General features: G+C 43.8%; 1 protein-coding gene across 11 annotated transcripts; it reads right to left on the reverse strand.

Moving 5' to 3' along the window:
* Positions 1–16,407: 16,407 nt before the first annotated feature.
* On the reverse strand, positions 16,408–53,855 carry NPY2R (neuropeptide Y receptor Y2). Of its 11 annotated transcripts, none has more exons than XM_083755757.1 (5): positions 53,331–53,468; positions 48,840–48,936; positions 46,541–46,642; positions 42,974–43,118; positions 38,632–41,889 (listed from the first exon to the last, which is right to left on the reverse strand). In XM_083755757.1, exon 5 carries the CDS (start codon positions 41,839–41,841, stop codon positions 40,678–40,680), a length of 1,164 nt encoding a protein of 387 aa, XP_083611883.1. In that variant the 5' UTR covers positions 41,842–41,889; positions 42,974–43,118; positions 46,541–46,642; positions 48,840–48,936; positions 53,331–53,468; the 3' UTR covers positions 38,632–40,677. The 11 variants fall into 11 exon arrangements, 10 of the variants coding, with proteins under 10 accessions (XP_083611883.1, XP_083611882.1, XP_083611880.1 ...); XM_083755756.1 differs by having other exon boundaries at positions 42,974–43,166; XM_083755754.1 differs by having other exon boundaries at positions 42,974–43,418.
* Positions 53,856–72,089: the final 18,234 nt, after the last annotated feature.

Consider the following 72,089-nt stretch of genomic DNA (forward strand, 5'->3'; position numbering starts at 1 on the left):
AGATACCTTACCATATCCTGCACAAATAAGAGACCATCCTGCTTTCCCCCCCAAGCCCTCTGTACATGCACAGAGGATGCAGTGGAGGTGCCTACCAAAAATAGGGGCTGCTTAGCAAGCCAAGCGAATCCTGGCATTTGAGTGAAATGTGGGAATTGCAAAAACAATAGGCTACAGTTTATTTCGCTTCACCATCAACATTCCTTCAGAAATCTCCAGCTCTTTTTTGTTATGCTCTGTCTGTGGGACTCTGAGAAACCTGAACAGACTTTCAAAAGGGGATTTTGTGGCATGAATGCTAGCGATTAGCTGAAGTTGGATAAGCTTGACATAAATCTCAATGGAGACACCTGGTCTGAAATACTCATTTGGGCAAAAAGCTGCTCCTAATCGGATTGTGTGATACCTGCATAAATCATATACTAATCTCTCTTTATGCAGATGTTGCCATATACTATTCATGTTCAAGAATCCAAAATCATAGGCAACTGGGGAGAAGGAGAGGAGGCTAAGGAGCTTCAGAGGTTTTTTCCCCACCCATGGTGAGATTTCAAAAATTAACCATTTAGGTGAAAGGCAGAAAGCTATATGCACACAGTATAGTCAAGTACATATAGAGTCAGAGGAGCAACCTTATAGTACACACATGTATATGTTTATTCTGTGCAATTCTGCATAAAAAGCACAACTTCTAGACTTTCCTGAAAGACAGCTTTCCCTCCACCTTACTGACCTCTCTGGAAAATAGGGACACTTGGACAGTCTGTCTGTATGAACTAGAGCTGAGCCAAAAATTCTCTTATTCTCACCCTGCTTTGAAAAAGAAGGCCATTTGATATAATTTTCTCTTACTATTCACTACAATTTGTGGAGGGGGCAATCTGCCATTCCAGTTCCCTCCATACCAGTGCCTAGGAATGACTCCAGATCCAAAACAAAATGGTGGCCAGGCTGCCAACTTGCAATTACAGAAGAAATTACCCCCTTTGGCTGGGGGAGAAAGAAGCTCTCCAGGGTCACTGGCAAAGGTCTTTTCATCACCTGCAACCAAATACTTCACACTGGATATGCCACAGTTTGAACCTGGGACCTTTTATGTGTAAAGTCATGTGCTCTGCCACTGAGTTATGGTTTCCTCAAAATGGTAAAAAATAATAATATTCAGTTCCTTGCCCAATATTTGCTTGATTAATTGTTAACGGGAACCAGTTTGGCTTCTGATTTCCAAGTGTCTAAAATGGGTCATTATCTCTCCCTCGTTGAGCATCCAATTAAAAGTGAAATGAAAACTGAAGGCAGTTGGCATTTTGCCCCTAGATGAATGTCCAAATCAAAAACAGATATTTCAAGCTTGAGATTTTAACATTAAATTAGCTTAAACTGTGTCTAGCACATTGGGGAGGGGATAAGACTTGACATAATAAAAGGGCTGTGTTCTCTTTTGATCACAGGAGGGAGCATGTATTTAAAATTTTAATCAATATGTTCCTGACTCACTCCTTATGTTTTCATTTCCCTTTTTCTTTCAACTAAGATCCTACTGTGGAAGGTAGGAACAAAGCACTACTACAAAGCCATTTTACTAATATGGTAATAGAACTGTGGCATGGAGCTAAAATTTCAGGCACCCCTGAGGATTAGCAATACTGATGCCTATGAGACCCAACTCCTTTGTAATAAGCTCATTGCCATAGATGCTTGGGGAGTGGGCCAGTCATGGCTTCATCCTGAGGTGGCAGATGTTAATCAATTGGGCTGCAATCCTATGCTCATGAACTCAGTGGAATGTTGTGCTAAACACATAGGATAGGATTGTGCTGGCAGTCTGCTGAGTGGTTCCCTACTCCTGCTATATACAAAGAATTTAGTGACCAGCATATTATTTCACTCTTAGCAACTGAAGAGATATCTGAGCAGCTGAACTTATTTATTCCATGCCTCATTTCTATTCATACTAGATTCAGTGCCTTGGTCCTATTCATCTATCTTCTTCTCAGAATGTTTTTGGGTCGGGACATCTGCCTCCTTGGTCCTTGCTCCCAGGTTTCAAAATTCTTAAAATCTGTAGTTGATGCAAGTTTGGGGTAGAGAGAGATTTTGAGGGGGGGTGTTTTTAATTTGACTTGAATTTCAATGAATCAAGCAATTAATATTAATCATAGCCAACTGCCTCTAGATGGGAATCTTCTGCATCCACCTACATGCTAAAATGTTTTGCTGTGCTGCTTTTTTATAGAGTATGGATCAGGGGACTGCTGTGGATGTAATGTATCTTGATTTCAGTAAGGCTTTTGACAAAGTCCTGCAAGATATTATTGCAGAGAAGCTGGTAAAATGTGGACTGGATGAGATAACTGCTAAGTGGATTTGTAGCTGGTTGACTGATGGAACCCAATGAGTGCTCACAAATGGTTCCTTGTCAACCTAGAAAAAAGTGACAAGTAGGGTGCCACAGGGTCCTGTCCTGGACCCATTGTTGTTCAACAGCTTTATAAACAACTTGGATGAAGGTACTGAGGGGGTGCTCAGATTTGCAGATGTCACCGAACTGGAAGGGGTAACTACTACCGCAGGAGACAGAATGGGGATTCGACATAACCTAAACAGATTGGAGAACTGGGCCAAAACTAACAGAATGAATTTCAGTAGGGACAAATATAAGGTTCCACACTTAGGCAGGAAGAACTAGCTGCACAAATATAAGATGGGGGACACCTAGCTTGCCAGCAATACATGTGAAAAGGATCTGGGGATCTTTGTAGATCGCAAGCTTAACATGAGTCAACAGTATGATGCAGCAGCAAAAAAAAAAAAAAGGTTAATGGTGTTCTAGGCTGCATCAACAGAAGTATAGTGTTGAGATCAAAGGAATTCATAGTACTTCTCTGTTCTGCCTTGGTTAGACCACACCTGGAGAACTGTGTCCAGTTCATTCATCCTGTTCGTTTCTGAAACTGGTTTGAAATGCAAAACTGCACTAGGGATCATGAGGAGGTTTCTTGGTGGCATCTCAGGGCCAGCAAATCAATACTGAGTGCAGTCAACTTCTGCTTGTATATTACAGAACCGGGTGTTGGGGTGTGTGTGTTAAGAGCTCAATACTGAAGAGCCATAGGTAGGCTTGAACCTTCAGCACATACATGTGTTTACATTTGCATACCAATTGTAGGTCTTACTTCTTTTTTGTTGTTGCAGTCTTTGGTGGAATATTCAATTTAACTGCATCCACAAAATTTCTTCTGTCTTTTGTGTGACTTAGAGATGCTTTGCAACTTGTTTACAAAAAGTCAGTTTTGCTTTTTGCATATAAAACCAATAATGCTATAATGTTCACTAAGTTGGAAATATTCCATTTGGTTAATGGCTGCTTTTGAAACAAATAGAGTACATTCTCTGTGACTCAGCCAAGGGGGTGGGGTGCTTCCTAGATAATGGCCATGCATTTATACTACTATGGCAACTGTAAAATAAATAGATTTGGCTGCCTCAAAATGATGAATGTCAACATCTAATCAGCAAAATCAGAGTCTACCACATTACATAGAAGAAGAACCACATGATTTTATTTGGCCTGGCTTTAGACTTGTAGTTTGACCGTGACTGAAAACATCCTGAGCCATCTACTATAGAACAAGGAACCAAAAGCACACATCCCATTCTCTGCCATCTCAAATGTTTACCTATGTGATGAAAGAAAAATGAGGAAAATGAGATAGTTGCATGGGAAAACAACAACATCATCATCATCATTCTGGCTTTGGAATTATTTGTGTATAATACAGCCATACTTCAGCTGTGCATGGCTTGCTGAAGGCAAGTAAATGAAAATAACCTTTTCTTAGATCAACCTTTGCCAACCTGGTGCTTCCTAGGTGTTTTGGACTACAACTCCCATTAGCCTTAGCCAGTACTTGGTGGCTGGGGCTGATGGGAGTTGTAGTCTGGATTTTTAAAACATCTAGAGGCCACCTGGTTGGTGAAGACTGGCTCAGATTGTACAGCTTTAGCAGATGGCCCCTCTCTATTCTAAATCACTACAGCACATCAACATGGCTGCCCTGTGCTTATTTGCCAATAAGGGGAGAGTATTTCCCCCCAGAATCCCCCATATTCAATATAAGGTAATCAATAACAACTTTGGCTACAGCTATATATGTGTTATGGCCTGTATCATGTATGCATTGCTGACTTGCATCTTCCAAATTTATTTATTTTAAAAGGCACTTCACTCTTCTTAACAAACTTGTATTGTTGCGGAAATATTGGGGTTCAGTACCCAATACCCTGTGGGTTCAGCCTTGATGATCAATAAGATTCAGACTCCAATTGTCAGTCAAACAGGACATTTACAAGTGTTGCAAGGCTGGTGTGACACAACCTCAACCAGCAGGTAATTGAGGGGGTGGTAGTTGAGGAGGAAGAGAGAAAACTTACCATGCAGCAAGGATCTTCGAACTGGGACCAAGAATTTAGCAAGCACAGCAAATCTGGGGCTAAAAGAAAGAAAGTTTGCATAACACATACAGTGGTACCTCAGGTTAGGTACTTAATTCGTTCCAGAGGTCCGTTCTTAACCTGAAACTGTTCTTAACCTGAAGTACTACTTTAGCTAATGGGGCCTCCTGCTGCTGCCTAGCTGCCAGAGCACGATTTCTGTTCTCATCCTGAAGCAAAGTTCTCAACCTGAAGCACTATTTCTGGGTTAGCGGAGTCTGTAACCTGAAGCGTATGTAACCCGAGGTACCACTGTACATCTTTTCAGACCTGGGATCCACCTTTCACCGCAGTATTCAATATGAATATTATTAATGTATACAGTAGACCCACAACTTGCACACGTTTAACTTGTGTTTATTCAGCTTTACACACCTGGCAAAAGATAAAAAGGAGGCTGGTGTCTGGTGGGGAACTTTCAAAATCCTACCCACCATAGCAACCAATGAGTTGAAACTATACAAGTTTTTGGCTTTATGTGCTATCCCCAGAACGTGACCTCCACATAAGTTGTGGGTCTACTGTGTTTGACTGAAGATGACCATCTCCTCATTATCTCTTTTTCTGACCCTTGTCTCTCCTGCTTCTGTCCTTCCACCTCCTTCTGCCTCTTTTTCCCACTTTAAATACTCTGAAAAAAGAACAATGGGCGAAGTGCTACTGGTATGATGCATTTTAAATTAAAGTCTCAACTCAATTGAGACTTTATTATTAAGGGGATGTGTGTGGAACAGGTCTTGGTGTTTCAATTTCTGGGAATGGAGTTGAGAGATGACCTAACCTGGGGAGAAAACAGCAAAGACCTGATGAAGAGAGCACAGCAGAGGTTATATTTTCTGAGAATCCTCCAGAAAAACAATCTCTCAAAGGACCTGTTGATGGCATTTTACCATTGTACTGTGGAGAATCTATTAACTTATGGTCTGTGTGTGTGGTTTGGGAGCTGCATGGCTAGGGAAAAAACAATGCTGTCCAGGGTTGTAAAGACTGTAAAGAGAATAACTGGGTGCACTCTTCCCCCCTTAGATCAAATCTATGCTTCCAGGTGCCATAAGAAAGCTGCAGAGATAGTGCAGGATAGTGCGCACCCCGGAAATGATCTCTTTCAGCGTCTGCCTTCTGGAAGAAGGTACAGGGTTATAAAGACTAGGACTAGCCACCTGAGAAACAGTTTCTACCCAAATGCAATTCTGGTTTTAAACGCAGTATAAAGAGTCTCTATAGGAGTATATTGTATTTTTAAATGGGGTTTCAGAGTTTTTAGGGGTTTTTGAATGTCTTATGTAGATTTTTTCAATTTTTTTGTTCTGCATGGGACAATGACAATAAAGGTATAGTATCGTAATTGTAGGTTACCATGACCCATTGAAACCATGGCGGAAAGTCTCAGTTCATACGAAAACATCTGACACTGTATTTATTACCTGACTACCTGTTGAACTTAGTATTTGTGGGTCACCTACTGAGAACTACAATATTAGCGTTTATTCCATTTGACTGGTTTCAAATGATTTTACAATAACCACTGCATCGTGTCAACCTGACATTTTCCTTAGCACGCAGGGGGGTTTAGTGCATTTCTACAACACATTTAACTAATTTTTCGGTTAATTTCACTCTGCTCATTGGTAAATAATGCCACAGAAAATGCTATCAATAAAAAAATCATGTCTGGGTGTTTATTCAGAAGCAAGTCCCACGGATTTCCACGGGACTTACTCCTATATATAAGCATGTAGAAGATTGCAGTCTTTGTTTCCAGAACAAAATCCCAGAGCCTTCTTCAAATTCCTTCCTTCATAGAAAAGTCTTAACTAGCCAGCATGATTTACCCCATTCCAAATTCAATTGAAGAGAAATTTGAATTACACCCTGCTTTTCATTGACTAAGTTCCACCATGTTGTCAGGTTGTATGGCTAAGCTGAAAGAGACTTGGAATAGGCGTAAGTCTTTCCTTGTTTTGACCTGTTCTGCTCTGACCATACCCTCCAGAATGCCCCTTTTAGGGGAGGGATGTTTGCTGGTATAAGTTATACCAACTTAAGTTCTGCTAGCTGAACTGTGTTGAGGAAGTTATGCCGCCATATCTCCAGCGAGCCAGGGTGACGGGCTTACATTGGAGTAGCCTCAGCTGAGAAAGGTCAAGATCTGCCAAATACAACCTCTATCATTCCAATGGATCTTGAGCTTGGATCATACTATTAGTCTTGTTGATAAAGAACGTATTCTGCATCTATAGCTTTCTGGCTTGGTTTCCCTCAGTTCCTATATAAATAGATGTATTCGTGTTGTTGGCAGCAGCAATGGGGAAGTAATTCAGTACACATTTAAAGATGTATCTAGCAAATTCACACTTCCTGAAACTATATTTGAACCAAAACATGGCCATTCTTCAAAATACCCACTAATCCAAGTTTTGCACTGCAGGTCTCCAGCCAAATAGTATATACAAAAGTGAATGAAGCAGGGTAAAGCATAAAAACACATATTCTGGTGGGGGGGAAAATACCAGAATTCATTTTATTAGCTTGCAAATGTGTATATGAGGAGAAATTTGCACTAGATCACTTGATTAATTTTCACGAGGAGTCCTTGTTTTCAGAAAATTGCAAACTGAGAAAATGATAAACAGAAGGAAACCAACAGTGGCAGATTTCCCCACTCCCCCATATGCTGCAAGGAGGAGTTATGTGGCTTGCCTTAAGATTCAACACTCTCCCTAGTGGGAAAGGCAGCACTCCAAGATAAACCAGCTGGAAGGACAACAGACTTCCTTTACTCCTGCTCCAATGTGCTCCCACTGCTGGTGTTTGAAGTGCAGTGCACCCAATGTTAGCCACAATTTATCTGTATCCTGTAGTTTATTTGAGAAATACTGCAGTTTGGTATGTCCCCCCCCCCCAAACCAGCTTCCAAATGATTTGTAAACATAAGCAGCAGTTAAGCAGGGATGTGTACATTTGAAACAGCCCTTGTGCATGTGCAGATAACAGCTTCACTGAACAGGAGTTCAGCACAAGAAATGGAATAATGTGCATCTTGTGGGGACATCCCTGCCTCTTCTCTGGTGTGTGCAGCAACATAAAAAAGGCATGAAACACAGTGAGGGGGATATGACCTCACTGTGTTTTAAGCGACTTATGTATACATAGGCATGGCTTCTGCAACTATGATGATATGGTGGCTGTTGCCTCTGCACAAACAAAAATGAATTGGAGGTTTCAGAATATTACTGGCCACAGGAAAAACACCCCCTGCCACACACCTAGACACATACAAGCACAAATAGTAATTTTACCCCCTTGGTCTCAACACACAATATAAAGAGCAATTATGAAAAACAAGACACTTAAATATACTTCTACATAACTGGGTAGAGTTTGCTGCCATTGGATGACAGCAGTATCCTCCTAAAATTACAAAGTGTTGCCTCTGGAATATATGAATACTTGCTTTTCCTTCCATGCTTATTTCTATGAAGTCTGTCTATGAAATTAAGGTTCAGGTAGGTAGCCGTGTTGGTCAGACACAGTCAAAATAAATAAATAAAAATTAAAAATTGTCCAGTAGCACCTTAGACATCAACTAAGTTTCTTCTGGGTATAAGCTTTCGTGTGCATGCACACTTCTTCAGATACACTTCAGAAATTAAGGTTATTCTCATGGAAAGTACTCCTACAGGTTAGACAGCTGGACGTGTCAAATTTTATTTCCATTAGCTTTGTGTATACAGATTTTCTTTTGTGCTCTCACATAAGGCAAACATGGTGATTTTCCCATGAAATAACACACAGCTGCCATTATTCTTAAAGAAATTGTTCCGAAATTGACGCTCCGAGTACATTACATGGAGTGAAAATGGAGCACGCCTAGAGCAATGAGGTTCTCTGAGTGGGTGCCCTAGCAATTGTCTCCCAAGAGTGTGTTGTCTGATTGTTGCATAGCTTTTGATAGCAGACTAAATGGAGAGAGAGAAAAGGTGTATCATGCACAGTTGAAAAACCAAGCCCTGGAGCTCCAGTAGCAATTTTGTCCTCAAGTGAAAGAGGGGGGAAACAAAATCTACTGCGTGCCTGTAATAATGTGTTTTGCACTGTTACTTCTGCATCATTTATTTACATCTCACCGATTACTTCCAGTCAATTGAACAAAAATTGTTAAAGTAACAGCCTCAGATTATTACACCAACTGAGGGCAGATATGATTATATATATATATATATATATATATATATATATATATATGGCATAAATTTATTTCTTATCTGAATATTAAGGCACATGGTCACTCAATGCTACCAGTATATGCAAATGTCTGCCTCGTTTAAGACTATATAGAACCTTTATTCTCAATAATGATGGAACTCACAGGTACAGAATACTTTTATTTTTATATATCTTTATTATTTGTAATTGGAATCTTTGTGAGTTACAACTTTATTATGCCTTTGGACCTGCGCTGAATCTTTGTTTATATACTTTCTTTTTGTTATGCTTGCACTTTTGTGTTCACAAATCATACCTCTCCTTTTGCAGGCAACGGTATTTAAACGAACAGAAATGTGTCTTAACAAAATACTGTTGGAAATATTTGCAGAGGTCCTTCAGACCAAGGAATTGAGGTTCTTATTGTTTTGCCTACAAAATAAAAAGAAGCAAAGATTATGTATACAGTTTCGCTAAGATTGCCACAAAATGACACAATAATGGTCCTTGCCTTATGGTTTTGTGTATCCCCATTTACTTCACTGGTAAGGACATCTCTATATATGATCACTTTTCTTGTGCACAGGGAAGTCTATGCATATGCATAACAGAATCCCTTTACCTGCATGAGATTGCTGTTATCAGGACTTCACACTAGGCAAAAATACCAAAAACAAGTTCAGGAACACCCCGTAAGCCACAAAGAAATCAATAAGCACTGTCAGAAGAATGATTGATGGGTGGTTGCTCTTGAAGCTCCAGTTGTTGCCAAGAGATCACCAAACATCATGTCACCTTCTTTATTTACACACAGTCTCCTCTTTCATCTTGTGGTACGACATTTGCAAGGGAGCAGTCAGATTCCATTAATCATACAGACCACTGGAAACATCTTTTGGAAATACCTTGTTTCTGTACCACTTACTGAAATGGTTTGTGTGTCTTTTCTTTCTTAATACTTGAATATACTAGTTTACAGTACATCTGACAGCTCCCTCCATGCTGCAGTCACTAAGACTACAGTACAAGAATGTTAATATTTTGGTACTCTGGTGCTGATGTTATCCTGGGAAGCAGCAAAAAATATGCCACAAATGTTTTATTTTGCAAACTTGAATTTATTTCTGGTCGCAGAATATCTGGGAGCAGGCTGTGGTTCCTCGGCCAGTTGAATTATTTAGGATGTTTTCTGGTAGCAGCCATTGCATCAAGGCTGCAAAGCAGAGGGAAAGAAGGGAAGCAGGGCTATTCCTTCATCTCTGCTGATGGACCTTTGGCCTCTGTCCTCAACTGTCACCTATCATCAGACATTCCATCAGGCTGCCTGAACTGCTTGCATCCCAGCTTCTCATTTTAAGAACTGCAGCTTGAAGAACTGGTGCCTAAGTTTGCTGTTTTCCTCTTTCCTCCCCATCACTTTATTTCCTTTTGTGTTGTGTCTTTTAGACTGTCAACCTGAGGGCAGGAACTGACTTTTTGTAACTGATCTTTTATTGATTTTTTTTTAAAAAAAACACCAAATTGTATTAGTGAGAGCTTTCTTAAGTGAAGAGAGGGGTAAAATTGTTTTAAATAAAGAATAAATGCCTTCTATGTTTTTACTTCTACAAGGTGTCTAGAATAGTGCTTCAAATATTTTCTTAGGGTTTAGGCATGCTTGTCTAATTTGGGTTTCTGGAAAGAGTGACAGTCATAAGCATATCTGCCTCTGGTGCTGCAAAATTTAATTTCTGTGGTGGCAGATGGTAATATGTACCTTCTTAATTGGATGTATCCATTCCACAGGCATGGGTGTTGCTCAAACTTAACTAAAGAAATACAGCATTTTCGTTTCTTTCAATTATCTTTAAATTATCTTTGACATATGTATGTCTGCAGTCAATTTATCAATACTTAATGACTGATAAATTATAGACATGCTGCAATCCTTCTAGGTCTGGTAAACTTTATCAGTGGGGAATAAATTTTAGTAATAAGAAATGCATTCATAACCTCCATTTACATTCTCGGCCTATTCTTTTACGTCTGCCTTCTTTTCCCTCCTCCCATCTCTCCCCTCAACTCCAGGGTCCTGCTAAGGACAAACTTTTTCACAAATAAACTCGTAGTTAACAGGCTACAACACTAGGGCAGTAGAAAAGAGCAATTAGAGGGAAGCTTGTGCAAGTTAAACAAACTGGGTGGTATTCAATTAAGCTTTACTGAGAGTAGATCCTCTGAAATTAATTAACATGACTAATTTCAATTGATCTACTCCAAGTAAAATTTACTTCAATGTCACCCTTTGTTTTCTGTTTCATTAATGTTATCACCAGGGCCATCCCAATACATTTTGGCGTCAGAAACAATGGGGGAAGAAATATTGACTTTGGGATCTGCTGCCCTGATGGATCCTGCCACCTGAAGCAGTTGCCTCACCTTGCCTCATGGCTGGATATCACTCATGAACGATGCCAAAAATAATTGTTGGGGAGAAGTGGTGGGCTTCCAAAAGGTTTCAAGCAGATGTAATGGCAGTTTGGTTATTTCTGGTCACCCCAAAGAGAATGTGTATGGCCTGGCTGTAGTTTCTTTTTGGTGAGTTAAGAAGTTGGAGATCCAGTAATGGAGGACACCTTCACCTTTATGTCTGAAGCCAGGCCTAGTTCCTTGAATGCAGGAAAATAAAACAAGAACTCTGGTATGTCTTCAAATGTAGTAGTTCCATGCAGCAATGAGGAAGAATGATTGCCCTTTTGTTTTTTTCTAAACAATGGGTACTCTTTCATGCATGTTTTAGATCTTCAGTTGTGTGTGATTTAGCTTCCCTGTACAAGGGAAGATTTTTCTGTCTTTGATCTTGGAGGCTTTTAAAGAAAACCTGGTGTCACCTGGAACAACCTGCTTCTAATCTTGCTGACAGCCGTGAAGTTTTCTGCTTGTTTGTCTGAAGGATTCATGATACAGAAGACAGATACTCTCAGGAGAGTACCCTTTTCACTTCTCACTGCAGGTGACAGCTTGGACCCATGATAATTGAAATGCTCTCTCTAGTCTTTTCAGGTGCATTAAAGAGGAACCTCCCTCACTTTTTCTCACATGCAAAAAAGAGAGAAAAAGTCTGGTAGCACCTTAAAGAATGGTGGCAGAAGTTTTCTTGGGCTGGTCTTTCACTCCACTCCTTCATAAAGGGCTTATTGTTTGGATGTTGACTATACAGTTGAATGCAGGCTGGATCTTTTCACATGCTCATTTGCTATATGTGGTAACTGAAGGGTAGAACTGAATCCCTGTAGGTTAAAAGTGCTCGTTGCTATGAATCCAGCTGTTCTTCTTTAATGCACAGGCTATGATTGCCACTGCAGCTGAAGCAAGAGCAAACTTATGTGTGTGGCCTTTAAGTTGCTCACTATTGGAATGCTGTTGTTTGCACAATTCATCAGGTCACCATAATCAAATGCAAATGCTGCAATGCTTCCACTAGAGCATTTGTGGGATCTGTAAGGAAACGGCTTGCATGTCAGATTTAGTAGCAAGTAATTCAGGTCCAAGGACTCACCCTGCTGTGAAGATTGTTGGGTGGCCTTGCACTAGTATCTCTCCACCTAACCTATATAATAGGATCGGGACAAGGCAAAAAGCTACTCTGAGCTTCTGAACATAAAGATTGGGTGCAGCTATAATAAACCTCACAGTTGTTTCCACCAAATATGCCCAGACCTGGATGCAGGCCATGGACTGTGGCTTAGCTATCCCTGGACTGGCATTTCCTTATTTATTTGCATACACACAATTATATTATATTCTATTCAAGCGAGTGGTTGCTGAACAACTCCAGGCACGCCTGGAAGAAGCGGACCATTTGGATCCCTTCCTGTCGGGATTCAGGCCTCATCATGGGACTGAAACTGCCTTGGTCGCGCTGGTTGATGATCTCCGGCGGGCTAGGGACAAAGGTGAGAGCTGTTTCCTAGTTCTGCTGAATCTCTCAGTGGCATTTGGTACCATCGACCATAACATCCTTCTGGACCGTCTTGAGGGGCTGGGAGCTGGGGGCACTGTCATACAGTTGTTCTGCTCCTTCCTCCTGGGCCGTGTTCAGAAAGTGGTGGGGGGATGAGTGTTCAGACCCCTGGGCTCTCACTTGTGGGATGCCTCAGGGTTCTGTCCTCTCCCCCATGCTTTTCAACATTTACATGCAGCCGCTGGGAGAGATCATCAGGAGGTTTGGGCTGGGTGTTCATCAATATGCGGATGATACCCAGCTCTACCTCTCTTTCAAATCAGAACCAGTGAAGGCGGTGAAGGTCCTGTGTGAGTGTCTGGAGGCGGTTGGAGGATGGATGGTGGCTAACAGATTGAGGTTGAATCCTGACAAGACAGAAGTACTGTTTTGGGGGGACAGGAGGTGGGCAGGTGTGGAGGATTCCCTGGTCCTGAATGGGGTAACTGTGCCCCTGAAGGACCAGGTGCGCAGCCTGGGAGTCATTTTGGACTCACAGCTGTCCATGGAGGCACAGGTCAAATCTGTGTCCAGGGCAGCTGTTTACCAGCTCCATCTGGTACGTAGGCTGAGACCCTATCTGCCTGCGGACTGTCTCGCCAGAGTGGTGCATGCTCTGGTTATCTCCCGCTTGGACTACTGCAATGCGCTCTACGTGGGGCTACCTTTGAAGGTGACTCGGAAACTACAACTAATCCAGAATGCGGCAGCTAGACTGGTGACTGGGGGCGGCCACCGAGACCATATAACACTGGTCTTGAAAGACCTACATTGGCTCCCAGTACGTTTCCGAGCACAATTCAAAGTGTTGGTGCTGACCTTTAAAGCCCTAAACGGCCTCGGTCCAGTATACCTGAAGGAGCGTCTCCACCCCCATCATTCTGCCCGGACGCTGAGGTCCAGCGCCGAGGGCCTTCTGGCGGTTCCCTCATTGCGAGAAGCAAAGCTATAGGGAACCAGGCAGAGGGCCTTCTCGATAGTGGCGCCCGCCCTGTGGAACGCCCTCCCACAAGATGTCAAAGCGATAAACAACTGACATTCAGAAGACATCTTAAGGCAGCCCTGTTCAGGGAAGTTTTTAACATGTGCTATTTTAGTGTATTTTTGGTTTCTATGGAAGCCGCCCAGAGTGGCTGGGGAGGCTCAGCCAGATGGGCGGGGTATAAATAAATTATTATTATTATTATTATTATTGTTGTTGTTGTTGTTGTTGTTGTTGTTGTTGTTGTTGTTGTTGTTATTGTTATTGTTATTTTATTATTATATTCTGTCTTCCTGCACCTTACAAATGTCTATATTATTCTTGTTTTTTTCAAGCAATACTCCTTGCCAGGCGTCCTTGCAAAAGAAGCCTTTAAAATGAATATTTCAGCAACGTTGTCGGCTTCATTATTTAATTTTGTATAATTTTACATTCTTTGTTTCACTCTTATCTCCTAGAAACAATATGTAATTGTGGGAAATCATAATGTGCCTTTCTTCTTACAGGCAACACTTTTACTGGACTCATTCTACTCTAATTGTCTCATTTCATCCACCTCCAATGCTGGAATTTACTAATTCCTCTGCCATTTCTTTTCCTTCTGGGAGCTTCCCAGGCATTTTAAATACATCTTGACCTAGTTATTTTTGTGTGGAGGGCATTATTCTTCAATGAGTGTTGCTGTTGAGACAGAAGAGTTCATATCTCTGCTTGGCAGTGGTGCACTTGGGTAATTTTAGACTCTTGACTGAATTGCCTTATTGAGTCAGGTGGGCTCCTTATTTGTTAATGGGGATTATTTCACATAAGCCAGCCCTGTTGCTCAGGGAAACCTTCCTGCCCATTCTGTTGAGTGGAGACACTAGGCTTCAGCCCCCAAAGTCCCATCATGATTGCATCGCTGATGCTTGGTTTCACTGGGTAACCCTGGGAAACCAGATCTCTTGGGGCTTTAGTTGCTCCCTGTCATGGGGCCAGAGATGGTTATAGCAGCCCACACACTTGTCTCTAATGCTTGCAGAACTGCTAGGGCCTTCTTAGAACACCTGTGGATGAGAATAGAAAAGCATCTTGCATTTGGACTGGGCACCAAGCTACAGGGGGTGCCACAACAATGCTGTTGAACAGAACATGAGAGGTGGTAGGGGACTGAATTTTAGTGTTGAACAGGGTGCCGCTGAAACTTGACAAGCCAAAGTCTGCCACTGCCTGTGGCACTCCAGGTGGTGATGATGAACCCTTCAATTAATGCCCTGCCTTTCTTAAATCCTTCTTGGATGTGGATTGAGAAAATGCACAATCCTTTTTGTCAATTGACTTTTGGGTACAGAAGAGATGACGTTCACATTTAGCTCCATCTACATTGCCAGAGAGAGGAGACGCCATGGTGTTTCTGCATCAGCATAACCGGACGCCGTCATCTCTCCCAGCTGCAGATGACACAACATGCGTCTCTCATATCTCCTGTGTCTTTACGGCCACAGCAGGCACTGTCACTCTCAGGAGACATTGTCTCCTGAGACAGACACATGTCAACAGCATTCCTTTCAATTCCTACACTGGAACAGCCATCCTTCTGCCTTGCAGACAAATGTGTACAATGGAAGACAGCAGGAACCCATAGAATTAAGGATATTATTCATAATAGCCATCCTTTACCACTGCCTCTCAGATCATAGCTCAAACACTAGCATCAGGCTCAGTCTTGGCCTTATATTTGCTAGAAAGCAATGGAAATCCCAGAGTATCTCATAAGATCCTGGTCTTTCTATTACTAGCGGTGGCAAGAATCTCAATAGCAAGTCAATGGAAATATTACCAAAGTGCAATAAGACATACAGACATTATAACACAGCACACAAAGACTCTTGACAGAGCCACATCAACATCAGGTTTTGTTTGGGAGGTTTTTCCCCCAATGTTTAATTAGTTTGAAAATATTCAGTGATAATGTTAGATGGAGATCAGGGGGGTGCAAAGCAGATGAAAGCTGTGGCAAAATTTGCATTGTCATATTTTAGAATTTTAGTAATGTTTCTAATTTCATAATTCAGGAGCGTCGAACTTGGAGCACAGTGAACCCATGTGCCAATAAAGAAATGGAAAATGGAGACATCTGCTCATCCCTAGCAGCTTCTGATTGGTAATAGCCGACATTTGCTTGCTTCACACTGCATTATCAAAAGGTTTTTATATTTAGCTCAACAACACTGGAGATGTGCTTGCCAGCAGCTCTTTGGTACATTATACCTAAGTGAATTATGTTGCAGATGAGAAGTAATTGAGACCATCCATCATGGACTATGTTTGGTAACTCTACCCATTTATCATATTTTTATAACCACTCTGAAGTTACAACCACTCAGTTCTCTATCTTTTCCCCTTCATGCATGGTTTCAAACTCACCACACCAATGGCAGCAGTTATAAACTACAATGAAGTAATGAGAAGAAGGTGACAGTTTAAGTCATTTTGAAGCTGTTGCATTGATGTATTCATTCCACACTCAACAAAAAAATGCAGCAAATCATACTTTCTCCAATTTACTTCATCAATAAATTGTTGTTTTGGGAGGGATGCAATGACAAGCAGTTGATCAATATTTTGCAGTCGTCTGAAGAACCAGATTGCCCTTCTGTGAGGTCCTTTGAAGGAAGGGTGGGATATAAATATGGCAGTGACAAAAAGTATGGGCTTTTTATTATTTAGTAAATAATAAAGAATATGTATATTGTGAAATATAGATTGCTTCCAGCTAGTCCTGTTGTCTTCTGTGAAGATCTGCAAGTCATTTTAAAAGAAAAGAAAAGAAGCTCAGTCTTGAGTAAAAAGGTAAAGGGACCCCTGACCATTAGGTCCAGTCGTGGCCGACTCTGGGGTTGCGGCGCTCATCTCGCTTTATTGGCCGAGGGAGCCGGTGTACAGCTTCTGGGTCATGTGGCCAGCATGACTAAGCCACTTTTGGCGAGCCAGAGCAATGCACAGCAACGCCGTTTACCTTCCCACCTGAGCGGTACCTATTTATCTACTTGCACTAGCATGTTTTCGAACTGCTAGGTTGGCAGGAGCAGGGACCGAGCAATGGGAGCTCACCCCATTGCAGGGATTTGAACCGCCGACCTTCTGATCGGCAAGTCCTAGGCTCAGTGGTTTAACCAACAGTGCCACCTGCATCAGTCTTGAGTAGTGGGTCTCCATTCTGACTAGTGGGAGTTGTAGTTCAGCAACATCTGGAAGTTTTCTAACCCTGTGCTAAGGGCCTCTTCTGCTTTTTACTATAGCTCTGCCTCCTGAACCTATAGAGATTTTCACAATGGCAAATGAAACAAGGAGCAACATAAACGTTCTCTTGCAAATAGTGACTTCTCAATTGATCAGTGACAACTATGATCATCCATCAAAGGGCAAGTTAAATTGGATAGCCAAAAAAGAGTAAGACACTGGCAATTTCCAGGAACACTTGGCTCTGACTCCCCCCCCCCCCCCCGCTGCTCTATTAGCATGCTGCTTACTGAAAGTAGCACCATGTTGAGCTAAAAGCAGCTAGGGCAGGGCAATTTTGGGCAAGAAAACATTGCAGTGAATTTATTCCCCCTCGCACAATGTGGTTGCAAGCCAGGAGCTGCTTGGCTGTTTTTTTCATTGAGAAATAAAGGGATCTGTGTTGAGCATACACTTTTTCAAAGCATGCTTAATATAACATGGAGTTTAGCCCACAAAATAAATCAGGCTAGAAGCAGAGTGAGAAATGGAGGAGAGAGGGTGAAGCTGGTAAAGGGGCAAACCAGAAAGAAGTGCAATGATATGTGCGTTTATTCAAACGTATGTCCCACTAGTCTCAGTGGGGCTTTCTCTCAAGTTAAGCACATACTGTGCATGTACATGATTGCAGCCTTAAAGTAGTCAAGGCAGGAAAGAAGGAGAATAAATCACTATCTTTGCAGTAGAAGAAGCAATGGCATTAGGGAAGGGAGTTTCTTAAATATGTATGAAACATTTCATATACCATGGACAGCAGCAGAAGCTTCGCAACCCTACAATTTGCAGTTGGGCATCTTTGCCAATGCTGACAATGAAGGAATTTGCATGCCTGGTGATGAATCACTGCCAACTTGCCCCATAAAACACTTCATATTCAGTTAAGTGTTTTTCAGTTTAATGTCTCTGCATTCTGCTATCACCAAAGGATTTAGGTGTGGCAAATAATGAGACCCGTAAAATCTGTCCTGCAATATATATTTTAAAAATGGTCGGGAAGACTGGAAGGAATGTAGAAATGTTTAATTAAAAGCGTATTTCTCACCACTCCAAAAATGTAAATCCGTATGAGTTCCCTCCCACCTTAAGTTCCCTCCTTATTACCTGGTTCCGTTTCCAACTGAACTGTGAAATTAGGTGGCCAGATTTGAACAAAAGAACAGATGCTACTTCTAATTTAAAAGTATAATTGTAAAGAAATTTCATTAAAGTTGGGCTATGCAGTGGCTCCCTCTTTTCATCAACATTCTTGTTCTGTATTGCTAAGAATTGCTTTTAAGGGAGAAACCTGCTGTGATGGAGCCACAGCCCTGCATCAACTGACGGCTCGTTTCCGCTGTTCATTTGGCAGAAGATACACATTTGTGATGATAAACTTGTGTTAGTCCCTCAAGGACTTGCTTTTTGCCACTACTGGTCATGGAAACAAAATTGATTTGGGAAGTCCTTGTGTTCTGTTCTAGGGCTATGAGCAGTCACTGTCACTCTCTATCTCACTCCCATAAACTATGCATTGAACCTGCTTAAGCCAATGAAAGAGCAAGGTAAAACAGGTCATTTGCACTGAAAGAGCTCTGTTAAAATGATGCAATCCACATAGTACTAGAACCCTTTCCCATCTGTTTATGTATGGTTTATTTGGATCAGTTTTTACTAAAGCCACTAGCATTTATTCCCTAGAATAGATGCAATATTGGATACCAAATCTGGGGAGTCTTTTGAGAGAGAGAGAGAGAGAGAGAGAGAGAGAGAGAGAGAGAGAGAGAGAGATTTGACATGAGGCCCTGTTGACATATTGCTAGGCATGGGTGAATCTGTCAGTTTAGTTCCTGCCAGTATCTCTTTTTTCCATTCTAAAGTTTGGTTCTCCACATTTCCACTTAAGCTTACAAATTCATATTTAAATAAAAACTCAGCATTTTACTGCATATTTCTCTTAATTTTGATATGCATTTTTTGCCAACTATACACATTTTTGCATGCATTTTTCTGTAGTATGTTAGTTTCACTAACAGGTGCATTCTTATGTACACAGTACTTTGTATACACATTTTTCTACACACTACTTGATTGGAGAACTGCATTGCAGAAGTGTGAATTTCAAACGATGACAAGGCTTCAGTGGAAGTGTCCACCATGGATGCTTTAGTTGAGATTCCTGCATTACAGGGGGTTAGACTAGATGATCCTTGTGTCCCTTCCAAATCTACAATTCTGATACTATGATTCTATAAATTAGGTAGGTTCATCTTTCGATCCAAATTCAAGAGAATTCAAAAGAATTTCTTCCCCATCTCTACAGATGGGCAGAGGACCAGCACAGCCACATCTCAAGGTGAGTATAGTTTTTAAGGGATTAGATTAGATCCGCTGATTAAATCTTTCTGAATCCCACAGGGAGCCAATGTGTGGCCTTCATTTCTAAGCAATCTGAACAAATTGAAAGTGAATACCGCAGGGAGCGAGCATGTGTCAAAACCAGCCCATTGATGGGACAAAGCAGATGTGGGTTTGTGTGAATGCTATTAACATGCATGATTTTTGTAATGAAAATAGCAGGAACAGGGCTTCATAGGATGCGAGGGATTAATCCTGGACTCCTCTCTTTTCCCATGCTACCACCTACGTACCAAAGCTGCTGTTTTCATTGGGAGGGAAGCTGACATCAATTCAGAACACCTTGTAGGCACAATTCCCAAGTGATTCTCTTATAAACTCTATGCTGTCATTTGCATCAGCACCTTCAATTAATGAACTTTGAATCCCATGGAATGTGAAACAAGGACTAAACCATTATTTAAGCAGATCTGTATCGAGACTGTTGGCTGTTGTTGAGCAGCTAGATATAAGTAGGGAAAGTTTTGCTGATCTTCATCCAAGTACCAGATGCAGAGCACATCTCACCAGGAGCTATTCTGGAAACACCACCACCCCTCCCCCAACACAACAAAAACTGGTTGGGTATTTTGCTGGTAAAAACAAAATGGCATTGCTAGCTTTCATTTCACCCCAGTGCTATATGAAACCCTAACTCTCTGCAATCCACAACACTTTAAAACTTTTTAGGGATCAGTGGTCTCGCACTGGATTGTGTCCTGTGTGAAAATGAATGGGGCAATCTTGTGTGCATGCAACAAAATGGAAAAACTATAGCATAAAATAATATCGTTCCAGTTTCAGTATATGTGCTGCCGAAGTGAGCACCATAAAATATTATAAAATGGGTGTACAATAGAATATGAAGAATAGCTACAACTACAGTGGTACCTCGGGTTACATACGCTTCAGGTTACACACTCCGCTAACCCAGAAATAGTACCTTGGGTTAAGAACTTTGCTTCAGGATGAGAACAGAAATTGTGCTCTGGCGGCGCGGTAGCAGTGGGAGGCCCCATTAGCTATGTGGTGCTTCAGGTTAAGAACAGTTTCAGGTTAAGAACGGACCTCTGGAACGAATTAAGTACTTAACCCGAGGTACCACTGTATATATCTATTTTCCACCTAAAAGAGAGATTTCAAATAGCATTCCTGTTGTTATTATATCAGCAAACAATGTAACATTTTCTCATATCTTGTACTACTGTCTTTTCCAGCCTTAATAATTTATTGTCTTTTAGCACATTGAATGAACACCATTATTTCACAGGTAGAGAGCCATAAAATGAAAGGAAGGCACACAGAAATGCCTCTCTATCTCTGTCAAACAAATTATATTTCCCCTCCACACCCCCCCCCCACACACACCTTTGTCCCTGAGCACCATTATGAGACCAGCAAGCCTGGGCTTCCATTAGTGAGACACGGTTGATAGTCTTGTGCCAGTGGCGCTCTTGCCTCAGGGACGGGACCCCTAGACAAGGTCTGTTTGCCCGCACCTTCATGCTGCTGCTGTAGGAAATCAGGTCAGAGTGGAAGAGGGAGTGATGTGGTGGTGGCCTTCATGCTGCTCCTTCCCATCACTGATGTCATGTCACAGCATGAAACTGGCTATAAAACCTTCATCATTGAAAAGGGGAAAACAAAAATTCCTGTCTAAGAGCAACCTTTTGGACCTCAACAGAAGATAGAGAGCACAAGCAATAAACATGAAGCATGACACATTTTGATGGCTGGCTGCCCTTTTCTAACACTAGAACAAATTGAAAGGCCACTTACAAGAGTTGTAAACATCCTGCCTCTACAGAGATTACATGGAGATAATGCAATGTAAGCTGCCATAATGAATCAATATTCATTATGAAGTGACACTGGATGCTAGATGTCTATTCCATGGACAGGGTCACTTTCCTATATATTGGGCATTATATCATTGCCAACAGACCTTACGCTTCTCCTGACTGCGCTGAAGATGCCAGGTGCAGTCAGCTTTTGTGTGTCATGGGAAGACCGGAATGGAAGCACCCGATTCACGGTCCGCTAGCAAGGCTCCGCCCACTGGAGGGCCCCGGATTGGCCAGTTCAAAGTTGGGATTTTAATGTGTTTCCTCTCTTCCATCACAGCATTTGACTGAAGCAAGCTGCTCTTAAGCAGCTGCAGCTGTGAAGGAAGCAGATTCCCCTACAGATAACCAGCCCTTGGGTTGAAGCAGAAGCTATCATCGCAATTCTTATTTCGACTCTTCGCGCAGGATCTTATTAAGAGAAAAATTGTGATGGGGGAAACTGCTTGCTATCCTTGCCAAAGCTTGAGTTGCCACATGAGGATTTAGTAAGTTATGCTTAGATGCCGTGACCACTGATTATATTGCTACTGTGTCAGTCTACTCCTTCTGTTGAATTCCCCACCTTATTTAAGTAAGAACTAATTTTGCACTCAAGGCTGTATGCTTCAATGAGATCTTTTTTAAAGCTATTAATGTTACTTGAATGATCAATGAGAACATAAAAATTGTCACATTGCATTAGATCAGGGAAGGGGAGCCCATGACCCTCCAGATGTTGGGCAGCCAACCTGCCGAATGGTGAGGAATGATGGGAGTTGTAGTCCAACATTTGGAGGACCACAAGTCAATCATTCTTGCATCAGATCCATGGTACATGTAGCACCCTGTTGACTAATATTCAGCTTGCCACATACTGCCAAACAGATTTATTAATTCATTAAAACCATATCCACCATTCTACTCATGAAGAGTACAGAGAATGGAAAATGCCTCAAGGAGGCATATTGATGTGGTCAATGTGTTCCTAAAGCCAGTTAGAAGGACACTGAACCGGAGAATGAAATCCATACCTTCGTCATCCTTTCTCCTCTTGGTTCCCATGTTCTGGCTTGACAAACAGACTAGTTGGTCTCTGTGCTGCATTGATTAAAGACAGCCTTCCCCAATCTGGTGCTCTCCAAAATATTTTAGACTATAACTCAGTTTTACCTGATCACTGGACCTGCAATCTGGGGCTGGTGAGAGGTGTTGTGCAGAGCATCTGGGAGGCATGAGGTATTGCTTGGGCTGGATCACTTGGGCTGGACTAACCAGGAAGTGGGAGATTATGGGCAGCAACAAACAGGCCTCGTGTCAGCATCTGGGCCCAGAATCTGGTTGCCACCACATCCTTTCCTTGTATTTTTAAAAACATTTTATAGTCAGGGAGCAGGCAGCTGGGCACATAAAAGGGGGCATATGTTCACTTTATCATTTCAATCAATCTTTATTATTACAATCACAGAACAGCCACTAAGTTACAATCAAGCAAATACAATTTTAACATTTACAGGCCAGCAAAAGTCTATTTGGTATTAACAGTACAACAAAGGGCTAGGATATGTGTGTGTGTTTTCCCACACTCATTCATTCACACTAAAATGGATTACTGAGGAAATAACATGCTGATTCACATACTCCAGAAACGGAATCCCTATCAAATGGGAAAATTCTGGGCATCAGCATACTATTATTTTCATTTCAAAACATATATTAGCCTTTTCGACATCAACTGTGCTTAGGATAGCAGAAACAGACTCTCATTTTATTCTTCTAGTTATGACGGTGCTATGATCTGAGTGAGTTTAAGACATGGCACTGTGCATTCTAAGGATATTTCCTTTTTCTCAGGATTTGAGCATGTTTTTTCATCTTGTTTGTTTGTCCTTCTGATGTATCAGGAATGCACGGCAGTCATAAAGCATGGTGTGTGGCGAGGATGGAAGAAAAGAAACATTAATTGAATACATATGGCCATTTAAAGCTACACACCCACACTGTATGATCAGGGTCTAAAACGGCAGGACTGCACCACTAACAGAGATATAGTGTCAACACTCCATTGCTCCCATGCCAGATATTTCTGGAGAAACAGCCAACTCCAGGGTTGCTAGATCCTTAAGAGCAAAAAAGAGGGCAGCCCGAGCTGCTGCCAGCCCGAGCCAGAGAAAGAGGCATGTGGGTGCATGGGGCCACCTCTGTGCCCTGCACCTCTTTCTCCAGCTCAGGCTGGCAGCAGCTGCAGCATGCAGAGCAGCCTGAGTCAAAGCCCAAACCAAAGCCACCAAAGCCTGAGCTGCTGCCAGCCTGGGCAGAAGAAGAAGAAGAGTTTGGATTCGATATCCCGCTTGATCACTACCCTAAGGAGTCTCAAAGCGGCTAACATTCTCCTTTCCCTTCCTCCCCCACAACAAACACTCTGTGAGGTGAGTGGGGCTGAGAGACTTCAGAGAAGTGTGACTGGCCCAAGGTCACCCAGCAGCTGCACGTGGAGGAGTGGAGACGCGAACCCGGTTCCCCAGATTATTAGTTCACCACTCTTAACCACTACACCACACTGGCTCATGGACCCCAGCTCCTACCTGATCTTCCCTGAGACAGCCTTACTCTGCTGTGGTGCTTTTGCTTCTGGGGCACAGCGCCCTCCCGAGCATGTGCATGCCCCCAACCCCCCCAAAAAAACCCCAGACATTTCCTTTGAAATGTGAAAAATCATCCAGATTCATCCTTTTCACATTTCCTCTGAAATGTGAAAATTCATCCAGATGGGCATGTTGACCCCTAAAAAGAGGACATGTCCAGGTTTTCCAGGACGTATGGCAACCCTAGCCAGCACCTCAAAATGCTGTTTGCTAACAGGGTTCAGAATGTAGCTCCCTGTGCATTTCTTCTTCTCTAATTCAGGGTGCTTCCATGTGACCTTCTAATTTGGCACTCACGCTGTTTCGCTTGCACAAAACTTGCCTGGAGGTTCTATAACTTCTGTGGTTTACTGAGCCTCCATCCTGATTTGTTTGCACTGAGGCTATACGATTTCTCATCACTCAATTACCATCCTGCACTTTCTAATGCATGTTCCTTATCACAAAAAAAGTCAATTTGTTCTAAAAAAAAAGTTTGGTTTGTTTCACAAGATTGCCTGGGTGCTTTTAAAACCAATTTCTCTGTGCAAACCTAAAACCATCAGTATGCAATTGAATTCCTCCTGCAAAATAATGACAGTCTGGATTGGGAGAGGACCTCAAACTGCAGTGTGCATTGTTCTTTTCACACAGAGACACCTAGATTATAACATTCTTAGCCAGGTGGGGGAAAGAGAAGTGGGGGAAGTATGTCCCTTTGCCAAATTTGCTGTCACCTCCCACAGGAGTACCCAGCTATTTCCTAGCCATTTACCTGTAATTCTCCCTGCAAGAGATGTGCCTGGTAACTTGGACTGTTGAGTTAGTTACAGTCATCCTGGCTCCAAATGACCTTCCTTTGACTGAAGGGGGAAAAGAACTGCTATTATGTTTGGCATGGTGAAAGGCATTTGGACACAGCATGGAACATTTTACATTTTGGGGATCATATCAGCTTATTACTTTCATTTTAAAGCAATCTGTAGTTATGAAAGTTCCAGCCAGTGCAATCTCTTGTCCAATCTTAAGACAATACTGCTGATAATGAGTTGACATGTTCCGGGACCTTGAGAGGATTCGTGGAATCACCTCTGGTAGGGAGATGAGAGAGCGGTTTTCATTTTCACTGTGTTTTTCTTATAGTTCTGAGCCAAAGTATTCAGCCCAGATCTTTTTCTGACTCTGTTGGCAAAAAATACCATCCAAAGTATTGGAGTAATCTTCAGGGAGGGTGAACTCTAAAAGCTTAAGGTAGTTTGAAAATGAGGTGGTCAATGTCTGATTTTGATTTTTGGCCAGTGGGGGCAGCCATTTACGCACCCCACCCCCTCCCAAATGTCCCAATGTCTCCACAGTCATTTATTGCTGGCTATTTTATACCTCCCTTTGGGAGGAAATTAGCTACTTTGATATGCAAAAAGGCAATCTGGACACAACATTTTACATTTCTTTAGATTATACTACATTAACATTTTCATTTTTAGAACCACTTATGGATAAGAGTTTTGCAGCCAGTGTGTGTAGAGGTTAAGGCAGATCAAGACTCTGTAGTGTAGGGTCTAGTGTTGGATGTAACTCTGGAAAATTCTGCAATAATTAAAGGTTGCAAGTTAGCCGTGTCCATTAACTTCAGTGGGTCTACTCTGACTTTAACTTTTCAGATAAGAAATATTCGTATATTAAAACGCACCAGCTAGGAAGTCTAGTCTTATTGCATTGCTACAAAATATTGCTGTCTGGGTGTAATAAGGCTTTAGTTTAATTCAGGTGAGGGCCTTCTTGGTGGCTGTGTTAGAGACTTCAGAATCTAGACCAGAATGGAAAAATCCAGGCAGCAATATTTTTAAAACACAAGTTTTATTGACTTTGGTTTAATTTGTCAGACAAATAAAGCAAAGGGGTGCATTCAGGAAAAATGAGAGAGAATGCCCACCGTCAGTCAGATGCAGACAACTTTTATACCTTTTGGCAAAAGCACAGTTCAGCCCTTGACCCACCCCTTACACATTCCTCTTTATACATATTCATTAAAAGCTCTACCAATTAAAGAATTGATGGTGGCCTTTCGGTTCCAAGTTGCATTATCCACTAGGTGGCGCTGCGAGTTTAAAATCTTTCTGACCTATTTACTGGTTTCCCGTAAATGCTCCTTGACCCCCGCCTCTTTCTGTGGTTTTTAACAGGTTGCTCGCATCCTCTTGCAAAGAGCAGGGGCAAGCAGGGGAGAGAGAAATGTCTTTTTAGCTTTTAGTTTGCTTTCTAAGATGGCTTTCAGCTTATAAAATGGCTCCAGCCTGGCTCTCCAAAGAGGACCCAGGTGGACCCTTGGTCCTCACTCCTTCATTCCCCCCTTTCCATCAAGAAAATGCTGACCAGTTACGGTTCCGCATTTTCGATCGATGGACCTATAGGTCATAGAGAGCCAGGATATGGGAGAAGTGGTAGTCCACTCGTGGCATCTGTTGGGGCCAAGGTGCATACCAGACATTCTGACTTATTGGCAGAATGGGCTACCATTTCAGCCATTTGTAACTACCTATTGTAGGGGTTGTGGGCGCCCCACTCAGTCATTAGACGGAAAAAGTTGGCATGGGAGGCCAGGGGACTCTTTCCCGCTTTGGCCAATACACAGGTAGGTTCTCCAATTCTCCAACCAGATACGATATTGTTCATGCCAGCAAGAATACAGGAACATCCAAAGAAATAGGGCAATACATACCACTCCTACCCACCAACCTCAATATTTCCATAGTTCCTCCCACCAATACTCGGGGCCATTCCTAATATTCTTTTACCGCTGAAGGGCCCACTGATATTCGTATTCAATAAACGCTTGGGCCTCTGGGGTCATTTTCCACCTTATTTCGGAAGCTCCTGCCACTTGGATCAACTTCCCAACTATTCCCGGTGGGTGGGGACCCCTGTGGTTTCCTGGGAGAGTACTATATCCAAAAGGGGCTTCTTCTTCCACGTAAATGATGTTGCACCCACAAGAATATATCCACCCCTGCAATGGCCTGACACACGGGGTGACTATATCAAGGGGTTCTGGTCCCAATACCAAAAGTCCTAGTGGTGCCTCTAAATTTGCTGGAGAGCAAGTTTCTACGTTGGGGATGCTGCCCTCGGGCACCCCTCCCATCCAATTCTTCTGGAACTAGGTGCCCTGTCTGTCTACTGGGTGGCAACTCTTATGCAGCCACAAGAATACCCTGCCACATTCAAGGGTATTAGGTATGGAGTTACCAGGCCCAGTAGTTCAGGCAGTATTCTGGGATTTTGGGAGACTCGAGCCACCACGATAGTCACAGGTGGGACTGCAGAATTTACAGGCACCTGTTCAGCAATTTTAATGTGCACCTGATTCAGACACCCTCCCATGCAACACCCGGAGTAAGATTTGGGCCTGGTTTATCAAATGGGGTTGATATATCGCTTTACCATGCAACCAGCGGGCTATTCTCCCACAACCACAAGAGCAGTCTAGAACTCGATAGATTTCGACCGATCCTGCAGCTCTCCGGAGGAGCCACATCCAAGTGCGCTGGGCAATGCAGTGAATAAAGAGCCACAGTGGGAGAGTGGGATGCTGTACTGTGGCCGCCCTATTGAACCCTCGTTCCTAAGAGCCAACGAGTATGCCGTCTCTTACCACCGGCAAGACGAACCAGTCATAGCAGAGATCAGCAGACCAATAGGGTTGGTATGGCTCGGTAGGGTCAGGGCAATAAGACATAGAGCAAGTCAATAAAGAAAATAAGAGAGAAAAGAGAAAGTCTTTGTGACTGTCCTTGTGATGAGTAGTCGCAGGATCTCGTTGCCCGTGGCCCAACGCTTTTCCTGGTAGCGTCAGACACAAGGTGATGATCAGCTTCAGAGGGTCAGCAGGATTTCAGACGCGTGTGATGTACCCAGGGGATCACCTCGGCTACTTTCACTGCAGTAGGGGATGAGGGGGTCGCCAGACGCTGTCACCCAGAGGAACTGGTGAACCGGCTCAGCGAGACTGCCGCGGGACTGCACGATGTACGCTCGAGGGAATACCTGGAAAGGAAGCAAACACACACACGACAAACAAAGGGATTGTACTTGTCCTTGAGTGATGTGATTTTTTCATCTGCCCCAAACTGGCAGGGATATCTTGGACGAAAGGGGGTGGCCTGCCATACAAAAGTTCAAAGGGTGATAGTCTCAGTCTCTTGGTTGGCGCACAGGACACAGTTTTGGGATGTAGCAGCAGTTAGTTATAGCAGCAGTTAGTTGTAGCAGCAGTTAGTTGAGATAGGTTGGTGATGTAGAGTATTCTCCCAAGGTGTGCTTTAGCAGCTGGGCTTCCCAAATGGGTGGATTCGTGGCAATTCTTCACAATCACGCTGGCCAGATGCTGGGGCACCAAAAACACGGCTGTCTGGTCCTTCCTGGAGCGTTGCTCCTTCTTGACATGCCCACTGATGTTCATCAAGGGTGTAACGTGTTCCACATCATCTGGAGTGAGTTCTGGGATTATTCTTTTGGCATAGCAGGCATTTCCTGGAAATCTGGGCTGCCAGTTGATAAAAGTTGGCTATATAGACATACTTTTCCAGCTGCTTGGTTGTGGCATCTGGCCCCATGTGGGTGGACTCATAGTATCTGGTTTGTCAGCAGTACTTAAGATCACTTCTGGGACCACTGCTCCAATAACTGAGGCGGGGGCCGGTTCCCGGGCTGCTTCCTTGGCCACTCTGTCTGCCAATCGATTTCCTCTGGCCACTTCTCCTGGTCCAGTCTTGTGTCCATACCCTCAATGCAATCGTGCGTCTGCTCCTCACCTTCTCCTACCGGCAACAGGGTAGCTGGGTTGAGGGCGGTGGTGCCCACTGGTGGAGGTCTCAGGGCTGCCTCACAAGCTGCATTATCTACTTTCCGGTTGCCTCTAGTGACCATGTCCCGACCTCTGCTATGGCCTTTGCAGTGCATCACATCAATCTCTTTGGGGGCCCATACAGCTTCTAGTAACGTCTCAACTTCTGGACCATATTTCAGAGCTTTCCCGTGGGCTCCAATCAAGCCCCGCTCTTTCCATAGGGCGCCATGCGCATACAGGGTTAAGAAGGCATATTTAGAATCAGTATAGATGTTAGCCTTGCATCCAGCTGCCAATTGCATGGCAATGCCTTTCGCTGTTGGGCTTCACCTCAAAGGACAAATAACTCTTGGAGACTTTGGCCTCCTCAGAACTCTTGGAATGCTTGCCTGGCCTGCACCCCCACTTTTGGGTGCTCTATTGCCTGAGGAACAGCTTGCAACTGCCTTTTCAGCCTTTCTCCAACACACAGTCCATCACACAGATGCGTTGAACCGTAGAAACAACTTCCCAAAGCAGCCTCAGCCCCCTCTGGGCTTGGTACTCAGCCCCCTCTGGGCTTGGTACTCTTTCTGGGCATCCTCTAGGCCCCTCTGGGCTTTCTGGGCGTCCCACAGACCCTTCTGGGCTTCCAGATCCCTCTGGTCTGGCTTCTACTGCGGCCTGACATGCCGTCTTCAGTCCCTGCCACGCAACCCAGGGCTTCTCTAGAGCATCAGCCACGTCTGCTTCACAAGCCTCCACTGCGCCTGTAAACTTCTTAATGGGCTGGGCAAAGCCTGTTTCAGCCTGTGTACTTTCCCATAGCTGCTTTTCTGCCAGTCAGTAATACATGCATTTTGACCAGGCTTCCCAATTGGCTCCATGTAGCCTTTTACAGGGGTAATTCTTATGGCCTTGCTGTTGCTGAGCAGGCATCTTCCTCCCCCTTGGCTGCGGGTCTCTGAATGGCTACGGCGGACCCCTCGGATCCCTGGGCTGTGAGCCATTGCCGTGCCTAACACTGCTGCCTTTTCTTTCCTCCACTGCTTTTTCTCCCTCTTCTCAGCCTCTCCTCTTTGTTCAAACACCTTCTGGGCGATGGCCATGATCTGAGATCTGGACATGCCCTGGAACCCAGGCTATTTTTGGATTTTGGTTCTAATGTCCTTTGCACATTGTCCTATGATAGGTACTTAGAGCATTGCGATTGTCCACATTATTTGGGTCCCACTGTGGGTTGGTTAAGGGATATCGTTGAGGCCACTCTGCCTCCTGAACCTGCTGTTCTTTTAGGTGTTCTAGAGCCTGTGTATTAATTCTCCTCCTTTCCTCTGAAGTAAAGAGAGTGTTCAGCAATTGCTGACAGTCTGTCCAGGTAGGCTCATGTGCTGCAAATATAGAGGACAGCAAGTCCACCACTGCCTGGGGCTTCTCAGCAAACGCAGGGGTGTGGGTCTGGTCTTCCAATTCATCAAATCAATGGTGGTGAAGGGGACATATTGAAGGGTGAATGTCCTAGGCTGCGGTGGCGGGGCAGGTGGGGCAGGGACATTTTGAGCACCGTCTTGCCCTGCCGGAGGTGCAGGGGGTGGAGGTGGTGGATTGTCAAAAACCACGCGAAGGGGGGTCAGGACTGCTGTCCCTGCCTCTACACTGGACGTGGGCTGATTGGATCTGCACTGTTTTAGGTACTTTCCAAAGGCTTTTTCTCGACCCCTGTGATAAGCGTCTGCAGCATCTCGATACATAGTGGTCGAACTTCTGTATTTGCTCATCTTTTTCCTCAATTCTTTAAGACTGGGGTATAATTCATCCAGGACCTGGTCACTGGGCTCTGCCTTGTGTACTTCTGGGCTGGCTGGCAGCCCCCCCCCTTTCCTGCTTCGGCTCCTGGGGCCGCATATCGGGGCAGCGGTGGAGCTTTGAGGATATGGGGCTGTCCCTGTCCTCCCAAGGGGGGCCACCACGGCACTTGGATCATATGGGGGTGGGGCCAGGACTTTTGCCTCGGATCCCTGGTAAATGGGCTTCTTGAGGCGTTTTCCTGCCTGTGCTCCTTAATTTTGCATTGATCAGTCTTATATTTCTTCAGCCAGGGGGTTGGGGGGGTTCTCTATTATCACGTGAACCTCTAGAACTTCATCCATGTTCACAAACTCATCCAAGTTAAATGGAGAAAGCTCTTCTTCCTCTTTTGGTTCTGTGCAGTTTTTTTGTTTGTTTGTTTTTTAACTTCTAATATTTCTTCCAACAGACACCTGCCACATGGCTGCTCACACCCTGTGTCAGCTTCAGGTGTCCGGCTTGTTTCTTCATGCCTTCCTTCATCTTTTTCTGTGGCAACTAACTTGTCAACTGTGGTGGCCACAAAGATGCAGGTCCTCTCTTGAGGCTCCTCTGCCTGAGCCTCAAACTAGGGGTCTATTGCAGTGTTCTCTGAGACACACCTAAACTCTGAGCCATCCAGCTGGTGCCTGGTTAAGGACACCAATTAAATTGCCCTCCCTGTCTCAACTGTAACTGCTATAGGTCTGAAACCATTTCGTATTTCCTAGCCATAGACCACCTCTCACTGGTCATCAGAGAAGCTAGGGGGCTGCTGGTGGTTTCCCTGATGTGTTCCAAACTGCCGCTGGTCACAGAGGTACCCAGCTCTTCCCTAACTAAGTTCTGGGATTTAGGTTGGCCTCCCTGGTCAAGCTGTAGTTACTATAGGGATCAAAACTATTGGAGGTCTGCAAGGCTCATGTGCTTCCCAGTTCAGTAATGGGCTTTGGAGAAACTAGGAGGCTTGCCTTACTACCAAAGCCACAGCTCAGCAGAGAATTCTCCAGCTCTGCCTGGCTGAACTCTTGCCTTCATTGAGGTCCAGAGATCTGAAACCTTTGTATGCATTCTAGTTCTGTATACTAACTTGGATAACCTAAGGGATCTCTGGAGCGATCCCCTCCATCGCTCCCAGAGCTGCATCTGAGTCTGAAACTCTTCCCTAAGTAGATACTCAGCCTCAAAGAGATACTCCTTGTTGCCCTGTCCCAGCTAGGGCCCCTATGCTTCTGAAAGATTTGATGCCTGATGACTGAGGAACAGGCATCAGAAAAATTTGGGGGTGGTTATTCCTTTGAGGCCTCCTCTCTCTGATTGCAAGCAGTTTGGGCCAAATCAAAAGCATTCAAAAGGACTACATTGGCTTGCTTCAGACCCCCCTTTTTTTTTTCAGATACTCCGCTCCTAACCGGGTTTCAAAATTCCTTCCACTCTCCAGACACTTCAGGTTGTGACCTAGGTGAGGTCGCCCTACTAGGAACTGCACAACCCTGCACTCGCTTGGCCAAAGGGATGCTAAACCCTGACCGCTCATTCACAATTCAGTCACCGGAGTATCTGACACACAACACACAACACACAAACACCAACACCAATTCCCTCTGCCCCATTTCCTTCTTCCTAATACCTTAACGTGGGTGGTTATCAGGGGACAATCCTTTTCCCCTTAATGTCACTGGCCACGTTGGAGATGTGATCAGGATCTCCCTTCTCCTTAAAATAAGGAGGCTTCCTATGTCCTCAGGGCCCTTTGCCATGTACTCACCCCAGCTGGCTGGTTCCTCCTGCCCTGTCAACCTCGGTCCTTCAATCCGTTGTCTCCTCTCACAGGATCCAGCAGAAGGGTCAAATTGGCTTCGCCCTCCTCCGAAGAAAAACCTCGGTGGCGCCAGGAAAGCGGCCTATTGGCTCTTCCCCTGCGTCCTGCCTAGAAAAGGACAAGGGAGCTGCCTTCTGGTCTTTTTGAGGACTTAAGGTCCTTGATCCGAGTCACCTGTGGCACCAGAAATGTTAGAGACTTCAGAATCTAGACCAGAATGGAAAAATCCAGGCAGCAATATTTTTAAAACACAAGTTTTATTGACTTTGGTTTAATTTGTCAGACAAATAAAGCAAAGGGGTGCATTCAGGAAAAATGAGAGAGAATGCCCACCGTCAGTCAGATGCAGACAACTTTTATACCTTTTGGCAAAAGCACAGTTCAGCCCTTGACCCACCCCTTACACATTCCTCTTTATACATATTCATTAAAAGCTCTACCAATTAAAGAATTGATGGTGGCCTTTCGGTTCCAAGTTGCATTATCCACTAGGTGGCGCTGCGAGTTTAAAATCTTTCTGACCTATTTACTGGTTTCCCGTAAATGCTCCTTGACCCCCGCCTCTTTCTGTGGTTTTTAACAGGTTGCTCGGTTTAGAACTTTGTGGTGGGCTAAACATCCTGAGCAAACGGACAGTTTCTCAGAAAGAGCTCAACCACTAGCAAAATCCCCTGGCCGCATCCTCTTGCAAAGAGCAGGGGCAAGCAGGGGAGAGAGAAATGTCTTTTTAGCTTTTAGTTTGCTTTCTAAGATGGCTTTCAGCTTATAAAATGGCTCCAGCCTGGCTCTCCAAAGAGGACCCAGGTGGACCCTTGGTCCTCACTCCTTCAGCTGCACCTAGGAACTGGAATTCTTTGCCAAGGGAGGCCCGTCTCCAATGATTTTACACCAGCAGGCAAAGACATGATCTAGGCAGGCTGTAAAAATGGCTTGTAAATATGATGTAGTTGGTTTTAGGTGGCCTTTTCCTTTTGTTGATTTTATGTTTTACCTGTCCTTTTATTCTTTTCTTGTGTGTTTTATTTTACACAAACACACACATGCAAACACACACACATATACACACACAAACATTTTGATGGAAAGGTGAGATGCCAGTTTAACAAATACATTTGAAAATGTGTGTGGCAGTGCTGTTGTTTGCAATGCACCATGTCCTTTATGTTGTGAATGCTTGTTCGGTATTACACAACTGTGGATTTGAGAGGAAAGGGAGTTATTGTGCTTTAACAGAGCTGCCTTTGTTTTTCTGATCTCGCACCTACGGGACCGCCTCTCCTGGTATGCCCCACGGAGAGCCTCAAGGTCCATAAATAACAACACCCTAGTGGTCCCAGGCCCTAAGGAAGTTAGATTGGCTTCAACCAGAGCCAGGGCCTTTTCAACTCTGGCTCCGGCCTGGTGGAACGCTCTGCCTCATGAGACCAGGGCCTTGCAGGATCTGATTTCTTTCCGCAGGGCCTGTAAGACAGAGTTGTTCCACCTGGCCTTTGGCTTGGAGCCAATTTGATTCCCTCCTCTCTTTTTTTTCCTTTCTTTTCCTTCTCCTCCTGCGATGAGGCTACATTTTAATATTTTAATGTTCCATTATTTTAATGTTGTATTTTATTTTTGTTTTTAAGTTGTAATCATTCATCTTGTTTTTATTATTCCTTGTAAGCCGCTCTGAGCCCGGCCTTGGCTGGGGAGGGCGGGGTATAAATAAAAAATTATTATTATTATTAAAGGCAACCTTGAACTTGCCACCACTCAGGAAAGCATACCGTATGAGCTATGACTGCCGGGAGCCCCCTCAGACTCTGGAGCCAGCATTTTAATACAGGCAAGGCAGTGCCAGGGTGGTGCAGGAGATTCAAGGCAGTATGTAGAGTTTCTGTTCCGGCAGCATTTCTCTCCTTAATGGAATGTACCATCTGTGCTCAGGTTTGAATTCCCAGCAAGGATCCATTAGAACGCTGCTTATGTACCTGCTCAGCTCTGTGTGGATCACCAAGTGCCCCGATACCACCTCCCCATTTCCTTGAAATATGTGCCCCATTATATTTCATTTCTACAAATTTACTGAAACAGGAGGCAGAGCCAGGTGTTTATGCTAAGCTATACAAGAGCTCAGAGTTCTACATCAGATCCCTGCAGACTCACCATACTGTATAGTGTTTCATTCTACCCATTTGGCTACCTGTCTCTAGCCATTTATCCTCTTTACAACGATAATGCAATGATTAATAAGTATTTGTTCAACACTTTGAAAGTGTGACTTGCCCCGATGTTTGACTTTTACTTCCACAAAGCTTATGCACTGGTTAGACTATGTTTGTTACTGAGCATTTGCTATGATTTGTTTACAAGGTGGTTATATGGCAATCGACACTCATCCTGATTTGCTTGGAGGGTGTTCACACATCTTCCAGTTAATCATTCATTCACCTTACACTTTCCCAATGGGGCATGTTTTTAAGAAGCAGATTTGTTGCGCCAGAGTGACCGTGCTTTAATCCACTTCAATTCTGCAAAGCTAAATTTCTAGTGCAGTCGTACCTTGGAACTCGAATGCCTTGCCTCCCGAACAAATCGGCTCCCAAATGATTGAAACCCAGAAGTGAGTGTTCCAGTTTTTTAACGTTCTTTAGGAATCCAAATGTCTGACATGGTTTCAGCTGCTTCCAATTGGCTGCAGGAGCTTCCTGCAGCCAATCAGAAGCCGCGCTTTGGTTTTTGAATGTTTAGGAAGTTGGACAGACTTTCGGAATGGATTTTGTTCGACTTCCAAGGAACGACTGTATACGCTTGAATCAGAACTGGCGCATCACTCAAAACCATGGAACTTGCTTCTGAGTAGAGACATAGAGGGTTGCACTCTTCTAGACTTTCTGAGAAAGGGAACAAATGAACCTCGCTGGAAGCCAGGCATGTTTCAAGTGACCCTCTATATGGCCGGAGAAGAGCAAAGTGTTTTGCAAGTTTCGAACAAGGCCAGTTCACCCAGCTATCTTCCAAAAATGAAGAACAAGGCAGAGAGAAAGGATATTTAATCAAACAGTGTGGGTGATGTGATCTTCAGCCAGAGCTCAGTGGTGAAGTAAGTGCTTTGCATACAAACACTCCAAGTTTCAGCATCAAGGTCTGGGAAAGAAAATCTGGACAGCTGCTGCCAATCATTGTAGTTAATACTGCGCTAACTGGGCCAATGGTCTTTTGCCAGCTTCCTATGTTCCTGTCCTTTTTTCATTTGCCAGGAAATATAATATGAAAAGGAGTTTTCTCCCACAGCTTGACAAACAATATGCACTATCATTTGTACACGACATTTAACTTTCCCATTGTTATTTCTACATCGGAAGAAAATAAAGCCTTTGTGCCTCTTATGTCTTGTGAAACTATGCATTCTGTACCAAGTCATTTCACATGACTTCGGGTCACCACAATATTTATTCATCAACGTGCCCCAAAAAACGCATAAGCAAGACTGCCTGTGGCATTATCTATTCCTGCAAAAGTTAAATAGGATCTTCATTTGTTTGGCAATGTTTTCAAATGCTCATTTTTAAAATAGAATAATTAGCAAAATGGATGAAGCAACAACATGATTGTTCAACAGTTCCTAAGCAGAAGCAAAGGCAGAATGCTGTGCAGCTGCAGGTAGCTTAAGCTGTACCCTGTGGGGAAATGGGGAGAGATTGGGTAGTTTCGCTGAAACAATAGTAGTTAGCTGGCTTGGTTGGTTTCCGCTTGGGAGGGGAAATCAACTTGTCCCATTGGCCATGCTGGCTGTGGCTGATGGGAATTGGAGTCAATCAACATCTGGAAAGCACATGCTCCCCACTCTGAAAAAGAGCAACTGACCTTTCTGCATCTATTTATGGTGCTTAGGAAGCAGTTCACATGCTCTGACTGATGTCTGTATTCATTATACATGCCTTGCATTTGCTGGAGATAACAACATGTGAGTTGCTTCAGGTGCTCCGCATCAGAGAATTCTTGCATATGTACTCTCTGGGAAAAAGGCACCGGCTTGGAAATAACCTGAAGGGTTGGAGCTGCATGCTATGAGTGTGGAAGCGGCCCACTCCAGCTGCCACAGTATTCCCAGGGCACAACTTTAGTTACGGCACAAAACTCCTCAGAGCTAAAATTAGCTTGGTTGGACCTCTCTCCATTTGCTTCTTATTGCAGAGAGGTGCCTTTCACAAAGAGCCTCTTTGGGCATACAGTGGTACCTCGGGTTACATATGCTTCAGGTTACATACGCTTCAGGTTACAGACTCCGCTAACCCAGAAATAGTACCTCGGGTTAAGAACTTTGCTTCAGGATGAGAACAGAAATCAGGCTCCGGCGGCGCAGCGGCAGTGGGAGGCCCCATTAGCTAAAGTGGTGCTTCAGGTTAAAAACAGTTTCAGGTTAAGTACGGACCCCCGGAAGGAATTAAGTACTTAACCCGAGGTACCACTGTATTGGAAAGCCCCATTGTTTTCAAGCTGCAGCACTCTTTCCTTCCTCTCCCCCCACCCCACCAATTGAACACCACCTGCAGAACCATTTATAGGAAACAGGACCACCAAGCACAGCTCTGTGTCACCTAGGAGCGAGTATGTGATTGCTGTACATCTTTTTAAATTATTTTAAATGTTTTCCATATGTTCTTAATTTTAATGGTGTTGTTGAACTTTTGTGTTTGCTGAACTTGAAGTGCATGCAGGCACAATTGTCCCACCGCATAGTTATTAAAGGGAACTGATTACTTGTTGTATAATCAGTCTACTGACTGATACCTGGGTGATTTGCGGTTGTTCGGCAATGTTCCTGCCTTCTGACTCTAACATTATCAGCAGCAAAATAACTTTCCATGCCTATACTAGGCTGCTGAAATGTAGAGAGGAAACAAGGAGAGGACTCTTAGGGGAAATCTTTGTGAGACCAGCCCAGTTCTTGCACTGAAAACAAATTCCTGGGCTCAGAATGTCCTCAGAGGCACCCTGCTCTTTCATTCTAACAACATGTCTTTTGCGCTTGGCTTCTGCTGGTAAATCTTGGAGTTCAAACAAAACTGAGAAACCACAATCTGAGAAGCCTCAAGTTCCACACACACACCCTACAGGGCATGGTAACCATAGGCTTAGGCATCTCCCATGTTTAAGCACAGGAAGCAATTGATTAGCTGCTTCCATGCTCAGCCCCCATGACTGATATTTCAGGGCGCCTCCAGGGCCAAACCCTGGCTGCGATCTGACGTTTCATGACATGCAGGTCTGCCCTGGTCATATATTGGCCCACCACATACCTTCATTTCAGGCACATTTTTTCCTGCATGTTTGGTAAATGTTAGGGCTGGTGGTGAGCATCTCAAGATTGTATTTACATTTAAGATAAATTACTATTCACTCTTTAGAGGGGAAAAAAAAGAGGTTTTAACATTTCATGGCTAAGGTCTAAGTTTGGTACCTGGCAAACATTGTTTCTTCTTTTTCCGAAGTCCGATATGGGTTTAAATGTTCAGGAGAGCTAGATTTTGTGTTGTGCATTTAATAGGTTTTTGGACCATGTTAAACATTCTATAACATGTGTATTACTTACGTTCTATTTTTAAGAATCGTGTTACTAATGCTGTTCATTGTTTCTGTCTATAGCTCCTGAAGGAGTTAACTTCAAAACATGTAGAAGTACCTTTTTTCTTTTTCGCGTCACTGAGCACCAGAGCTTGCCCCCTCTCTTCTGTCTTGGTCCTTTTTCTGAGCCAAGCTGACTTGGGGTAATGAAGGCCAGATGAAGCGAAAGCTAGGTCAAGGAACTAACCCCATAGAAGCAAGCAGTGAGCAAGGGAGAAATATGCCATAGCTCAATGGTTGAGCATCTGCCTTGCATGCAGAAGGTCTCAGGTTCAATCCCCAGCATCTCCAGGTATGCCTGGGTTGATCCTCCAATTGAAATTGGAGAGCTGCCACCAGTCGCTGCAGACAACACAGTGCAAGCTGGACCCCTGGTCTAAGAGCCCAGCTGGATCAGGCCAAAGGCCCATCTATAGCACTCTTTTATCACAGGGCCCGTATAGGTGTCCATGGGAGGAAGCCCTTAAGTAGAACCTGAGTGCAACAGCCGTTGTCCCACCTGCGATTCCCAGCAATGGATATTCAGAGGGATACTGTCACCAACAGCAAAACAGAACAATCGTAGCTTAGCAGCCATTGACTCAGTAATAAGGCAGCTTCCTATGTAGCAAGCATTGTGACTCATGTAGCATTTGTTCCTTGAATGCCATCCCCCTGCACCCTCCATTTTTCATGGCTTACCCACATTTAAAGAAATGGCTCCAATGATGCACCACATCTAGCTTGGCCCAAAAAGTGGGTGAGGAAAACACACCAGCAATGATCCTTTGTTTTGATAAATTTAATGATTCCAGGGGTTTGGAGGGGGTTAAAAAAAGGCAAACCATATATGCTGAAGAAGTGTGCATTGCCATTCATAGCTGTGCATTTACAGGAGAGTCAAGTCATATACCTGAGCAAACAGAATGGAACTCTTAACAAACACACATGCAAACTTCATTTGGTGGTATACACAGCAGCATACGGATGTCTAGCTTGCATTCTATTTGAACGTATTTAATTGCACAGAGTGCAATGACGGGCACAGATCCCAGGCAAGATGCGTGACATAAAAGCACAAACCACAAGAACAGAAACAAAACAAAGAAACACACATTACCATTGAGCAAGACGGGCAGTGTTTCTACTGTCCTTTTTTAGCATCTAGCAATAAAGCAGGAAGAGTTTCAAACATGATGTGTTAACAGTGCCACAGCTCAATCTGCAATCCATTTAAAATGAATACTAGGATCCGAGTCAATTTAACACCACTGAGAATAAACAGGATTACCTTCAATCACTCAGGTATGGATCAGGCTATAAGATACCTGAAAGATCAGGCATTTGCAGTTCCCTCACATAAAGGCATGCATGCACCCAAAATACCCAGACTTGACTTGCGAATAAACAGGGATCCATCATTGAGAGGGGCAGTTTTTGGTCTCTGCTAAAACAAATTAGCAGAAGAAATAAGCATAGTGCTATTGGTAAGCGGATGAATAGTACAAAATCATTGTAAAGGAACAAAGAAAACTATGTCCGCTTCTGTCGGAACCAATTGCAGAAAAGTTTGGACTACTTTAATGTAAAACTCTCCCCTCCCCCTGACCTTCTCCTTCCCAAAAAGGACTGTAAAAACAGTTCACAGCATAAGTGCAAACTCCCTGAGGTCCTGGGTGCCCAAGCACTCACAAAATTCCCCATGAAAGGGCCGGGCACCCACAAATTTCAGTGCCAGAGCCATGCACACTGCATGTCACCCACAGCCCTGGGCCTCCACAGTCGTAGGGCCAAGCTGGCACATATGGTTCACAGGATGCCATGCAGGTGCTCAATCCATCATTAACAGATTGCACATTACCAAGCTGGGTACCACTTTCATTATACAAACTTCAAGTTTTGCCTTCCAGAATTTCATTGCAAGTGGCTAAAAGGTAGATGTTTTGCTGGCCTTGTTTTTAACTTCAACAGGGAAACACAACTTTCACGTAAATCAAAGGGGGGGGGGAAGAAACCATAGTACACCATGACTTTTAGGAAACCCACTTCTTTCATAAAGAAAGATGCTGCAAGTTTCAACTTCAACAACCATTTGCAGCTTTGCCACTAGAGGGTAGTTTGATCCTGTGGCCTAAAAGGACTGTGCAATGTTCCAAGCAGTCAAATGTTTATTGTCATCTGCCTCCAACTACCAATGTCTTGTCTCCTCACTTTTTAAAATGTGCATTGACAATGGCAAACCCTTTTCTTCTGCGTTACTGCTGGCTGTGCTTCTGAATTCACTGTACGCAACCAAACACCAGCTTAGTCTTTTATAGTTCTTTGGAGTTGAAGTTATACTTGATGACAAATGGCCTTGAAAATGTAGGGAACGTTCTCAAATTGCACCCAGTTCATAAGCTTTCTATGAATCAGCAGCACATCTGAGCACACCCAACAGTACATCAGCATCAAACTATTTCCCCTTGCACTCACTCACATTCTTCGTCCAGCTTCACTGCTTTCTTAGGGTCAAACAATAAATGCAATAGAGATGTGTGAATGCACTTCTCTCTCTTTAAAATCAGTGCAAATGCAAATCGGGTGAGGATTGGATCAGAGCCACAAGGGGAAATGGCTTAACCCTTTCTGCCTACATTGTTTTCCTACTCATGACTCCCTGCCCCACCATCTGCTACTTGCACTTTTGCTTTTCCTATCAGGGCAAATGCCAGCTGGGAGGAGCAATTTCCATCAGGAAGATTGGACAGGGGAAAGATAAAATGGCTTTTCTCCCCTCTGCCCCTGGTCCTAATCCATATCGCCACCATACCTGTAAAAAGAGAGTGACGGGTATGTGTATGTGTATGCCCACTGCCACATCTAGTTTCACCCCCTAGACACTTGTAGGCTGTGAAAACGGGGGTCCATTGCAATGCTCCTCTTTAGCTTCCAGCTTTTTCTTGGCTTTCAGTGCAGGAGATACTTCTGGGTGGATGGAATCCAGCCGCTGTTCGCACCGGAAAGCAGTCAGGAAAGCCGTTCTGTAGTTGCTGTTCATCCAGCCATAGAGGAGCGGGTTGGCAAAAGTGGAGCACATAGCAATGACATGAAAGAGCGTGTAGATCAGTTTGTATTCCTGCAAATCCAACACGTTGCTGTCAATATCGCTGACGAGTTGAAAGATGTGGAAGGGCAGCCAGCAGACCCCAAACACCACCACGACACACACCAGCATCTTGGTAGTTTTCCGACGCCTCTGGTGGTAATGGTCCCCCGCCGCCCCGGGACTGATGTGGTTCTTTAGCTTACTCCAGATACGGATATAGGCATAGGAGATGATGGCCAGAGGCAAGACATATTGGATCAGGAACATCAAGACGCTGTAGATGGTGCTGTAATTGACCAGCCCTTCCCTGGGCCAGGCCTCAGCACAGACCACTATCTTGAAGTCCTGGTTGAGCTCAATGGAGAAATACTCCCGGAAGATAGCCAGAGGACTGGCCAAGATGGCACTGACAGCCCAGGCCACCCCAATGATCAAGAAGCTGATCCTCTTGGAGATTTTGCTCTCCAGGTGATACACAATGCAGCGGTGCCGGTCCAAGGCTATCACAGTCAACGTCACTATGGATACCTGAACAGCAAGGCCTTGGGCATACGGCACGAGGTGGCACAGCACAGGACCCAGCTTCCATTCTCCCAGCAATGTGTAAACTAACGTGAACGGCAGGCAGAGCGTGTTCACCAGCAGATCGGCCACGGCCAAGTTGGCAATGAAGAAGTTGGTCACCGTGCGCATGCTCTTGAACTTGATCACCACGTGAATCACCAAGGAGTTGCCCACTAACCCGAGCAAAATGATGACGCAGTAGGCACAGATGAGGACGATCTGCACCTCCACCAAATTGGTGCTATCCTTCAGATCTCGCTTGGGGTCAGCAAGCAGGTCATCGTAGGGATGCTCGAAGCCTGGTGGCAAGTTCAGCCTGGAGGAGAGGTCCGTTTTAGTTAGCCTGGTCCGGTTCTCCATAAGTTTGGATCCTCCCATCAGCCCCATGTTCTCTGTAGGTGTGACAAATTTCAACACGCAAGCCGCATTCTTCCCCTACAAAGAATACCAAGATGATGGACATGTTAAAAAAAGGCAAAGTCAGGAGGTTTACCCCAAGGTAGGGTGTTGGTTAAATGAATTGGACTGGGAGGTCCCTGGTTCAAATTGCACCTCAGCCCTGAATTCTTAGGGGCCCTAGGCAAGCAAATATATCTCAGACTCAGTTGCTTCATCTTTAATATAGACATAATACACACATTCTCATCACACACAGCTTTCAGATACTATGACCTGTTGATCTGCAAAGAAGCAGTGGAGTGTTCCCATCACAATGTTATGTTATGAGGAGAGGTTCCTCTCTCACAAGCTGAGTGCTGTGGTGGTGAGAGAAACTGTTCTCTGCTGCATTTTTCTTCCCATCACAGCACTGTACTGGGAGCTGAGATTCCTCTTCTCCTAGGCTGGTCTTTTAAGCAACAGCCAGACACCACAAACAACAGAAAGCCAGCCAGCCCTTTCAACGGGCAATGATAAGCCACTGTTCTAGCATGCAAAGTAAAATGTAAACAAACCATTTGCTGCTCCCCCAAATCGTGTGTCAGCTTTGGCAGAAGCTGTCCTGTACATGTGATGATAATGTTAGGCCAGGCAGAAATATCGACAATAACTGGGAAGATGTTGTACAGTTCTAATTGGCAAACATTGGCTGGTACTGTATGTCAGCTCTTAGATCCTATCAAATGTTGAGTGTTACATGTCAGACATTATCAATGTGTCCTGGCCTTCTACTGAAAATTAAATGTCAAATCCTATTTCAGAATGTAGAATATTTGCATAGGCAAAGAAATTTCAGGGAATATTCACCAATGACATTAATAAAGAAGAACTTTGAGGATGGGGGTGGAATCATTTCAGCTTCAGCAGAAAGCATGTAGCAATGCTTTTAAATCCCTCTAGACTGCTCTTCTGCCCTTCACAGCTAAGGATTTTGAACTGCATAAGGCAAAATTCATTGGAGAGGAACTCTAATGGATCATTCATGAAAACATACAAATAAAATTATAGGTCTCAGCTACACAACTCACTGAAAATCAATTTCATGAACCAGATATATACAGAACAGGGCAATGGCACTCACCTGACCTGCTGCCTGTATTGCTGCCGTTTACTTGGAAGTAGAGGGAAGGTGGCAGCAGTGAGGTCAGCGAGGTACGAACACATCAGTGGTGTCAATCCAGTGTTCTTGCAGGTACATTTCCACTGTGCCAACCTCTTTCCTCCACCTTCTGGTAAGCAGCAGTGACAGGAGGTCAGCTGAGTAGCTCCATCAACTGATGCAGAAAGCTAGTCACCTCATGTGATTTCCCCACAAACAGAGCCAGTGTTTTGTGGTGGTTAAAGTGCCAGACTAGAACCAGCAAGACCAGGATTCTAGTCCCCACATGACAATGAAGCTGGCCAAGTGGCCTTGGGGCAGCCACAGTCTCTCAGCTTAGCCTACTTCACAGGGTTCTTGTGAGGATAAAATGAAGGTGGAGAGAGAACCACATTTGTCGTCTTGAGCTCCTTGGAGGAAAGGTGGGCTATTATTGAAATAAATAAAGACATATGTACACACATAGTACTCTTCATGCCCAGGGAATATACGTAGGAAGCACTTCCCAGCTGCTACTGCTAGAAATTTAGTTCATTTTTGTGACTCTCAGCATGCTGCTCATGATACTGATGATTTGAAAGTATCACGAGAATTTTAGAAGCTACATGTCATAGACAACACACGTTTTCTTTTAAACTCTAGAAAAGAGTGACAGAGTGACTGAAAAAACAGGCACATCTACAACCATCTAAACAGAACTGAAACATGAAGTTCCCCCCGTCCCTTTAAAAGGTCAGTGTTGCAAAGCAGCTAGCATTCAGGAGTACAAGCTGTACCCTGCAATAAACAATAAGGGAACAGAAAGCATGTTTAATACCGAGGAGTTTTTCTATACAACGTTGACTTTGAAATTTAATTTTTAAAAACACATTAAAAATAACCTGAGGTAATGTTTCTTTGGCAGTGGACTGCACTTGGAGTGGTATTTCGAGGAGAAGAAAACATTCCCCTTTTCTCTGCTGCAGAACCTTTCAAAGTACGATCAAAGAAAGGGGGGGAACTTCTGCCTTTAGTTTATATATAAGCAGAGCAATAAAGAGTGAACAAATATTGCTAACCAATGCTAAAGTTGTCAAAACTCTTCAGTTTATTATCAGCTTGAGAGAATAAGCTCAAGAGAGACATGAAAATGAGCAAGTGTGTAAAGCTAGACGCTTTGAGCCTGCAATCTTACTGACTTATCTGGGAGTAAATCCCACTGAATTCAATGGGACTTCCTTCCATGTAGGTATATTCTAGGATTGCACTGACCATCTGCTTTAACACCCCTGTTTATATGAACAAGATGTGGTAAGTCTTCCTCATTACATGAGAACACATCCTGAACTGTGGGGATAGAATTCCTAAATCCAGGTTGTCACCATTGCAACACAAACAAGGGCATTTTTAAATTATTCCAGAATAGAAAAGGTATTTTTTGGTTACCAATTTATCATATAGTTTTGTGTTGAGCAACTTAAGATACTTCCACAGGAGCTATTTTCACTGAAATTATGCTTGCTCGCTTCCTGAGAGTATCCATATGATGTCCTTATTAGTCTGTTGCTTTCTAGTGTTTTCTAGAAAATCCTTTGTCTTTTCCCCATTTTTTTCCTGCATGCCTAATCAATGGCAATTTTTGTGGGCAACTTCAACTTGTCCATAATAAACAAGTTAAACCCTATTAAGGTTTTCAGGGTGCCTATGCATTTAAATTGAATGCTTCCTCTTAGAAAGCTCAGCCCATCGTATTGGTTCTTCTTAATCTGTGCTGGAGGAGGCAGAATGAATAGGATCCGTTTTCCCCCTTGAATAACATCTCTACAATTACCCCAATGTCAGTTTCTCTTCTTGCTGGGTGTGTGTGAGAGATTTACTATTATTAATAGTATAATTTTCATACTTGGCAAAATAGTGTTTTTTTAAAAAAGTGATGTACTTACCCCCATATGCAGAAACTGTAAAGGGCATTTAGGCTATTTTGGATAGAGAAGCTATTCAAGGGGCAGATCAGAAACTATTCACCACTGATCCCCAGAGCATAGACCAGCAAAAAGCAACAAAACAGACTGAACTTGCTAAGAGTATTTCCATGAGTTTGGGGTATGGAACTTACTTGTGAATAGACATCACACAAGGATATTGGGCCAGGGGGACGGGTACCACTGAATAACTTGGTGTGGTATTCAGTATCAGTTTCTGCAAACTGAGGAAAAACAGTGCCTTGGCACTTTGTGTGGAAGCACCCACAGGGTGGAAACAGGGGAGCACTAACCACAAGGAAGCCAGTTTGAAATGTGATTAATTACCTGGAGCAATTTACGAGGCTCCCACAACCATTCAGAAATATAGCCAAGTATGGAAAAGATACAGCCCTACCTACTATGAAGGAATGGTTGATAAAACTACCGGACTTAGCAGAGATGGTAAAATTAATGTGTTTAATTAGAGAAAAAACATTACTGACATTTATTAAGGATTGGAAACTTCTTGCGGGCTTTTCTGCTTGAATGAGAAAACGAACTTGTAATATCTGGATTAGAAGATTGAAAAAAATATTGGCTCATAGAAAATAGAATAGTTGGATGTTAATGAGTGAATACTATATTTAACAGACAGACAGAGAACCTTTTTATCTTTCCATGTTCTTTGCTTTCTCTCTCTCTTTTTACCTCTTTCTTTCTTTCTTCCTCCACCCACCACTTTTTTTTCTTCCTTTTGTTCCAGTTCATTTCCAGGTAAGATTTTTAAAGTATTTCTTTTACTCTGTTGTATAATAGAAAGATACTTTGTACTGGATAAGACCTTTTGTGTAGCTTTTGATAAGTACCAATTAAAAATATATATTCTGCCAAATAAATGTAGGAAAGTATATATCCTCATTCAGGAAACTGAATTTACCTTGTAGCTGCTGAACAGAACTATAGAGGACACTTCTTTGTAATCAAAGATACCTAACAGAAAGTTGGAATCCTTTCCCAGAGGCAGTGGCGTAACTAGCCGCTCGGGTGCCTGGTGCGACTCACGCATCCTGCAGCCGGGGACGGGGCGCGCTGCATGAAGCCTCTCTGCCACCTCCCCCTCAGCTGTAGGGCGGCGAAGGGAGACGCGGAGGGCAGACGCAAATCCCACGCTGCTGTTTCAGGCAGCGCAGAGCCTACAGGTGCCTGTGCCCAAGCCACCACATCACACACACATTCTCAGTGATGACACCTGGGGTGGTCTGCACACACACCTTTCTCCACCAGTGCCCACAGGGGTGAGATAACCCTTTTTCTGCATTCCCTTGGGAGGTAATCTGTTGGAAGCTGCACACCAGCAGAGAGCAGAGCCAGAAACATTAGTGGGGAGAATTTGAACCAAGGATGTGTGACAGGACAGTCCCTCCCCCCTCTTGTTTTCTAGCAGCCCTTTCATTCTCTCTCTCTCTCTCTCTCTCTCTCTCTCTCTCTCTCTGCCATCATCTTTCCCTCCATTTCCTCCCTCATTGCCACCCACATAAAATTAGGCCGCAGGCTGTATGAAAGCGGGCTATGGGCCTCATTAGTTCCCAAACCACACGTTGCCCACCTGCACTCTACTCTGCCGCAGAGTTAGTAATCCTCTGTTTCAAGGCACGGCTGGCGGCAGCTGATATCAACACCTGCAAACTGCATGTGAACGAGAGAAGACCTGAAACGAAGCAACAGAGCATGGTGACGCTAATAATAAGTTGGCAAGCTAACAGTCTTGTCATCCTCATATTTCCACAAGGCAGCAAATATGCAAGGTACACATTTGCCATGTTTCCAGTCGCTACAGCCAGTGGCTTTATCGGATGGACATAGCCCTGCAGAGTGAAAAGGCAACCACCATGGTGGTACTACTGTTACCTGAACCCACTCTTTGTGTCAGATGAACATGCCTCAGGCATTATTTCCCCAGCTGCTCCTCTGTATGAAGGCAAGCCCTAGCCTGAGTCAATTAGAAGTTAATGAACCATTCTAGACCTATTGAAATTCTATATTGCCTTTCCCAATAGCAATGCATTTGTAGGCTACATTCTGTTAACTTATGTGCCCTGCTCCTTATGTTTACAATACGTGGGAAGCAAATGTATTATGGCTTTCAAAAAAATGGTGGTGCCACTCAGGATTGCTGCGCTGCAATGCACAACTGCAGGTTTTTCTAGGGATGGGGGTGAACTCCCAGTCGCCAAAGGAATTTGTGACCATTCATTTCCTATACATCCTTAATAATGCATTGCTTATCCTACTCTATGCCTTTAACCAGGGACAGCCTACAAAGCAATTTCATCTGCTGCCAAGGTCACACCAAATGTTAATGAAGTAAAAAAGGTTGCCTTCAGCTTTCCTCATTCAAAGAGATAAGGTGTTTAAAAACTTGTGTGTCAGAGGACTTCATTTATTTTAAAGTTTGTTTTATATGTAAGACACAGATAATACCCAAGTGGCCACATTTTATAATTGTGAAGCAGTAAATACTATATGCAGCTATGTGCTTCTTTTCTCCGTTTTCTTTCTTTTTTAAAACCAAAAGCAAACTCAAGGAATGGGGGAACTGTGACGCTCCAGGCATTCCTGGACTACAACTCCCATCACCCCTGGGTTGGATTTGGGAGCCCACCAACATCTGGAGGGCACAGATTCCCCAACCTTGCTCAAGAGGCTGCAGTTGCAGGAGAGGAATAGCCGCACAGTGGACTTCTTTTGCTTATTCATTCATTTAAGGAACAAAACAACAAAAAAGCAATTTGCATTTCACCAGAAGTGGCTCATCAGTGGGACAAAGCTGCTACACTAGCTTTCCAGCTCTTGGTTTGCTGGAGAGGTGATGCGGTGGAAGCTTGGCATGGTGCAAATGCATCAGCAGGAACACCAGATTGGCTGCATCAGAGTGTTTGCACTGTGCTGACCTTCCCACCACCTCACCCTCTCATTCTGAGAAAGTAACAGCAATGCACCTGCTGGGAAGCTAGCAGAGTGGCTCTTCCCACCACTAATCAGCAAGTCTGCCTCTGCATTTCAACTTAAAAATATAAAAGCCCTATGCATTCCAGTTACTGAAAATCATATCTAGAGGACTTTATAAACCTTTCTTTTCTTGCTGTTTTTCCACTACCCAGCTGTTTCCCAAACTGCCTGGGTTCTCAAAAGTTTTCCCTTGCAAAGGGAGAAAAGCGGGGGGCAGTTTGTGGGCTGGTGAGCAGGCAAATGACAAGAAATGAAATAGTTAAGCAGTCCCTCCCCTCTCCCCTGCTCCAAATTACAGCCCAGACATGGGTTTTCATTTTTAAAATGATCAGAGGAAGGCTTGATTTGTGTGCCTCCTGTGTGTTGTTCACTTTGACCCTGTAAAGCTATTGTTGCTGGATGACACTGAACTTGTTATGAAACCTGATCACCTGTGAAAGGGGCAGGTTATAGAAAGAGCCCCTTTCTCCCTTTACTCAAAAACTATATGGAGGACAGAAGGGGCCCTAAGAATCCTGAAGCTGGCCACCTCTGCCTTGGAGTACATCTATGCAGCAACTTTAAAGAAGATCAGCATCTACCATGTGTCCAACCCCCGCTGTCCATATCTGGCCACAACTTCAGCCCCCTCTGGTTCATCTCCTTGCCCATCCACACCACCTGTTACAGGAATGCCCTGTAACAGGTAATAAACATGGAAAGAGTCATGCTTATTGGCTGTCAAAAGGGGGGCAGGGGAAAAGCTCCCAGTTTCATCCCTCTTCCCACACTTCAGTTTAAGACACAAGAGCCAGACTGGGAATGGTATGCCATGGATGTCCCCTTAGAAGCTTGTGGCTGGGAAATTTTTCATTCTCTTGCAAACATCACCGCCTCCCCAGAAGCCTCTGCATTACCTTTGCTGAGGCTTCTCAAGCTGTAAAGGTTACATCTCTGTGGTACGGATGGTGGCGGTCACAGGACTAGTAATAATATACTTTAAGTCAATCACACCTGTGGACAGGTGAAACAAAAGTATATCATGGTTGAAATGCAGATGCAAAACTATCTTCCTGCACAAGTAAGGTAGGAAACTGGGTGACCAGAAATCACATTTGCCCACAAGGAATGAAGCCATTGCTAAAAGGTTGTTTTAGTGTCCCTTATGGAAAGGGTGGGGGAACCACTGAAACCTGATCCTAGCCATGTTTACTCAGAAGTTGGTCCCAAAGTAGAAGACAGTGTACTGAACTACATAATGGAGCAGACTTTAAACTTGTTGCGTCTACTTCCCTCGACTACAACCCAAGATCTGCCAACAAGCTCCAAGTGTAAAAGATACAATATTGTCCTAGTTTGCAAATAACATGAAGCCAAACCATGGCTATCCATGAACGAGTGAGTATTCAGGTAGCCACAGCCAAAGCTCATCTGAATCTGAGCTTGTGGTTTGTCTGGGCCACTATGAGTTGCTGTGGGTCACTCATTCACACTTAGATATGGCTTGACCTAACATTATGTGTGAAGTGGGCCAGTGAGAATTCAATGACAGGGTGCTTCTGAACCTTGGTATTTGTTTTCACTTCCAGAAATGAACTGAGGTTGCAGTCCTTTCACACAAAAGATAAACCCTGGTTAAGTTTCTTCATTTCAGCAGCCCCACTTAAGTGGAAAAAGTGATTTTGTTGTTGCCATTACTAAACAGCTAGGAATCATGAATCCTTGCAGGTTCATTGCGAAATAACCCAACTTACCTAGGTAAGAATAAGTCCCAGTAAACTCAATGGGGCTTACCCTTCAACAGACATATACAGGGCTGCACTGTAAATAAGCAAACAATTACAAAGTCTGCTAATTATGCATGTAGCATGCAGCTAAGATGCATAACATACAATTCAAAGAACCCTGCATTTACTCCCAATTAAGAAAAAAGCATGTTAAAATTTCTTTGACGAAAAATTACAGTATTTTAAAAAACTGTATTGAAAGGCTGCTTCATTTTTCTACAAAATCTCTTCTTCCATCTCTCTCTTTTCATCAAGCTTTTCATCCTCCTTTTGGCTAGAAAATGATCAGATAATGTTTTTTCTTTTCGTGACACCATCTTTTCTTTATATCCTTGTTAAAGTGCTCTGCTGAGTTTGCTTCATCCAAGGAAGATATTTTTGGGTAGCAGCACCAGAGGGGAGGAAAAAATAAAGATACTTCAAGAATCCAACAACACAAGCAGAGGAGAAATTGCATTTGGTTAACAAATGCCGAAAATTGGAAAGATCAAGGGTGTTTGATGGGGCTGTTACTAAGAATCCTACTGTATTGTATATAAAATCTTCATTATTTCTCTCTGTCTCTTTCTTTCACCTATTCTGAAGCACGCTTGTTTTCGCTAATGCTGGTTTTTTTACTTGAATGAGTGCACAAAAACATCTTGCAATCATGCTTCTCATAATCCATATTCCAGCACGGCTCTGCGGATTTTAGAACTCCTGCTGGACTCATTCTGCAATGGCCTGGTTCACACATCACATTAAACAGGGAAGTGATGCCCTTCAAATGTTGCTTCATATGTCTGCTCCCATGATCCCTGACCACTAACAAAGCTGGCTGGGGCCGATGGGAGTTGGAGTCCAACAACAATTGCAGGACACTACATTGGCCACCCCTACATTAAACCACGGTTAGCATAACCTATGGTTTAATATTGTTACATGTCATCCCAATCTCCGAGCAGGAATCCAAGCACTTTCTCAGGGTTTGTGTTTCCTTTTGTAAAGGAGGCAAAGCAGAGACTGTGGTGTGTTTATGATATATGGTTAAGACCACCTGAGCCTACTGTGGAGGGGTTCCAGCATTACACTCCATGGGGGTCTCTTGCTTCTCCCATAGACAAAGTGAACTTGGATCCAACAGAGAAATCAGCCATGCTCTCCGTCTGTTTCACAGCCTGCCACAGTTTCTTGCCAGTACTTCACTGCCAAGTGCCATCCTAAAACTTCTGGCCTTTTGTCTCTTGCTAGCTACCTCTCTAGATGAAGGAGGGGCTCACATCCCTCTGCCTTTTGGCACAGAGTAACTACTTTGCTCCCTTTCTAAGGAAACACCGCAGGTGGCGCTGTGGGTTAAAGCCTCAGCGCCTAGGACTTGCCGATCGAAAGGTCGGCGGTTCGAATCCCTGCAGCGGGGTGCGCTCCCGCTGCTCGGTCCCAGCGCCTGCCAACCTAGCAGTTCGAAAGCACCTCCGGGTGCAAGTAGATAAATAGGGACCGCTTACCAGCGGGAAGGTAAACGGCGTTTCCGTGTGCGGCTCTGGCTCGCCAGATGCAGCTTTGTCACGCTGGCCACGTGACCCGGAAGTGTCTCCGGACAGCGCTGGCCCCTGGCCTCTTGAGTGAGATGGGCGCACAACCCCAGAGTCTGTCAAGACTGGCCCGTACGGGCAGGGGTACCTTTACCTTTTTTAACTACTTTGCTAATCACCCTGCCTCTTTTTGACTTGGCCATCATTAAGCTTTATACCCCTAACAACTCTCACTCAGCAAGCCATCATCAGGTTGGCTTGGCTTGTATTTCTAACATAAGCGGTTTGGTACAGTTTAACTCCCCAAAGCTTGATTAGTTCTCACTTTTATCAGACCCAGGAATTTACAAACTCATAACAATATGAATGACCTCTTAACAATTTTATAGGCTCACAGAATCTGTAGTCCAGGTTAATAACAGGGACTCAGTCCCATGTTCTTTATTTTGAGGGACCAAACAAGGGTGTCCATTATCTCTGGTACTTTTTGTTCTGCCTTTTTTTTTATCCCCTCAACATTTTCCTTCACAATAATGAATTGATTAACACAGAACTGGAAGAACTTGGGAGAACACCTGCAGCTTGTATTAGAAGACAGAAAATATGGATGGTTGCTTTGATGGAAACTGATTAAATGGGTAAAGGCTCTCAGGATGTTAATGACTATATTGAAATATGGCATCCATTTACAACTTTCTCAGATGAAAATAATACAATCTGGCATCCACCACTTGCACATGATTGGTTAAGGAACAATGAACTCCACTGTTGAAACCGTTTTGTCCTACTTAAGCAAGGAGGGGTAATTTGCTACTGTTGGGAAGAGATTTAATTTTGTATTTACTGAAATCCAATGAAACTTCCTATTAAAAATCCAACAGTTTAATGTGACATGCACACCAGGTCTATGTGTCCATTCCACATCTCAAATACACTCTAGCAAACCATCTTTACAAGTAAACTCATCTATAAACATATCTACAAACTCATCTATAAACATATTTGCTCAGAAGAGAATTCTGATTATTTCCATGGGATCTGCTTTCACCCAACAGAAAGTTAAAGTGACCTTCTAATGTAAAAGTTTGCAATGTGTTACTAACTTTCTTCCAATGAAGAGAAGCTGCTGGTTTGAAAGAAATACAGAGCTGTTGAGAAAGGCAGGAGTTAAAGAAGGAAAGGCTACGATTTTGATGCTCCAAACAATCTGATCCGTTATTTATGCCATATGGCCTGCTTTTGAAAAAAGCATTACTGCTAGCTGACATTATCTTGGGTTGAAGTAAGTTTGATGCACTTAACACTTCCTTCCCCAGCCTTCAATAATAATGACAATAGCTGTTTAAAAATCCACCCAGCATTCTTGCAGAGCTGGCTGGTACGTTATTAATTGATATCATCCTCCTATGGGATGTACACGGGGTGGAGCAGGGTAGAGTAGAAGTTGAACGCAACAAAGCACAACAAGAAAAGCAGAGAGATGTGTAGCAATATGATTGCCAAACACTTAAATACAGACGACTCCTGAATGCTTTGTTGCTGCAGTTCATAATTCAATTATTCCTGCCGGAGTTCAACAAATTTCCATAGGGTGACTGCGGAGTCTGTAGCTTGTGGCCGGCAACCTGAGGTTCTTAGTGTCTAATTGCCATGATCCCCATCCCCATTGTGACATTCAGAGGCTGCTATCACGGACCCAACAGACACGCATCTTCCCGCGTCAGTTTATGTCCTGTCACTCTGAATCCCCGTGCGCAGCACAGCTCAAGGGCTCGCTCATTAATTCGAAACGGAGGACCAGAGAAGAGAATTGCCAGTGACCAGATGACCCTTTTCTCCCCGTGGAGATCGAGTCGCCAAAGCACGAGCGAGGCTCTCCTTTCGCCTCCCTGGGCAGCACCAGGACCTTTGCTTAGAAAGCAGGAGTGGAGGAGATGGGGGCAGAAGTGTCCAAGTTTTCCAGGCACTCCCGGCAGGGCGGGGATGTGTGCCTCGCCTGGATGGAGGAGGGAAGCCAGGAGTTGCCCTCCTCCAAGTACCCAAGGGGGGGCTGTTCTTTTCCGCCTTCCTCCCTAGAGTGACCAGATACTTTTGTGGGGCTTTGACTTACCGATCTCCCGTGCTTTTGCTTCCCTTCTCGCCCCCCTCGCCGGGGCTTGACTCCTCTCCCCGCCTCAGTCCGACGCTCCGTCTCTGGCGCCCGAAGTTTGCAGCGCCTCTTCCATCTCCGGGACGAGGGAGGCGCCGGCGTGCTCACCTGCCGAAGCTCGCCCGGCCACTGAGCGGCAGCGGGCAGAGGACGCCGAGGGGAAGGAAAGAAGGCAGCGGGGGAGGGAGGGAGGGAGGGCACCAGGAGCCCCGCCCACTCGTGCCCGGCGGGGCGGGGCTTCGCTCGGAATCTCTTCGGAACGCCGGCGGGCAGCCGCGCGGGAGAGGCATCCCGACGAGGAAACGAGCGCCTCTGAACATGTGCAGAGAGCCCCGCAGCTATGCCATGAATGGCGTCAGCCCCGGGCGGCGCCTCCCTCTTCGTAACTGAACCGGAGTGTGAAAAAAGGAAGAGAGAGGCGCACTTCGGTCCCGCAGCCCCGCAAGTGTGTCTACTCAGAAGTAAGACCATTGAGTTCAGCGGCGTTTGCGCTCAGTGCCGAAGGGATTGCAGTCCGACGACGAGCCACAGGTTTATCGTCTCGGCTGAAAATTCATGAAAGAGAAGGTGATGGGGATGGGGGGGGGGGCGGTCCAGATAGATTCAGATGGTTTATATCATGTCACAACAAAGTGGGTTTTCTGTGAATCCGAGTGGGTCTCTCGCGGTTAACGTCTAAAAAGACAAGCTCTCCAAGTGCTATGGCGCCCTAAACGACTTTCCATTTCGCTTTTCATTCAGGACTTTTAGGTGTCATTGTTGTTGGTTTTTGAATAAAGAAACAGAATTTTATTGGACAATTAGTTTCCGATTTAGCACCAGTAGCGGCCTAATCCGGAGAGTGATGCGGACCTCAGCCACATAATGCTCCTTAGGCGAAAGCTGATCATTCTCATTTATGTTCGCGTTGGGGAGGATGCAGAATCCAGGGCAAGCGTTTACTTCAAACAGGATCAAGTGGGAAAGTTTGCTGTTGTTGCTTGTCCAGGATTGCACCACTTCTAAAAGCCTGGTAAATGTGTGTGTGTCTTAGTGCGCAACAACAACAACGTCATGTGCACCTGGAAAACTAGCATGAGAGGAATATGGCTTGGTTGAACACTGATGCTTTTCTACATGCAAGAAGCCTCTGTTTTTTTAAGGGGGATGTATTCAGATATGCAACTGCAACAGCAAAATCCACGCAGCTTTATCACTTGAATCTGCTAAATGTGTGAACTGGTGCTTTATAAGGAAACCAGTAAGTGGGGTCTAATCTGGAGACCGTGCAACGATGGTCTGTGAAGGCTGCTATGAATCCATGATGCATCTGTCTTCCAGAGTAGTCCCATTAGGAGGAATGCAACTGATCCACTGTAAGTAGTTTGTGCGTGGCAGCCGAAAGAGTTATTGCAGCTGCTATTGAAGAAAATGAACTGGAAAGCAGCCTTATTTCTGCCTCCCAGACTCTTCTATATTCTTACATTTAAAGATGTTTGGGTTAATATCCCATGAGACTCCAGAATTATTCTGTAGTTATATTAGTCCAACACTTGCCAAATCAGTGTTGCTACTTGAACTTTATTCCTCTCCTTCAACTTGCCTGAGGAGTTGGGGGGTGGGGGGAAGCAGAGGTACTTACAAAAAGATGTGATAATACAGAATTGCAAAATGGCATTTGAAGTCATTCTGGATCATGAGGACAGACCAATTGCCCTCCTCCAGCCCCAATTTTTATTTTTGTTTTTTTTGCGAGAACGGGTAATTGTTCACACTTCAGCATAACATGGCTTGACTTTACAGCTGAGTGGGGATTTAAAACATGGTCTCTAGTCGCAGGAGAGGCTCACCAGGAACTGCTGCTTTCCAGCAAGAGGAGTGAAGTGGTGTTGAGTCTGAGGCTGTATAGACACATTGGTGCATGCACCAGGATGGTTCTGCTGGTATGTCTGCCTGGCCCCAACCTTGCTGTCATCTCATCCTGTTCCTCCCTCTCCTGGTGAGTAGCAGCGATCCTGCTTCTGGGAAGCTCACCGCCCCACCAAACAAGCCACCCCTGTGCAGTTCAAGTCCACCACTCTAACCACTGCACCACACTGATTCATAATACAAAAAAAAAAAATTGCAGCTCCCACAGGCCTAAATTCTAATGGCCTTGTACTAGGAGGCAAAAATAGTACATTTCCTAATTTCCTCCTAGGTGTAGTTTTCATGCACTCCCTGGCAAACTCCTGGAAATTTAGAGGGACTTCTGAAGAAGCTGTCTGGTGCAGTGCATGATATTTTGAGCAGAGGTGAGGTGAGGAGAAAAGCAGAATCCCTTGTCCAAGTCCTTACGTACGCCTTGTGATTTAATCACAGCCAATGTGGTTAAAAAAACAACCAGCCCTTCTTGGTTAATGAGCATTACCTTCTGACATTTCAGAAAGTCTTTGCAGGTGGACTTTTTTAGCTGTAAGAGTGTTCAGCTGCCAGAGCCATGTAACTCTCATTCTAAAGGAACTACATTGACGCCCTGAACTACATTTGCTGCTGAACTCAATTCAGGGTGCAGGGGCTCACCTTTAAATCCCCAACAGGACAATTATGTGCACTAGAGACTGGTGTAATGCTAAGTTAAGCTGGAGTAAAACACACCACGCTCAAACACCAGTCTAGAACCAGCCTAAGCTTGGCAGAAGGAAAACAAGCCTTTAAAATAGTGTTTGCAATCCTTTTTTTTCCCAGCTTAATTTGCACTGAATTCCCAGGTGACATGAAAGAATTGAATGGGCTTAGGATCCAGTCTTTGTCCCCCTTTTTCCCATCTTGCCCCTGCCATGACCCCAGAATGGCTCTTTTCAGGTCTTACACCAGCTTAAGATCTTCCAGACTCAGCTCAGCTGGAGATATGCTGCTGAGCTGAGGATGGGGAGTTAGTAAAAGGCAAAAGATTTATACGATCTTAAGAGAAACCAGAGTTACTTACACTGGTGTAGTCCAGCTGCACCGGTAACCTCCTGGCAGAGCCAAAGATCTAATGGATTCTAACCCTGTTTATCCTGGCTTATCTTCCTGTAGGATTGCTCCCTAAATGATTTGGGGCCCAAATATCTAAAAAATAATATATACCTCCATACATCATGCATTCTTTTTGGCTCCAGCTTATAATCTTTGCACTAGCCCAGCATTCTAGATGTGGGTATATGTTGCTGATGAAATGATTCTATTCCTCTTCCATTTATTGTACAACTCATTTGTTTGCTTCGTAATGTCTTTGTAATTGTAAATGGCTTTGTTTGCTGTCTTGAAATCCACTGTTGCACCAAGAGTATTTGATCATTTGAAAAATAAATAAACAAATTTAAATAAATACAAGTTCTGTATGTAGTATTAATAATATTAATTATTTCTCTTTGGGCACAATTTGTTCATCTGATCCTCCCCTCAAAGTTTTGAGCTGGCCCTGTTTAGAGAACAAATCACAACCCCTCGCTTCTTCAAATGACTTTTGAAAACAAGCATTAGTGAAAGTAAACAATTAGATGTGCTATTATGAGGGTGCCTCCTGTCTAAGTGAAAATAACCTTAGATCATATTACAGCAGCAGCTGCAGCCATGTGGCATATAGTGAAAACACAAGCTGAATCTGCACTGATCACAGTTGCTACACTGATAGAAGAGGATACAAGAACGAAGTCAACACTGCTACCAAGGAGGCTCACTTCACATGATGTGCCATTATACATAGGGGAGTGAGAGGGAATGGCAGCTGGCAGTGAGCAACCACCATTTCCTCAGAATATGCCCTTGTGTATGATGCCACAAACCCAGGGGTTTGTCAGCAAAGTGCCCACCCACATATACCCACCAAGGCTTTCTCTCCATCGCCCCCCCCCCAAAAAAATAGTCTTGAAAGACATGTTCTGTTGAAGCTAATACCCTTGACTGTCATATATGGTTGGTTGTGGTGAGCATTTGTGATGCCCACAACAGTTTCTCTGGTTTGCAAGTGCACCCAGAGGCAAGAAAAGAATCATAGAATCATAGAGTTGGAAGAGACCACAAGGGCCATCGAGTCCAACCCCCTGCCAAGCAGGAAACACCATCAGAGCACTCCTGACATATGGTTGTCAAGCCTCTGCTTAAAGACCTCCAAAGAAGGAGACTCCACCACACTCCTTGGCAGCAAATTCCACTGTCGAACAGCTCTTACTGTCAGGAAGTTCTTCCTAATGTTTAAGTGGAATCTTCTTTCTTGTAGTTTGGATCTATTGCTCCGTGTCCGCTTCTCTGGATTGGTGACCATTGTTCTGCATCATTAAGTAGTCCTGTCCCAGAGCAATAGGGGTGGGGTGGAAAAGAGTGTAGCAAGAGGTGTCCATTGTGATGAATGCCCATCTGGCCTTTTGAGCCAAAAGTTCTCCTCAGATAAGGTTATGCTCAGCTCCAAAAGATTAATCCAGTTCCTTTATAAGCTGAGGCCTGCAAGGACTCTTCCCCCTCTCTCCTCTGTGGTAGGTATTTTTCCCCTTGCTCCCTTTCTTCTCTGATTTCCCCCCAGCTTCCTGTGAGATGAGTGATTATATGCTGTTGCCAAAGGCCACACAGAAGTAATAATCATTCTGCTAACTGCTGACGGCTTGTTATTGAGCATGATTAAACTGTGGTGACTGGCTTCTATTGCTGCTAGGTTAAAACGCCTGGTAAAAAAAATGTGTCTGTAGAAACAGCACCAAGTTTTTGCCAAAAATCAAAATAAAAATGGGTCAGTCCCTTGATGCGTCACACCATCACAACTGCCAAGTTGAGTTGGAGGAGGTGAGGGGCACTGGCCCTCATCCTCTTTTCATGTGCAGCAATGTTCATTCCACCAATGTTGAATGGTAGGAGCTGGAAAAGCACAACTGGGTGAACGTGCTTTGAAGCCTAGTTTGGATGTGGAACCCTGATAACAAAGGATTCATCAACACAGGGAGGCTTCTAAGCATGCTTAGTCGAACACACAACTGGAGATGGGCAGGGATGTCCAAGACTGGGGCCGCACATGTGGCCCCTGAGCCCATACTGGCATTCCAGCTAGAGCCATATTCCGATCAGTTCCTTCTGTTATTATAGAATTAAATTATGGGATAGAGGTAAAGGGACCCCTGACCATTAAGTCTAGTCGCGGACGACTCTGTGGTTGCGGCGCTTCACTCGCTCTATAGGCTGAAGGAGCCAATGTTTGTCCGCAGACACATGACTTCCGGGTCATATGGCCAGCATGACTAAGCTGCTTCTGGCGAACCAGAGCAGCACATGGAAACACTGTTTACCTTCCCGCCAGAGTGCTACCTATTTATCTACTTGCACTTTGACGTGCTTTTGAACTGCTAGGTTGGCAGGAGCAGGGACCGAGCAACGGGAGCTCACCCCATTGCAGGGATCCGAACTGCCGACCTTCTGATCTGCAAGCCCTAGGCTCTGTGGTTTAACCCACAGTGCCACCCGCATCCCTAAAATTATTACTATCACATTTAAGCTTTGAGTGTCATCCAGGAGGGGTAGTTCAGGACTGTAATTGTCTTCTGGGTAGGATTCAACAGCACTGGGAAATTCAGGTTGTCTAGTTAAAGTGCATCTGAGCTCTTCTGCAAAGAAATTGGACCAGGATGGGCAATGCCAGCAGTGACAGTTATAGGATGTAGTGTGGAAATTGTGGGACTTTCTTGTATGGCTATCAGCAACAGGTGATGAGAGTAGCTGTTGGTACAGATCCAGCCTTGCCCCAAAGTATCCTATATATTATAAAGTTACTCCTGTGATCAGAATACCATTTCTGATTTCAGAGCAAAGCTATCAACGTTTCCTGGCAGGGCCAGCCCTCCCATGTGGCAAGGTGAGGTGACTGCTTTGGGCAGCGGCATCCACAGGGGCAGCAAATCCGCCTCCAAGGAATGCATTACATGTAGATCTTCACTCTCTTCACTTGTTCCTGGCAGGAAGCGTGCCTAGGAAGCCATTTTGTGGTTTCCTTCAGGTGCCAAAATGTCTTAGGCCAGGCCAGTTTCCTGCTACATTATTAAATACTTGTCACTCTGTACTCATTACTTAGCTCAAATAATGTGTAAAGTTAGCCTTAGATAGTGGGAAAATTTATGCTAAGATTGACATGCAGCACACACGCTCATGTGCATCCTCCAAGGAAGCAAAGAATAATCACCAAACATCCCTTTTTGAAGAACTTTTGATTCTGAACAAATTGATTTTATTGCCTGTGTTTGAAGACTGAGATTAAATTTTGCATGGATTTCTCACACACTACAGCTGCAGGGTAGTGGACTTTGTTTTTCATCACATTGCCCTCAGATTGTAGCTCTTTATTTCTGTAAAAACTGTTTTAATCAAACATATCTTTCAGCTCTGAGCTGAGGTTCCTCTCAGGCTATATAGCATCATTTCCTACATTGACACCACTGAATTCTTCTCTGTATGCTCACTCAAATCTTAATCACTCCATTTTATTTCAGGTGCTTTTAGACGCCGATGATTTAGCAGCACCCAATCATTCCTGTTCTCTTTCAAGACGCAAGTAGAATAGCAACTCTGCTTCTATAGACTGCAGGAATCCAAATAACCTTCTGTAGTCAGGTGGGCAGCCCCCTTCCCCTCACCATAAATGATAGAGGTGGGGACATTTTTATTGGGACTACTGTGTGTGGTGAAAGGATTAAAAACTTTCCCTCTTGTTGCACTCCCAATTATGATTCTTCCCCGGGAAGGGGAGAAAATAAATGATATAAAGACAATGCTATTTGAAAAGTGGAAGGTTAAGTGATACCCAAATCGGCGAGATGAAACATAGAGAAAGAAATGGGTACAGTAATCTATATAAGCTGTGCTAGGTAAAGGTAAAGGTACCCCTGCCCGTACGGGCCAGTCGTGACCGACTCTAGGGTTGCGCGCTCATCTCACTCAAGAGGCCGGGAGCCGGAGCCGTCCAAAGACACTTCCAGGTCATGTGGCCAGCATGATGAAGCTGTTCTGCCGAGCCTGCACCAGCGCAGCACACGGAAACGCCGTTTACCTTCCCGCTAGAAAGCGGTACCTATTTATCTACTTGCACTTAGGGGTGCTTTTGAACTGCTGGAGTGGGCAGGAGCTGGGACCGAACAACGGGAGCTCACCCCGCCGCGGGGATTCGAACCGCCGACCTTACGATCAGCAGGTCCTAGGCACTGAGGTTTTACCCACAGCACCACCCGCATCCCTGTGCTAACAACCTACTAAACAGTTGTGCAATGACAATGGGGTAGCTACACCTGGGGAAATTGCACAGCTGTTGCATTGATTTTAGAAATGGTCAGATTTTCTGATTTCATGGTGCAGAGGAGGAACTTCAACAGATATTATTCTGGATTAATTAATTGATTTAATTAATTAATTAGATTTCTATGCTGCCCTTCATCCAAAGAATGGTTTACAATACAGTGGTACCTCAGGTTAAGTACTTAATTCATTCCGGAGGTCCGTACTTAACCTGAAACTGTTCTTAACCTGAAGCACCACTTTAGCTAATGGGGCCTTCTGCTGCCGCCGCACCGCCGGAGCACGATTTCTGTTCTCATCCTGAAGCAAAGTTCTTAACCTGAACCTGAAGCACTATTTCTGGGTTAGCGGAGTCTGTAACCTGAAGCGTATGTAACCTGAAGCGTATGTAACCTGAGGTACCACTGTATAAAAACACCAAAATACATATCATAATAACGAACAAAAACAATACCCCCATACACTGTTTAAAAGGTCACAGATTGTTTAATTAGCCAAAGGCCTGGGAGAAGAGGAATGTTTTTGCCTGGTGCCTAAAGATATGTAATGAAGGCACCAGGTGAGCCTCCCTAGGGAGAGTATTTCAGAAGCCACTGCAGAAAAAGTCAGTTCTCATGTTGCCACCCTCCAGACCTCTCATGGTGGAGGCACATGAAAGAAAGGCCTCAGATGATGATCACAGAGTCCAGCTCAGTTCCTATGGGAAGAGATATACTTGAGCTAGAAGATGGCACGAGAATATTTTATTCACGTTATTGTGCAGATGCCTCCTTAAAAGTGAGTAAACAAAGTGTGGCTTTTCCATAGTAAATACTCAGTGTGGAAGCATCCTTCATCATATTCTCCACTGGATAAACAATTGCAACATATTTTCTCTAAATTTAGGTTAATCTCCATCTTCAAAGCACAGTGGTCACTGAATAAGACACTTCTCAGTTCTTTTGGAGTCAGTGTCCCTTTTGTAAACCATGAGAACTGTGCTGCTTTAATATTCCTATTCTTCTTTTTGCTCTGGGAATTTGTTTCTCCCTGCCTACATCCATTTTCACTCTGGTACTGGTTAGTGACACATGACAACACACTGTCTAAAAATGGGTCTGTTTTTTTTCTCCACATCTGAACTCCACTGAATATCAGGTGATTGAAAATATAATCTTGCCTGCATGCCTGTCAGTACCTTTATGGTGCCTGCAAAAAGTCTCCGTAAATATTCCCTTAAAAATCCATAATGCACAAGAAACTGTTTTACAGTTACAGTTTGCACTCAGTGTCTCATACATTGGGCATGGCTCCCTTAAAGATGCTCATTTTTCATTGGATGCCAAGATTGGATGCCCCCACCTCACATTGAAGAGGTGGGGAGTGGCTGTTGTAGGTGCCTTTTGTCCCATTGATGGGTCTGTTGATGGGGGGGCACACACACACCATTTTGTTGTCCTGCCTCTTATTTTGCTCTTTGCATGGCAACCATTATGCCATGCTGACATGGCAGCCATTTTGTGTTACAGTGCACCCTTCACTGCAGCCATTTTGTGACTGGCAGCTAGAACACTATCTCAAAATTTCATATGTGTCCACTGGCCCCCAAAGTTTGGTGATCTGGTTTGTGTGCAGAAAGTTCAAGTCACACATGTAGTACCAGATTTGTTTTATACTGATTTAAAACTTCATGGCTTCTCCTAAAGAATTCTGTAGTTTGGCAAAGCTACTGACAATACAGCTAGCAATTTTTAACCCTTACAGAATTTCATTTCCCAGAGTCCTCTGGGGGAACAGGAATGGCCAACCTAAATCTATGGTATGGATAGACCCAAGATTCTGGTAGTGTGGTGTCCCTTTAATTGTCTCTGCACATAAATTCATTCAATAATAATTAGAGAGCAGCAAAATGACTGTTGTAAGTAGAAATTGCACATAAATGATTATGCCTTCCATCTTTGTTTATAGATCAATATTGTTCCATCCCCGTTGCGCCAATTTTGTTTTCAAACACTGTTTTTGCTGTGGAAGGAATAAATGTATGAGAACAGGCTTCTTTATAATTCTTGCTCATTTGCTAGCAAATCAGCCTTGCAAAATGAAATTGTTCTTTATGTGAAAATCAATTGCTTAATTGAATATACTTGCCAAAAGAAATAAAAAGGAAAGTGCCCTGGTGTGCTGCTTTAATACTTATGCCTACAAATCCTGCTCATGGTTGCATGCATTATAAAAAGAGCATTTATCTTCTATGTCTTGTCCATAATCTCATACAGTGGGATCTTAATAAGAATCTTTGCTAAGAATTCAGAGGAGATTGGGCACCAGTTTAATAAAAGTTAAGCATCTTTGTCAATTAGTCTCTTTGATAACCAAATGCATTCTTTGATAGGTATGTGAAACTTTAGCATAATGGGTGATAAGGTAAGCATTATTTTGGACTATTCAGCAAAACAAAACAAAATGTCATTCAGTAAAAGGCCTACATACATTTCTTCAGACATCTCTTTTCATCAGTTTTCTTACCCGCATAATAAGTTATGATGTATTTGGAACAGCTAGTACTAAAAAAAGAAAAAGGAGGAAAAAGCATATTCCATCACAGAAACTCAATCGGTTCCTTAAATGATTTGGGCAATATGCAATGTTGCAGCATTCTGGAAGATCAATGAACATGGACCAGCAGTGCCTAGATGGAAGATCAGTGGGATACACATAGAAGCAGCTCTGAACTTTCTAAAAAGAAGAGTTGAGTGTATCATTTGAGTGTGTTAAGACTCAACCAGTCTTCAGTTCATGAAAGAAAAGGGAGGAGGCCCTTAATGAAATTGGCGGGGAGGCCCAACCCCCCTCATTTTAGCCAAATGATGGGCCTCCACTATAGCAGTAGATAAGGGAGCTGTCACAAAAAGCAAGTGGCCTGGTCTACCTGCAATTTGAAAATATTGGCTCTACCAGCAGAATTATATGTTACACTCCACACAACATTGCTGGGCAAAACACAGTCACATTGTGACATTACCTCATTGTATGTTGACCTAACTGGCTGTTGCTCGCAAGAGTCAGAAACACACAGCATGCTCACACTGGTGTATGAGGTCAAGTGAAGCTACAATATCATGGGGAAGCAGCCCCAGAGGGAATGTATTGTTGCAGGTTTGTGGGGTCAGTCTGCATGATGCTCTGAGCCCCTCCCAATTCTTGGGTTCCTGTATCTTTTGGGGAAGAAGGTATGAGAGCAAGCTTGGCAGACCAGTTTCTTTGTCTGGGAAGTGGTTGAGGCTGGCTAGTTACACACCATGATTAGCATAACCAAAGGAGTTGTTCTGTGTCATGGGGAAAATGGCTGGGCCTTTCCCCTTCCCATTGGGCTGGTAGATAGAACAATAGGCAAGCAATTTTGGGTGAATTGAGCACAAAGCAGGCTGGGAAGCTGGAGATACAGAGCCATGCTTGACTTGTGCTGGAATCCAAGGCTATGACTAAGGGGACAAGCAAGATCTGTTGGGAGGGGGTTAATGCTGTGAGCTGCTTCATCTTATGCTCAGGTTGTATAGATGTGTAAATAAAACCATATATCCTAACAACACCACAGTCTCCACTGACCTTCATTCCAAGAAAACTGAATCCTGAGTAAATGCCTGGAACCTCTCGAATCTCTCACTGTTCAGAGATTGAGGTGGTATGTAACTGTACCATGTTGCTTTGGCCTTTGTGTTTCTTCTGTTGTCAACCAGTGGGGAATCTCTTTTGCAGCATTGCAAACGTTTCACGTTTTCCTGCTTAAAGCTCATGCCAGGAGGCACTGCCTGATCGCTTTAAGATATGAGGATGCTGTAAACTCCCAGAACAATTCATGGAGTGCAGCTGGGCAACTGTCCAAGACACCAACCATTTAAGAAGCCATGACAAAGGACACCACAGGGGTAAGCACACAGTCCTGACCGTTGTGCCATCAACGGCTGAAAGATAGGGCAAGCATGCTTTCTGCATTGCATTCAAACAGAAATACGATTCTGAGTCCAGCAGGGTGAAGAGAAAAGGCAGTCTCTAGAGATCATGATGCAATTACTGTACCAGAAGAGATCAGCTGTGGCTTTTTCTTCAGTGCACACAATGCACTAAATTGCCTCCTTCAGAGCAAAGTACACGGTAAAATAAATAAATAAAACCTAATAGATGCTCTGGAGCTCTGCATTGATACAGGTACCCAAATAGAATGTGCAGGTTTCGTCTTTGCCTGCCCACACAGACAATGCTGGAATATCTCATAGCCACCCACTGTTGATCGTGGAGGGGAGAGAGCAAAAGAGACAGGCTGGCTCATTAGCTCAACAGCTGAACGGTTGTCAGTGATGTGGATTTTCCAGGAAAGGTTGAGAATCAAAACATTTAGCACCAGCTGCCCATGAAATTCATGTCACATACAGCTTCAGCCAAGTCTTGACTTTGGTGAAGAGGTGGGCTGGTGTCTTGCCCAGCATCTGTAGCTATGTCTGTGGAAGTGCCCATGGAGCTTCTCACACCTCAGCAGATGCCACAGAGAATGAAGTAGAGCTAGATGGCATGACTGAATGAAAAACGAAGATTTGACTTTTAAATTTTCCTTTCTTGCAGAGGAAATTCATGCTTGGAGGGAAATTATTTGAAGGAGGGAGGATCTATGGAAAAATGAATGTGTAACAAGAGAAAATGTGTGCAGTACATGTTCATTAGGAGAAATTTGCACTACAATGCTGCTGAATTTTCATGAAAAAAAATTCTTTTAAAAAATGCAAACTGAAGTAGAAATGTTGGAAGCTAAAATTAAGATTGGAAGAATGGAGAGAAACCAAAGCTGACAGATTTGTCCATCCCTTTGTGTAACCTTCTCAGAAACGAATCACAACAAATGCTCAATAAAGTATAGTCTAACTTTTGCATAAATGTTGTGCAAGCAAATCAGGCCGAGTGCTCTATAAACAGGTCGTCTGGAGGAGCTCTATGTCTAAACAGCAGCTTCTTACACCGCTAATTATGCTTTTGGGAACTGAGCCAGACATAGAGAACGTAATGCCTTGGAAGGAAAAGAACAAAGAAGCTGTGCAGGATTTTTGCGCAACCTTCCCTAGACAGCCATTGGTCTTTGCCATTGGTGCTGACTCTGCAAGTAATCTTCTGGTCTGTCATTTGAATTTACAGTACAATCCTCATAGTGTAGTAACTCAGCAGTATCAAGGAACCCAGGAAATCCTTTTTCCTGGAATTGATTTTATGATGTAGCTCCTGCGCTTGGAGGATCACAGTGCTTTCTGATCCCCAAATATGCAGATTCCGTGGTTTGCTGCATCAAGCATTTTTTCCCCTCTGCCCTCTTCCCTGCTGGCTGCTTTGTTTACCATGTAGCCTGGTGAAGAATTATGGAGAACGTGAAAGCTTGCAGAGTATTTTGTGACATTTTGGTTCCCACCCCCTAGTTGTGGATTTTGGAACAAATTTATTTTACCAGCTGTATTTCCTAGACAAAAGATATAGAATACAATGCAAACAAGCCTTTTTGAAAGAAAACTTTAGTAGGCTGGTGACTTTTCTTGACTGCTGAAAACAAAAATTTGTCCAGCATCCACCCAATGTTATTGGTATCAAAACACCCCAACAGCAAATCAGGATGAAGGCTGGTTGTTGTCTAATCTCCCAGCAAAAAAAGTCAGAATGTCTTCCTCAGTCAAGACAAAATAGATATTTTTCCTCTGCATAAGCTTTATGACAGCAAATCAAATAAATAGGTCATCTGGAAGAGCTTTGGACGGGGGCTTAAAATTGCAAACTGGTCATTGGTGGCAGTTCCCAGCTTATTAGATTTCTCCTACAAATGGTAAATCTGGATTAAATTTGGGAGATGGATACAGACTGGCACAGGGCCACTGAAAAATGGGTAGAGTGGGTTAGTGATGTACCATGCCCACAGCCAGCAGGGATTTCACACTCCAAGCTTCCATGAAAAAAGAGCAAGTTTCTAGCCGTCCTAGAAAGAAAGGTTTGATGCAAAATGTACCAGTATCTTCTGTGTGTTTTTTGTCAGATGAGACAGCTTGGCTACACCCACTTTCCAGTGTTATCAGCTAATGAATGAAGTCTGAGCTATAAGTGATAGGTGAGTTGTTTGACACAGAAGCAGGGAAAATGCACTAAGTGGAGCAGGGAACAGCAGCTTTATAGGAACTTTCCGAAGCATTTCATGGTCACTTCCCTAACCACAAGAATCCCCTTTCTTTTTTAAAAGTGGATTTGTTGCACAAATGCCATAAAACACTTCCATTTTATTTCACTAGCCTACATTTGCTGCTATGTGCTTGAATCTTTTGTCAGCAAAAGACAGAGTCTGGAGTTGCCCTCAGAAGCTCTTCTGGTAGACAACAATGATTGATTCAGTTCAAGAGCTCTGGTTTTTGCAGGTGACCAGCTGGACCATGATGTACGACATATTGTTTTCCAAAACCTATTTGAACCTGGCAAACAGTCCTTTTGACGGAGCTTAAACCAGACACTTCAAAGTAATTTCACCTCATTTAATTTTGATTGCCTCTCTGCAAGCCGTAAATGACAAAAGGGTATACCTTCGCTAAGAGATTTTAGCTGCAATTACCAATGATGGCTTTCATGTTTGCTTGTTTTGCTTGTGCAATTTCTAGCAGTTGGAAGAAAATTAAGGGGTTCTATCAAGACGTGTTTTGGACACACCAGTGTAAATGTAGATCAATTTTCTTTTGATTAGGTCAATCCAGAAAAAAAGGAAAAAAATACCTGTGTATATTTGAAGTGCAAGGAGGTGCAACTGATGGGAAGCAAAGGCATAGACAGTTTTATGCTTTACAGGTCATTCTCACATTGAATTTGGTACCCATGTATGGTTATCAAAATACAAAAGCCCCAAGCCTCTCATTTAATGTGAAAGGACCACTCTGCTGGCGTGAAAATGTACCACATGGTTTACCTGATCCAGGTATTCATTGGTTGTAGCTGTTGCCACAGTCGAAGCAGCAACCATGCCATGAGATACTTACGAAATTGGGAGAATGAGATGGGACAGAGCAACCAGAAGGAGCCAGTAGAATGGAAGGAAGAGATCTTTTATTTCATACTTTGCAAAGTGGAATGCAAATAGGGATATGTGAATCTGTCCGTTTCTGTTTCTTTCAATTTCTGAACCCCCCTCCCAACCTTAAGTTAATTATTTCATATTGGTTTGCATTTGGGGGAGGGGCTCATGAAAATTCACCAGCATTTCAGTGCAAAGTGCATATTGCAAAGCAATTCCCCAAATATAATGCAATTTTGATTGTTCTTTCTACAAATCTTTCACACATTTTTATAACACTTGCTCTGAGTGCATACTTTTTTGTACACACTACTTGTCTGGAGAACAGCATTGCAAAATTCAGAGGAGCATGAATTTTGAAGGCGAGCAGTGTTTTGGTTCGCATATTGCTCTGCAAGTGTGAATTAGGTCGGTTCGTCTTTAAATGAGAACAGAACTGAATATCTCACCCATCCCTAGGTGCACACAATTCATCCCAACAGTTGGGCTCTCATTCATTTGTTTCACAGCCAGCAAGTACATTACAGTTTCCTTCTTGATTGTCTTTGTTGCTATCCGTGTACATACTGCAATTGCCTTCCACAATTCCTGATGTACCCCCTTCAGAGATATGATATTCTCCATTCAGCCACACCTAATTACCCTCCCCCCCTCAACACACATAAAAACACCATATGCGAGGGGGGGAGGGAGTTCCATATGCCAAAGCTTGTTCTCACACAGTCACCACTGCCAGCAGCATTGTTGTAGCCCACATAAAGGGCTGCTGAGATTAAACCAATTTACGCCTCTGCAGGACAACCATTTGACTGAACCAAAACGATCAGCCTCATCCTAAAGTGAGGGGGAAATGCAAAATAAAAAGCCCACACTGATTAAGAAGCGAGAAAGGCACCACACTGTCCTGTTATGTAGAATAATTATATCAGTAGCCTCCCAGTGGCTTTGTCAGGAGCCATAGGAAAACCCTAGAGAATAGGCCATCAATGTGGATGGTCAGTTCATAGCTTCCTATCCAGCTACTGAGTAAGAGGACATGAAGAAAGGGGCTCTCACAAACTTGTGGCACTGTGTTTATCATACCTTAACACAGGGGTAGTCAACATGGCACCCTTCAGAAGGTTTGGACTGCAACTCCCATCATGCCTGATCAATGGCCAAGCTGACTGGGGCTGATGGGAATTTTAGTCCACAACATCTGGTAGGTACCATGTTGGATACCCAGGCCTTATATGTAAAAATGGCAACATACAAGATGATCTAATGGAATTAGTCAGATGAAAAATAGTTGAAATAGTGGGTGGAAATGCCAATTTTTGACAGCAAGTAGTGATGCTATCACATAGGAATTAATATAGTAATTACTCTTTTAAAAATAGGTTTGTATTGATTTTCCTCCACTGTGTTACTTTTACAGGTAATTGGTTTACCTATCCATAGAATTAAGAATTTATTTGGCAACCAAGGCACTGTTGTAATTTTCTTAAAATGAAAAGAGGCTTAAATTTAAACACTTCCAATGCCATTTTATGATTTAACCATTTTTTATTGAGGCTTTAATGAATTAATTTCAAACAACTAACCCTAATAATTGCAAAAGGGGTGCCAATTTTTCAGTTATGTATGTGTAATTGTACAGCAGCCTTCATCCTCCCTTCCCAGTCTCTTTTCCCTCAGCCAGTCCTAAAATCCTATATTTAGGGATCCTGCAGGCTGTATGCCCTTACATATTCTTGTTACAGGCAGGATAGAAAAAGCAAGTAAACATACACCAGAGACCACTTCTAAATAGTGTTTTACTTTTTTGAAGTAGTTGGTGATCTGTCCTTAAATTGCCTAGGAACAACATTCAGTACGTGCATCAAAGTTTAGCCAGCTTATGCATAGATCATTGACTTGTAGGCTATAGGTGCTATTTTGTTCCTCACTTCCTCACTTGCTTCTGCAAAGGAGAAATAAATAAATCACTCCATGTAAGGCTTCCGACTGACCCTTAAATTCTGCACAAATGTGAAATTCAGCACACTTGCAGAATATCAAATTCAAAGGTTTTGAAGTTTGATAGTTCTAATGATCTTCACAGAGTGATCCAAGCAGGTAAAAGAAGGAGAATCAAAGGAGAATAAACCATCTATTTAGTACCCTGCTGTGTACACAGCAGCAGAGCAGAGTGGCAGTTTTCCTCTCCCTCCTGGGTCTCTCGCTCTCCATCTCTCTCTGTCTCTCTTTCTCTGCGTGTGAGTGTGTGTGTACACAAGTTCTCCTGAGTTGTGATTTCTTGTACCTGGCTAATGATTGTGATAAACCGAAGGAGCTTATTGTTGCCATTCATCTGTCTTGAGAGACAACGCAAGAGTGTGTCTTCCGTGGTAAAGTCAAACCACTGGATGGTTACAGCATATGGGACAGACATGTTTTATTGCAGCTGGGGCAGATAAAGGCATCTAGTTTCATTGTTACAGATGCATCATGGCGTTTCTTCTCTCTCTGCTCCTCCCAGTGGTCATTCCTCCTCTGGTCACTGCTGTAGATACACAACATATCTGTCTATCTCCAAGCACTGTGCTTGTCTGCAAGGAATTCCCACATGGCAGGGTTAATGTTGCCAGCCTTCATGTCATGTTTGCAGACATCTATATAACACAGAGTTGGTCTGCCAACAGGCCTGGTGTCTGAAGCCTGCTCCCCATAAAACACATCACTGGGAATCCTGCTATCTTCCACTCTGTGTACATGACCAAGACAGCAGAGATTTCACTGAGCCAGAAGTGCAAACGTGTGGGCTTCAAAAAGCCCATCTTTGTTTGAGACTCTGTCCTGTCATGTGATGCCCAAAATCTTCCAGACACAGTGCATATGGAAGGCATTGAGGCATCACTCCTGGCAGGCATAAGTTGTCCACAACTCACTTCAATAAAGCAGTGTGCTCAACATACAAGCCTGGTAGACCTTTATCTTGGTATTGGTCATTAGCATCACATTCTCTTGTTCCCTTTTGGAGAAACAAGCCATTGCCATAGCTGCCTTACCAATATGCTAGTCCAGTTCAGTGGCAATGGAGAAGATGCTGGTTCTGGTGGAGCCCAAATAGACAAAATCATCTACCACCTCAAGTTTATGGTCACCAATGCTAATGCGAGAAGTGCTGGTGAGATATTGGTCTTCATCAAGGTGATGGTGAGGTCAAACTCCATATAGGCTTGGTCAAAATGGCTGATGAGTTTCCTTGGAGTACACTGTCAAGGTTGTACCATCTGCAAACAACTTCTCACAGATAAGAACCTGCCACACCTTTGTCTTGGCATGGAGATGTTCAGGTTGAACAGACCCCCATCACTCCTTGAATGGAAGTACACACTGTATTCAGTCAAACTGAAGGCATATGACAGCAACAGGGAAAAAAATATGCCAAAGAGAGTTGCGGCGAGAACACAGCCCTGTTTCACACCGCTCTTTATAGGAAGGCATCCAAGGAAGAACCGTAATACTGGACAGTGCAGCACATTTTCCCATGGAAGGACACAATTATCTTGTGGAGTTTAGGTGGGGATCTTGTCTTGCTGAGCAGTGTGAAGAGTGCTTTTCAACTGAAGAGGTCAAAGACCCTTGTCAGGTCTATGAAGGTGATGTAAAGGAACATCTCTACTTTTGGCATTTCTCCTGCAGCTGCCGGAGAAAATCTTGTCGATTGTTGACTCTGAGCTCTAAAGTCACATTGTGACTCGGTATAGACCGTGTGAGTGACTGTAATATGTTGAGAACTACAAAGAACTTGTGCAATATACACTTATATATCAAAGTAATTAAACTTAGTAGCATTCAGGTGATCAGCTTCCCAATGTTTGTCTCATTTTCATTACCAACATGGTAACAACACTCTGAACACTAATGAAAGTGTTTTATAGTGACATGTTTTATCCCGCTGGGTTTAAATTAATGGAGCACAACAGTACTCTATCGCAAATGAATCTTTATTACATGCAGCAAGTCGTATTTCTTCCTACCAAACTCTTACAATATGTAAAATTCTCCTCTCAGCTCCTATGTTTACCCACTTCCTGTAATTAGATTTCACTACTGCTTCAAAAATAGATTTGTATGAATAAATACTTCAAGACCAGCCCTCTCTGTCCTTTACCCATTCTGTAACACACAATGAAACATTTGGGCAGGCATTTGCTTGGCTATCAAAAGGATGAGTTTGTGTTGTGTTCACAACCAGTCATTCCCTGGTACCCCTACCTCCCTCACACGGCTGCTGTGATGATAAAGACGCATGCCATCTTGGCGGAAGGGAGGGATCAAATGCTAATGAATGACATTTTTGCATTTGCCTTGAGGGGAAAAGCAAGCACACTGCCACTCTTTTGCAGACGCCTTAGAGAAGACTGAAA

The sequence above is a fragment of the Podarcis gaigeae genome (assembly GCF_964106915.1).
Source record: "Podarcis gaigeae genome assembly, chromosome: 9".
In the NCBI taxonomy this organism is placed as follows: domain Eukaryota; kingdom Metazoa; phylum Chordata; class Lepidosauria; order Squamata; family Lacertidae; genus Podarcis; species Podarcis gaigeae.

What these genes read in the sequence shown, in the direction of transcription:
- NPY2R (XM_083755751.1), bottom strand. Translation starts at nt 53,840, where the DNA reads ATGGTCTTACTTCTGAGTAGACACACTTGCGGGGCTGCGGGACCGAAG. An exon ending in AGCAAAAGCACGGGAGATCG is followed by an intron (nt 41,890 to 53,330) that starts GTAAGTCAAAGC and finishes TATTCTTTGTAG; the next exon opens with GGGAAGAATGCGGCTTGCGT.